This window comes from Gopherus evgoodei, unplaced genomic scaffold (genome assembly GCF_007399415.2).
Source record: "Gopherus evgoodei ecotype Sinaloan lineage unplaced genomic scaffold, rGopEvg1_v1.p scaffold_74_arrow_ctg1, whole genome shotgun sequence".
Classification (NCBI taxonomy): Eukaryota; Metazoa; Chordata; order Testudines; family Testudinidae; genus Gopherus; species Gopherus evgoodei.
The window spans coordinates 72,040-135,118 of record NW_022060095.1 but is presented as its reverse complement, the minus strand read 5'-3'; the positions used below and the strand labels follow the sequence as shown (position 1 = coordinate 135,118).

The following is a 63,079-nucleotide window of genomic DNA, read 5'->3' as shown; positions in this document are numbered from 1 at the left end:
GACTAGGGTACCCCCTGCCCAGCCACCTAGAGGCCTCCCCCTACCACAATGCCCCTTCAGCTCCAGCTCCAATCTCCCCACACCGACACACACACCCCCAGCAATGTTACCTCACAGTGTCTGATAAGTGGATAGAAAGTTATCACCACCCCTGTTGGCCAGTCCCACAGGCAGAGGGAGCCCTGGGGGGTACTTCTTTAGAGAATGGAAGGCGTGGAGGGCCAAAATAGGGAAGAAATTTCCATGCCCTATCACTAGAAAATAATAGCCACATTGGATTCACCCCAGAGGTGGCTACATCTTAGCACTGCGGGAAGCAATCCCTCACAGAGACCATTTGTCATGGGGTTTGAGATACTTCTGGACTCACACTGCTCTCAGAGTGACCTCCTTATCCTGTGCCAACTGGAGAAAAGAAAAGGGTCCAGCCAATTTCTGTTACCAGCTGGGAATCACTGATCCCCAAACAGGGGGAGGCCTCTGGATTTGATGGGTATTAAATGTGTGTCTGGTCTCTTTCTTCAGCAAAGATTTGAACAGAGATAAAGGAGGAAGAAATGATTCTCAAAGGAGAGGGGAAAGATGATCACTGGGCAATTTAATGCCCTGCAACAACCAAGATGGAGAACGACTCAGGGCAATAGGTTCCCTCCAAGGAAGGAGAAGTTGCTGGGATTTAGGGACATGGGGAACAGCCCCAAACCTGAGGGGATTTTTAATTGCCGTTTGATGATGACACAGAAAGATGAAAAACCTGAGATTTGAGATCAATGCTCAGAAATGAAAGAGAAAGGGTGGAAATCTGAGGGATTTTGGATCCATTTTTATAAATTAGTGAGAGAAAAGTGGAAAAATCAGAGAGATTTTATATCAGTTGTTGATATGAGGTAAAATCTGAGTGTATTTCACATCAGTATTTGATAAATGTACACAGAAAATGGGCAACATTTGGAAAAAATTTGTATCCATCTTCAAAAATCTGAGAAGAGGTTTTTTTTTGTTTTTTTTTTTAGTATTTTATAGTTAGAGACAAGGAAAAACTCAGGGCAAATAGAAATAGACTTAGAAATAGACAAGTAGAGAGAAAGTAGAGCAAATGTTTAGGGTATTTCATAATCTGATATTTGCAGAGAATACATGTCACAAGCTAAGCAACTGATAACATGAGAGAAAAATGTGAGATCTGAGGGGGTTTTATATTGCTGTTAAATAACTAGAGGGAAAAGGGGGACTGTTGGACTGGATTTTATATTACTATCTAATACATATACAGAAAGTGATGAGTCCCCCCTCTGCCACCATTCACATGGGCAGCAGGGAGCCCCTTTGAGGAGCTACTTTGAAAGGGCAAGGGAGGGGAGGGGGAGCTGGAAGGTCCCTGGGTGAGGGAAGGGGGCAGCAGTGGGGCATGGGCAGGTAACTGGAAACTGGTGGCTGGGGGCAACTGTGTTGGTAGTTAGGGGGCAACAAGTGGGATTAGGAACCCAGGGTCTGGGAAGTCCCCATGGGGGACACGTGCTCCGCCCTTCCTGCCCTGGCAGAGAACAGGCATCTCCTCCCATCCCCACTCCAGGGCAGCCACGTTCTGGGGAATGACCTAGGGAATCATTTCTCACCTAAAGAAGGACAAATCGCTTCAGATAAAATGGGTGGGAAAATCCCCCACATCGGAGAGATTTTAAATGGACATTTCAGAAGTAGAGAGAGAACAGGGGAATTCAGGAGAGACGAGAGAGGTGTTCCCTGGAGGCGGGGGGGGGGGCCCGAATCTCCCCAGATTTTATAGCCTGATGTGAGACACTGAGCGAGAAAAGGGGCAGAACTAGACAGAATTTGTATCCGGGGCGAGAGGCAAGTGCCACAAACAGGGACAAGATCCAATTAACTCCTCCCCCTTTCCCCCCCCCCCGGGAATTTCCTGGCTGCAGAGACAGTTCAAACCCCCCTCCCCGCGTCCCACTGACCTTCCCCCCCCGCAACTCCGCCTTCTCCCCTCCCTGCCCGACTCCCCCCTCCCCCCACAGGGACCCCCGCCGGGCCCCAGGCTGTGTCCCCCCCATCCCAGGGGGGCGGGGCGGGGCGGATCCTGCTGCAGATCCACTGGGGCTGAGGCAGCTCCGAGGCTTTTCCCAGGTTCCCCGGGGCAGAGTCACTTTCCCGCCCGGCCCCAGCGCCCCACCCTCCCCCGGGGTCTCTCATTCACCGGGGGCTCCCAGCCGGGACTGGGGCGGGCAGAGCACGGGGCTGCCCAGGGGGCGGGTCCCAGCTGGAGAAAGCCCCTCCATCCCCGGGGCCGGGCACGGAGGGGTTAATCCCGGCCCTCCCCCGCACAGACCCGAGAAGTAGTAGCTGCTCAGCCGGCACCGGGTCACACCGAGGCCGCAGCGTCTGGTCTGAAGCATGCGCAGTAACAGCGGCTGAAACCCACCCTTACCAGGACTGGAGACGGAGGAAGCAGCCCCCGGGGCAGGCTGGGAGATGTAGTTCCGGAGTCTCTCTGGAGCGGAAGTGACGTTGGGCAGGGGGAGAACAAGCCGGGCTCCTGCGGGTCCGTTGGAGCCTCTCCCGGGACCGGAGAAAGGTTTGTGTGGTTGGAGCTGTGGGCATGCGCAGATCGCGGCGGGAGAGAGACCTCAATTAACCCTCTTGTGCCCAGCGCGGGCCCTGCTCCCGCTGGAGCCGCCCTGGGGCCGCCCGGGGCTCTGCTCGCCCCGCTGCGGAGCTGCAGCCTCCAGGTCCCGGAGCGAGCCCCGGGGCCAGCCCCGGGGCCGGGCGGTGTCTCTGCCCCAGTGTCCGTGGGGGGGACCCGGCATCTCACAGCGCCGGAATCTGCTCCCTAGGGGGGCGGGGCAGCGCCCGCGGGGGGCTCGGAGCTGCTGTCCCCGCAGGAGCCCAGCGCCCCCCGGGCCCGGCCAGGCTCTGCCCTGGGGCCTCACGGCGGGTCCCGGGGGGAGGGGCCCGGCCCCACTGGGGTCCCTGCGTGGGGCCGGGCGGGGGCTGCCGGGGGGGGGGGTGAGACCGGGCTGGGGGGACACCTGGGGAAGGGGCGGGTGGAAAATGTCTGTGCAGCCCGGACGTGGCCGGGGCGGGGGTGGGAGAAGAGAAGAGCAGGTGACCCCCCAAGGAGCGGGGAGACACAGAGGGGGGCTGAGATCCCCTCGGATTTACCGCTGCCCCCTCCCGTGGGAACCCCCCCATCCTCTCCCGTCATGCCCCCAGGGCATAGAGTTGGGGTGCAGGGTGCAGGAGAGGTTTGGGTTCCTGCCCGGCGCTGGTTATCTGGAGCGGCTCCGGGGTGGCAGGAGCATGTATCCTGGCCAGGGTAGGCTCCCTGCCGGTGTAACAACAAAAACTGCTCCTGCTCCCGATTCCCTAGTTTGGCCACACTGAGCATGCGCACACTAATTGAGCATGCTCAGTGTAACCCTTCTGCCCCTCTGAGTTGGCAGCAACAAGGACGGGGTTAAGTATCCAGGGGTCCCATTTTAATAACACAATGCATAACCGGCTCGAGCCCCCACCCAGTGACCTGGGACACTTACATACCACACCCTCCTGGGCGCCTAAGCACGGAGTCTGAGAGTAGTAAAATCCTTTTAATAAAGGAAGGAAACAATGCGGCATCCAATTGGAGAAACACCCCAAACAGGATTATAACACAAACCATAAACAAAACCCACCTCCAAGTACATTTGGCAATGTCTTTTCCCCTTTAGGGTCTTAAGTCCAATTACCCCAAAGTCCAACAACCCAAAAGTCTCTGGTCAGTGCCACCCCAGAATTCAAGAGTTTATCTGCTGAGTTTTACCCCCCCAGCCTGGGTGGAAAGGGGGGAGAGTCCACACAGGGTGTTAAGGGGCAGCTTACATGGGCCAGGGCCCACTGCCCCACCTCTCCATGTAGCCTTCACCATGATCCACTCCACTACACCAGCTGTGCCACTCTTCCAGCTGTCCGTGCAAACTACTTCACTCTGCTCACTGCTCCAACACACTGCAAACCACTCTGCTCTGCCAGCTGCTTAACAATAGGTCTTCAGGCTCTCCCACAGGTTAACACAGCACTCAGTGAGTTCAGCTCTTAGTAGGGGAGCCCTGGTGTTAGTGCACTATTGGCTCAATATGAGTTTAGCTCAGCAGTCTTTAGATCTTTACAGATCCAGGCTAACACAGCTACCCCTCTGATACTAGTCTTTAGATGGACTCTTAATGGAATCAAAATTAGCTCTACTTTTTAACAGTGGAGAGAGGAAAATGTGCAATTAGTGTTCCAGGCCCTCACAAGGGACCCATACCATCAGGTATACACACCAGTCCCCAACCTCTTTTTCTTCAGGGGATTTTGGAACCCATGTCCCATGTTTAGCAAGTACCACCCAACTGAGGTTGAGTCATCTCTGTCACAAAGCAGTCCCCCAGCTCCCCATTCACACAATCAGTGTGACAAACTTTTTTTTTCCTGCCCCAATAACAAAGAAATTGGGGATCCTAGAGCTGTTAAAATAACCATCCCAGCCTGCTGTGGGCTTATGCTAAGTGGGGGGTGGATGCCAATGCAAATCTTTCCCCAGTCTTTGAAATTCTTGGAATTCTTTCCACATTCCCTGCAATTCACCACCAGATGTCAGGGTAGCGCTCATCCTGACTCTGCTTACATCCTCCCCCCAGCCGAAAATTTGTCGTCCCAACAAATCACATTCCCTACTATATCAACTCACTAGTCCCCTCCAAAGGGCCTCAGATAGCCCACTTTAGCTTCCACAAACCTGTGTGCTAAATGTATTGGCTCCTCACTAGTCACCCCAGGTGCATCATAGGTTAACCGTTTCACTGGTCTTATTACCCTGTCTCGCCTATTGAGAGTCTCTGTTGCTGTGATAGGGGGAACATCCTCTTGAGTGACGGATGGGGAGGTTTTCTGTGAGTTCTCCTCGGATACTGGCATAGGCCCCTGCATTGCTAGTTCTAACAGTGGAGGATCTAAGATGCTCAGGACATCCTCCATCTGTATGTCACCACTGTCCAATAGCCTGTGTATGTCATCACACAGGGGTTCCACCAGTGGCTCAGGAGTGTCAGGAATGGGCCTAAATACTTCTGCCATAGGGTTTAGGACGGAAGAGGATGTGCTCTCTTTTGATTCAGCTGATTGAGACTGGAATCTTGTCTTCATCCCAGGATACACCATGGTTGCGTCTTCCTCCTCAGACTCACTGTCAGATGTGCTGAGTAGGGGTAAATTAGCTGCAGAAGGCTGGCTGTCCACGTTGGAGGGCGGCTTTGGTACAGTACCTTTGTTCTGCCCAGTTGCCCGGTTGTGGCCCATCTCATAAGGGCTGCCTACCAGTTCCCCCACAGGAAGCAAAAGGTTTCTATGCACGGTTTTGGTCTGCTCTGGACCCTCTTCAGGTTTGACTTTGTAGACTGGCAGGTCTCCTAGCTTTTCCATCACCAAGTAAGGTATTGCCTTCCATCTGTCAGCTATTTTGTGTTTGCCAGCAATACCCAAATTTCGCAGCAGAACTCTGTCCCCTGTCTGGAGCTCTTGCAGACACACCCTAGCATCATATCGATGTCTGTTGCGTTTTGCGTTCTTCCGGGCTGCAGACGTAGCTAAGTGATAAGCATCCTGCAGATTTTCTCGTAGTTGGGATACATATTGCTGATTGGTTTCATAGCTATCGCCATCCTCTGATACACCAAAGCACAGATCTATGGGTAATCTTGGTTCTCGCCCAAACATCAAGAGATATGGGGTGACCCCTGTAGCATCGTTCTTTGTGGCATTGTAGGCGTGCACCTTGAAATGCAACATGTTGGCTCCAGGTTGTCTTCTGCTCAGGCTGCAAAGTCCCTAACATATCTAATATGGTTCGGTTGAACCTCTCTGGCTGAGGGTCACCTTGCGGATGATAAGGCGTTGTCCTCGACTTTTTAATTCCTGCTATCCTCAGCACCTCCTTCAGAAGGTGACTTTCAAAGTCTCGTCCCTGATCCGAGTGTATCCGGGCTGGGAATCCATAAACTGAGAAATATTTTTCCCACAGTACTCGAGCGACAGTGGTGGCCCTCTGATCATGCGTGGGATACACCTGCGCATATCGTGTATAATAGTCAGTCACCACTAGAATGTTCCCGATATTCCTCTTGTCCACTTCTAAAGATAAGAAATCAATGCAAACCAGCTCCAGAGGTTTGTTGCTGGTGATGTTCTTCAGATATACAGCCCTCGTGGGCAGAGTTTTCCTTTGAACACATCACACGCAGGTCTCACATTTCCTGCGAACATCTTCAGCAATCCGGGGCCAAAGAATCTACTGCTGATAAGTTCCAGGGTCCTCTCCATCCCTAAATGTCCAAAGTCATCATGCATGGCCCTCATGGCCAGGGCTCTGTACTCTTTCGGCAGCACTAGTTGATTCCATTGCTTTTGTAGAGGGTCTGTGATCATGCGGTGTAGCACTCCCTGAATCAGTTTTAGTTTGGTCCATTCTCTCAATAGTAGTTTGCTTTCTGGGGTAGGTGGGACAACCGTAGCTGGGCCTCGCCCCTCCCTTTTGGCAAGTAGTGTATCACGAATGTCAATATCTTGCAGCTGGGCTTCCTGCCAGTCAGCTGCATTGAGCATGGGCAAGAGAGATTGGTCTAGAGCAATATAGTTCACTGAAGCATAAGGCACTCATTCAGGGGGTAGGCCCAAAGTTTCTGCAACACATCCATGAAGGCTCTCATAGGCCTCCGGCTCTCGGTGACTTACACTGCAAATAGCTCTCACTCCATCCGTGGGTATCACAGCAAGTCCTGGTGCCTGTGGACGCCTGGACAATGCATCTGCATCTACATTGCTCCTCCCTGATCGGTATTGAATGCTGAAGTCATAGCTAGCCAAAGCGGCCACCCATCTTTGCCCTGTAGCATCCAGTTTAGTACTTGTTAACACATAAGTCAGTGGGTTGTTGTCTGTCCACACCTGGAAATGAGCCCCATACAAGTAGTCTCGAAATTTCTCAGTGATGGCCCATTTCAAGGCCAAGAACTCCAGCTTGTGGGTAGGATAGTGGGTTTCACTATCAGACAGTCCTCGGCTGGCAAAGGCTACAGGTTTACGCTTGCCTTCCACCTCCTGGTTACAGTACTGCCCCCAGACCCTCCAAACTGGCATCAGTATGCAGGATAAATGGCTTGCTTGGGTCAGCAAAGACTAGGACTGGGGCATGAGTTAGGCAAGTAATGATTTCTCAAAAAGCCCTTTCACATTTCTCATCCCACCGTGGCCCAAAGAGTTCAAAGGGGCCATAGTGTCTCTGCACGGAAGGCCCTTTATTCTTGGTCTTAGATTTGTTCTTACTGGACTGATATCCCCTGGTAAGATCATTGAGGGGTTTTACAATTGTAGCATAGTTTTTCACAAATCTGCGGTAGTAGCCACTAAACCCAAGGAAGATCTTGAGTTCTCTGTGGTTGCTTGGACGTGGCCATGTAGTGAGTGCTTCTATTTTATCAGGATCAGTACTCACACGCTCTTGGGACACGATGTGACCCACATACTTCACCGAGGTCCTGCAGAACTGGCATTTGTCAATTGAAAGCTTCAAACCATAATCCTCCAACCTATCAAGCACTTTAAGAAATCTTTCTTCATGCTCCTCCAAAGTTCTTCCAAACACAAGCAGGTCATCCAAATAAACTAACACGTGCAGTAAATTCATGTCTCCCACAACTTTCTCCATAAGACGTTGAAATGTGGCAGGTGCTCCAGAAATCCCTTGGGGCATACGTTCAAACTGATAAAACCCTAATGGGCAGATGAAGGCTGTCTTCTCCTTATCTTCTTCACCCAGAGGGATCTGGTAGTATCCACTCCGAAGATCCAAGACAGAGAACCACTGGCTTCCCAGCAAACAGTCTAAGGCATCTTGGACTTGAGGCATTGTGTACTGGTCAACCACAGTACGGCGGTTTAGGGTGCGGAAGTCAATACACATCCGGATTTTCCCATTCTTTTTACAGACCACCACAATGGATGAGGCGTATGAACTGCGGGACTCTGTAATGATGCCATTTGCAGCCAGCTCTTGAAGATGTTGTCGCACATCTTCCATCTCGGAGAGAGCAAGCCTCCTAAATCTCTCTCTGAAAGGTCGAGAGTCATGTAGTCTGATGTTGTGCTCTACTCCTTTTGCACATCCTACATCCCACTCATGCAATGAGAACACCTTGGATCTTTCACAAAGTTTCCTCCTCAGGCAATCTTTCCACTCCTTAGACAATGGTGAATCTCCAAAGTCAAACTTTGCTGGGTCTATTGTCGGCACTTGAGTCTCACACTGGGGTTTTACAATTGATTCAGGCTCGAAGAGGTCTGCTATTTTTTGTCCTTGCCTCACAACAACATCTCTACTTGTTTCATTAACAATCAGTATAGTCACCTTTTCCTGGGCTTCAGCTGGTAGGGTTATGACCCCACTGGGGACCAGCACTCCTTCCGGGAGCTCTCCTTCAACTGGCTGCTCTATCATTGCTAATGCCCCTTTATTGCCTTTCAGTCTGGTATTCATGACAAGTACCTCTTGCTCCATCCTTGCAGGCACTACTAAGGGGGCTGTACCCATGTACTTCAGTGCCCCAATTGGTAGCTCAGATGTCTCCTTCTTGGCGCTCTCAATCTTCCTATAGGCTTCAGCACAAAGCATATGGATCATCAGAGTACTCAGGTACTGATCCCCAGCCCGTCGTCTGCAGTAATCCGCGAGCACCTTGAAGAGACTGGAGTTGGTCCCTATCAGCACAGATACATCAGAGGTCCCTTTCAGGTCAGGGCATATTAAGGCAGCTGTGTCTACCTCTTGCTTTGCCCCAGCAACCACCTCTGGGAATTCCAGGTGCACTGTGACATACCCTTGATAGGGGTATTCATCCATGCTGAGGCCACACAGACCGATGCCAGTCAGTGGCTGTATAGGCAGGTGCCTAAGCATCTGTTGGTAGAATGACTGAAATATAATAGTCACTTGAGATCCAGTGTCAAGCACGGCTTTACACTCCGCCCCTTCAATCCTCACCATGACCTCTGCTCGAGGCTCTATCAGTCCTCCAGGGATCCCAGCTGGACGGTCTCTTCTGGGGGAATCTTCAAATCCTGTAGGCCTAGGTGGTCTCCGTCCCCAGGCCTCCTGGCAGATACTGGATCTCTCCCAACTGATCCTCAGCTTTTCATACACTAAGGAGGGGTTCTCTTCCTTATGGCAGTTAGCAGCACTGTGCCCATCCTGACCACACCGGTAGCAAAAGAATTGTCCTTTCCCCCTTCGCCGAGGTGGGACAGTGGCTCTAGATACTGACTTCTCCCTCGTCACATTCTGAGGCTCCTTATTCCTGGAAATCTTAGCTCGGTCAATGATGCTTTGCAGCTCAGCTATCCGTTCCGTCAGGACCTGCATTTGTTGGGCAAGTTCCTCTGTGGTGCTTACCATCAGTACACTGGCCATTGGCAGTGGCGTTGTGCTGGCTAGTTCCAATGTTTGGGCTTCCCAACACTCGCTGGCCGCCTGCCTTTCTTCCTCTTCCCTGACCTCCTTTATCAGCTGGGAGTAACTTGGGGGATGTTCCTGCTGTTCTCTTAGTCCGAGGTGAAGTAGGATTGGGTTCTGATACTGAGTCCCTCTTACAACCTGAGCCAGTCTGGTCTGATTCATCTGCTCAGCAGTCACTGCTCCCCTCATAACAGCTCTCTGAAGCAGTCTGTCCACCCTCTGTATATAGGCTGAAATTTTCTCACCCCTTTGCTGTCGGGAATTAAGGAATTTACAGTAACTGTCCTCAGGGCCCTCTACACTCCCAAAGGTATTATCAAGGGCTTCTAGGCAGTCCTTCCCATTGACCCCAGGGTCAATGAGCTTTAGGGTGCGAATTACGTCTAATGCTGGGCCACTAAGGCTCTCTATTAGACATCTTCGCTTTTCTACATCGGATACGGCCCACTCCCGCAGCATTTCAGTGGTATTCTCCAACCAGGGTTCAAACTCCTCTTCCCTAGCAAATAACCTTAATTTACGACAAGAGTTTGACGTAGCATAGGCCAACACAATCTTTTCCAATATATGCCCCAGTGCTTTTGCCCAGTCATAGGCTGCATCTGCCGCCCCTGAGCTAGAGGCTGCAGGACTAAGGCTCAACAAACCCAACATATTAGCCATTATACAAACAGTAATTTCCTCAAAATATAAACACAATTATTTCTCAATACAGTGGGACACTCAACAGGTGCTTGTGAGGGGTACTGACCCAGGCATCCCAGACGAGCCCCCAAAAATGTAACCCTTCTGCCCGTCTCAGTTGGAAGCAACAAGGGCCGGGTTCAGTATCCAGGGGTTCCATTTTAATAACACAATGCATAACCAGCTCGAGCTCCCACCCAGTGACCTGGGACGCTTACATACCACACCCTCCTGGGCGCCTCTAGGAGGCAATACTTCCCCTCTCACAAGCACGGAGTCTGAGTGTAGCAAAATCCTTTTAATAAAGGAAGGAAACAATGTGGCATCCAATTGGAGAAACACCACAAACAAGATTATAACACAAACCATAAACAAAACCCACCTCCAAGTACAATGTCCTTTCCCCTTTAGGGTCTTAAGTCCAATTACCCCAAAGTCCAACTACCCAAAAGTCTCTGGTCAGTGCCACCCCAGAATTCAAGAGTTTATCTGCTGAGTTTTACCCCCCCCCAGCCTGGGTGGAAAGGGGGGAGAGTCCACACAGGGTGTTAAGGGGCATCTTACATGGGCCAGGGCGAACTGCTCCACCTCTCCGTGCAGCCTTCACCATGACCCGCTCCACCACACCAGCTGTGTCACTCCTCCAGCTCTCCATGCAAACTACTTCACTCTGCTCACTGCTCCATGGGCTGCTCCAACACGCTGCAAACCACTCAGCTCTGGCCAGCCGCTTAACAATAGGTCTTCAGGCTCCCCCACAGGTTAACACAGCATTCAATGATTTTAGCTCTTAGTAGAGAACCCCTGATGTTGGTGCACCATTGACTCAATATGAATTCAGCTCAGTAGTCTTTAGATGGACTTCTAATGGAATCAAAATTAGCTCTACTCTTTAACAGTGGAGAGAGGAAGATGTACAATTGGTGTTCCAGACCCTCACAAGGCACCCATACCATCAGGTACACACACCAGTCCCCAACCTTTTTCTCTTCAAGGGGTTTTGGAACCCATGTCCCATGTTTAGCAAGTACCACCCAACTGAGGTTGAGTCATCTTTATCACAAAACAGTCCCACAGCTCCCCATTCACACAATCAGGGTGACAAACTTTTTTTTTCCTGTCCCAATAACAAAGAAATTGGGGATCCCAGAGCTATTAAAATAACCATCCCAGTCTACTCTGGGCTTATGCTAAGTGGAGGGTGGATGCCAATGCAAATCTTTCCCCAGTCTTTGAAATCCTTGGAATTCTTTCCACATTCCCTACAATTCACCACCAGATGTCAGGGTAGCGCTCATCCTGACTCTGCTTACACTCAGTAACCTTTGCTATCGCCACTGCCCTCTCTCTGCCCTCACTTCTACTTACAATTTTTGACCACAGACCCCATCCCTCCCTATTTGCAACCCCATGCACCAGGCGGCAGCAATTCCTGAGCAGGAACACACATGGTTTCACTACGGGGCAGAAACTGCTCCTAGCTGCAAAATGGGAGGGTTGCTCAAAGTGTCGCCTGTAACGACAGAAACAACTCCTGCTCCCGATTCCCTAGTTTGGCTACACCGGCAGGCGGGAGCGGGATGTATTGAGTTCTAGCCCCCTCCCTTCTCCCTCGCACACACAGACACTTCCTGTAGGGGTCGGTTGTTGGCACTTCTGTTTCTTAACCCGTTTGCCATTAGCAGCAAGATTTGAGGATTCCCTAAGCAAGTTAATACCCAAGAATAACAATTGCTACAACCCGATCAAGTCATTTTTTGTATGTGTGTGTGTATATATATATATATATATATATATATATATAGGGGCTGTCAAGTGATTAAAAAAAGCCATCACAATCATGCTGTCAAACAGTAGAAAACCATTTATTTAAAATATTTTGGATATTTACATTTCCAAATATATTAATTCCAATTACAACACAGTACAGAGTGCACAGTGCTCACTTTGTTTATTTTTATTACAAATATTTGCACTGTAAAAAAATTTTTTTTTCGGTTCACCTCATACAAGTACTGGAGTGCAAATGAAAATTGAACTGACAGATGTAGAATTATTTAAAAAAAACTCAACCCTACATTCAAAAATAAAAATGTAAAACTTTAGTGCCTACAAGTCAACTCAGTCCTACTTCTTGTTCAGCCAATTGCAAAGACAAAGAGGTTGGTTACAATTTACAGGAGATAATGCAGCTGCTGCCGCCTTGTTTACAATGTTACCTGAAAGTGAGACCAGGCATTCGCATGGCACTGTTGTAGCCAGCGTTGCAAGATATTTATATGCCAGATGCACTAAAGATTAATATGTCCCTTCATGTGTCAAGCACCATTCTAGAGGACATGCTTCCATGCTAATGATGGGTTCAGCTTGATAAGGATCCAATGACACATGTTCATTTTCATCAGCTGAGTCAGAAAGTTCATCATCACCAGCAGGAGGTTGATTTTCTTTTTTGGTGGTTCGGGTTCTGTTGTTTCTACATCAGAGTGTTGCTCTTTTAAGACTTCTAAAAGCATGCTCCACATCTCATCCCTCTCAGATTTTGGACAGCACTTCAGATTCTTAAACCTTGGGTCGAGTGCTGTAGCTATTTTTTAGAAATCTCTCATTGGTCCTTCTTTGCATTTTGTCAAATCTACCGTAAGCATGTTCATAAAACGAGTATGTGCTGGGTCATCATCTGAGACTACTATAACGTGAAACATATGCAGAATGCAGGTAAAACAGAGTAGGAGACATACAATTCTCCCTGCAAGGAGTACAGTCACAAATGTAATTGGCGTATTATTTTTTTAACGAGCATCATCAACATGGAAGCATGTCCTCTGGAATGGTGGTCAAAGCATGAAGGGGCATACAGATGTTTAGCATACCTTGCAACACCAGCTACAGAAGTTCCATGCAAATGCCTGTTCTCGCTTTCAGGTGATATTGTAAATAAGAAGCAGGCAGATGTATCTCCCATCAATGTAAACAAAATTGTTTGTCTTAGTGATTGGCAGAATAAGTAGTAGGACTGAGTGGACTTGTAGGCTCTACAGTTTTACACTGTTTTGTTTTTGAGTGCAGTTATGCAACCAAAGGAAAAACCCTGCATTTTTTATACTTTCACAATAAAGAGATTGCACTTCAGTACTTGTGTGAGGTGAACTGAATTTGTTGATCATGTTTACTGTGCATATATTTGTAATCAAACAATAATATAAAGTGAGCACTGTGCACTTTGCATTCCGTGTTGTAATTGAAATCAGCATTGAAAATGTATCCAAAAATCTTTAACTTTCAATTGGTGTTCTATTGTTATAAGTGCAATTAAGCACGATTGATTTGAGTTCATTGTGTGAATTAACTGCGCTTGACAGGCCTAACATATATACACCAAATCTTCAGAACACCAATATAATATGGAAACAATTTTTTACCTTAAAATGACAAGTTATTTTATGTACTCATGTGGCACTTGTTGGCATTGCCCTAGCAACAAAGCTATTGAAACAGAAAACAGGCAGGGTGAGGCATTGAAGCTGCTGCCTATCAGGGCTACCAGGAAAAAAAAATGCTTTTAATTTTGCCTGTGCTCCTAAGAGATTGAAAGTTACCTAAACCCCAAACCACAAAAGTGGGAGCGGGGGCAGGTGCTTTGAAACTTCCATTCCCAGGATCGTCATGGCAAATGGGTGACGAGAGACAGAATCTACAAGGGTCAGGGCAGGGCTTGCAACTAAACTCCTATGTTTCCCTCAGGATTTTCAAACTATAACTTTCAGTTATACCTCATCTCTGTCAACTAAGGCTATGTCTACCCTATAGCATTTACAGCTGCAGTGGGCTGGCCCCTTGTTCTGTGTTTGGGCGTGGCAGGGGATTCATTCATGGTCTTTTTCTTCTTTCAGGTGCTGGCAAGGGTCATCATGGTGCACCTTGGTAAGTGCAGACAGGGTTTGTTAATGGTTGCATGCACTCCATGTTGTACTGACAGACCCCTAGTTTCTGCATCCCTCTAAATCAATTATAGTTGGTGGAGAATGTGCAGCCTTCTCCGCTGAACTCTTAGGGGTTGGTAAAGCAAATCTGTCTTTATTGTCAATAAAACGAGGTCTTAAAGCAATCTCATGGCAGGGTACAGACTTTGATTCCATTATAAAGAATAATCTCTTGTTGGTGTGTAAGGAGAGGTTACAGCAGTTTTATTGATTTTAAGTGAAACCAAACTTTTTCTCTAAGGCCTTTTGGAATTTTTTGGCTAGACGTCTGTACACATCTGTTATAATCAAATCTACTATGATACCTGTTGATCTTTCCTTCAGCTCATCTCCTTATGAAAAATTATCATGGATGACATGTCGCTATCCGATTGGCGCTTGGCGGCTGTGCCAACAGACCCTTCTTCCGTATAATGGCCGCATGTAACAAGCGAGCACGGGACAGCAAGTATTTGGAGCAAGTGGGCTGCTATGACCCACTCCCAAATAGCCATAATGAAAAGCTTGTTGGCTTGAACATCGAGAGGATCAAAGACTGGATTGGTTGTGGAGCACGTCACAAAACCAGTTGAAAAACTTCTAGGTAACTCAAGGTGTTTTTCAATCTGAACTATTTGCTTATTTCGCTTAAATGACAATAGATTTTCCTTGGTGATCCTCTGCATACTTGGAGTACCAGAGACCCTTTCTTCATTTCTTTGCATGAATTCTTGAAAATATCTATATATTCAGTCACCCTTCTTTTTGCCACAGGAAATGGGATGGGTCTCATTTATGGAGACACTGATCTAGCCGAGACAGCAGTAAAAGGCACTTCAAGCCAATAGTGGGTTGGTGAGAGAGACAATTACTCTAATTTCCTAAAAGTCTCATTAACTATTGGAATAGTTTACCAAGGGTTGTGGTGGATTCTCCATCACTGACAATTTAACTCAAGATTGGGTGTTTTTTCTCTGAGAATTATTTTGGGGTTGTTCTATAGCATGTGTTACCTAGGAGGCCAGATGAGATAAGCACAATGCTCTCTTCTAGCCTTTGAATCTGAGTCTAGTACAGTAATACTGCAACTCCAGTTATAAACACAAATACTCTTTCTTTCAGATCTTTCTAGATTTTTCCCATTGCATCCTATGACGATCACAAATGCAGAAAGATTAAGGAAGAGAAGAGCCTTGAAGGCCGAAACAGCTTCTGAGGAAGAAACTCCAGGTGACCAATAACATCTATCTGAACTGAATTACTCAAAAGATTACTGTACAGACAACGATCAGAACAGGGTGCCAACTAAAAAGGACAATATACATACCACAGGCAAAAACGATAGTGGATATGAATTATTTCATAAGAACATTAAAGTATTTTGAGGCTTCAGGAGGCCTCAGACAAGGATTCTGATGGTCCTCATTTGTTAATTAATAATTTGTGTCAAAATAAGAAGTAATCTTTCATGCTTGTCAAACTGAAATTACTTAGGCCCAGATCCACAAAGGTAAAATTTAGGCTCCTAAATTCCACTGAGATCCAGTGGATGTCAAGAACCAAAATATCTTTGTGGATCTGGGCCTTCCAGATTACAGCATTTATACAAATGGAATACAAACTCCAGTGTTCTAAATAGCTCTAGTGTGGAGGTGGAGAGAGCGTTACTGGCTGTCATAAAAGCCTAATGTATAGGAAGTTGTGCTGGATGCTCCTGTAGGCATCCTTCTAAAAGTATCAGAGGGGTAGCCGTGTTAGTCTGGATCTGTAAAAGTAGCGAAGAATCCTGTGGCACCTTATAGACTAACAGACGTTTTGGAGCATGAGCTTTCGTGAGTGAATACCCACTTCCTCAGATGCATGTAGTGGAAATTTCCAGGGGCAGGTATATATATGCTAGCAAGCAAGCTAGAGATAATGAGGTCAGTTCAATCAGGGAGGATGAGGCCCTGTTCTAGCAGTTGAGGTGTGAAAACCAAGAGAGGAGAAACTGGTTCTGTAGTTGGCAAGCCATTCACAGTCTTTGTTCAATCCTGAGCTGATGGTGTCTATAAGGTGCCACAGGATTCTTCGCTGCTTCTAAAAGTAATCTTATCATTACTTCAGCCATAGTTGGTTTTTAATTTTACAGTTAACTATTTCAAGATTTTTGGCAGAGGATGGACACTCAGACATGGCCACTGTGGTTTCTTTATCTTCACCTATTTAAGCTGCAAATAGCGTAAGCAGCAGAAAATCTTTTTTTTTTGGTGCGGGGTGCAGCACAGAATGTGACCAGAATTATTTACCCACAATACTGTTCTTCCAGAAAGTATCCCACAGAACATCACCACTCTAAGCACAGCAAATACTTTAGTGTTTTTATACCTTTCTCCCTGAACAGTATTTGTTCAAACATTATACATGTGTCCAGCCAAAAGAATAATTTAAAAATCCAGGAATTACTACATGATGTTCATAGTTATCAGCTATCCATATTCCAGTGTGATAAGCGCAATAAGAATCGAGCTATGTTCAGAGGCAGACAGCTATCACTGTTACTTGGAGGAACTCGCACATCATTCATTCTAACTCGCTTAAATGTCTTAGATAAGGTTTGTACCATCCCTGGAGATCACCAGCCTCAGACTTTGGTAGCCAAACAAAGCCACTGAGTTTGAGTCATGGAACTGTCACCCCAAAAGCCTTAACACCAATCTCTCACAGTGCAAATCTCAGAATTGACTATGGGGAAAAAATGAGATCTTTCTCAGCCCACACGGTGCAGCACATCACACCTTTTAAAGATTTGACGTAACAAAGCTGAGACATACTTGAAGATCACAGGTTTCAGAGTGGTAGCTGTGTTAGTCTGTATCAGCAAAAAGAACAAGGAGTATTTGTGGTACCTTAGAGACTAACAAATGTATTTGGGCATAAGCTTTCATGGGCTAAAACCCACTTCATCAGATGCATGGAGTGGAAAATACAGTAGGAAGATACATATACACAGAGAACGTGAAAAGATAGGGGTTGCCTTGCCAACTCTAACGAGACAAATCAAAGTGGGCTATTATCAGCAGGAGGAAAAATCGATTTTGTAGTGATAATCAGGATGGCCCATTTCAAACAGTTGAGAAGAAGGTGTGAGTAACAGGAGGGGTGGGAATTAGCATGGGAAAATAGTTTTTAGTTTGTGTAATGACCCATCCACTCCCAGTTTTATTCAGGCCTAATTTGATGGTGTCCAGTTTGCAAATAAATTCCAGTTCTGCAGTTTCTCATTGGAGTCTGTTTCTGAAGGTTTTTTGTTGAAGAATGGCCACTTTAGGGTGGGTTTTAGCCCACGAAAGTTTAAGCCCAAATAAATGTGTTAGTCTCTAAGGTGCCACAAATACTCCTTGTTCTTTTTGAAGATCACAGTATCCTGCTTATTTAAGAAGAGCACAATCCAATAGTCCACTCTAGTGCTGACAGAAAAGCCGCCTTCCTCAGCTGTTGCTCCAAGATGGCAATCTGCTGCTGTTCCTGCACATGAGGAAGCTGGTGGGGGCTCAAAAGGGGGGCAGCTCATAGCAAGAGAAATGGCTGAGAAGATTCATTGTTCCCTTGGCACCACCCCCATACGGAGACCCGTGGAAACACAGCCAGCTCTCAGTTGACAGGCAGCTGGGAATTAGTTACTTTTTCAATAGAGAAGTAAAATCTGAGCAAATGCATACATAGAACCAAAGAAAAGTAAGATCTTTTGGGTGCTACCTGAAGTCCTGCCTGCAAAGGTTCAGGCAGACATGGCTGGCTTGGATTTTGCCGGGGAGTATATTTAAACCAGGGGTTCTCACAACAAATTCTTGTGTGGCCTCAGCATGTGACCACTAGTTCTTGCTGGTGGCTGCACTGACACTTTTTCCTAAAATACTTAAACTTTAGGAAAAACAAATAAATATGCACATACACGGGTCCAAATCATTGTCATTTATTTATGTCGGGTTTTTTCAGACAATAATAATGTTGTGAAAAATGATATTTGTATGTTTAATAGGGCTTTTCACAGCACACTTCAGTAGCTAGCTGGGAGTCTGTGAAAAGTGACATTAACAAACATACAAATATCACTTTTCACAACCTCCCAGGTAGCCAGTAAGTGTGCTGGGAAAAGTGACACTTGCTTGTTCATTTATATTGCTCTTCTCAGCAAGCCCCGGGACAAAAAAAGCCCTAGATGCAGGGTTTGGCGAGGGAGGCAGCAGGGGTTGGAGCAATGGAGGGGATATATTTGGAACCGGGGAAGACAGTTGGGGCTCAGGGTGATAAATGGGAGCTGGGGGAGGCAGCGAGGGGCTGGGGCAGTGTGGAGAGGATATATGTGGAACCAGGGAAGGGAGTGGGGGTCGGGGGAGGCAGTGGAGGTTGGGGCAATGAGGGAGGAACAGATGTGGAACTAGGGAAGGCAGTGGGGGCTCGGGGTGATAAATGGGGGCTGGGGCAATGAGGGGGAGGATAGATGTGGAACCAAGGAAGGCAGTGAGGGTTCAGAGTGATAAATGGGGGCGGGGGGAGGCAGTGAGGGGCTGGGGAAATGGGGGAAGGATAGATGTGGAACCAGGGAAGACAGTGGGGGCGAGGGGAGGCAGTGGAGGGCTGAGGCAGTGGGGGGGTAGATGTGGAACCAGGGAAGGGAGTGGGGGCTCGGGGTGATAAATGGGGGCTGGGGGAGGCAGCGGGGGGCTTGAGCAATGGGGAGAGGATAGATGTGGAACCAGGGAAGGGAGTGGGGGTCAGAGCAATGAGGGGGGTTGATGTGGAACCAGGGAAGGCAGTGGGGGCTCGGGGTGATAAATGGGGGCTGGGGGAGTCAGCAGGGGGCAGGACAATGGGGGGAGGATAGATGTGGAACCAGGGAAGGGAGTGGGGGCTCAGGGTGATAAATGGGGGCTGGGCGAGGCAGTGGGTGATCCCTGCTGCCATATGGCCGAAGCTGGGGGTTGGAGCTGTGCGGCCCGAGCTGTAGATCAACACCCACCACCATGAGGCTGGGGCTGGGGGTCGGTGCCCAAGGCTAGCAACTGCCACTGCACAGCCACAGCCCAGAGCCAGCACTTGTTGCTACACAGCCATGGGTTAGTGCCCAGGGCCAAGGACACATGGCTGGAGCCAGGGGTCAGCGCCCCCTGCTGCGTGGCCAGAGCCCGGGGCTCAAACCATGCAGCTGAAACCCTGTGGCCAGGTTTTCACCCAGCCCAATCTGCCCTGCTCACCCCACAGGTGGGTCAGGAACTCACCTTGATCCTGCAGCATTGGGCCCCATCTGTCTCCAGAGGTGGTGCACAGCCGCTCATGCAGGAGCAACAGGGAGGGAGGGGGAGAGGCTGATGCTTTGGCTTCTCCATCACTGCCAAGGAGGCTGTTACGACTGCACGAAAAGCCCCTGGTGGCCGCATGTGAGAAATGCTGATTTAAACTCAATTCCATGCTGCCAAAACCTTCGCCATTGTACCTCCTAACTGCTGGTTTCTCGGGGAAGAGTGTACTTAAGGGTTAAGCGAAGTGCTGCTATAAGAAGAACCTTCGTGTCCTTTAAAGGAAACCAGGATAGAAAAAAATACTGAAGATGATTTTTAATATTTTCTTTATCCAACAAAATTAATGAAACAATATATAAAATTCTATAAACAAACCTTTTGCATTTTACAGATTTGTAGTATGCAAAACTTGATTTTATATAGTGCCCATCCCCAAATGTATTCCAGATTAGTATAAACAAGACATGATTTCCCTGGTAACTGGAACCAGTTTTTATTCCGTCCCCTCAAATAGAAAAGGAGCAAATTTAAAAGTTCATTTGTATGTAGGCTTCGGGAAGAGTTCCTTTCCCGTTTCTAAAAACACAACATGGTTTTCTTTTCTGGATTTCTCAGCCTCAAATACAAGGAGGTGGGATTGCAGGGTTGCTTCTGGACCGGTCTAAATGAGGGATGGTTTATTCTCCTGTTTAAAAAACAAAATTGTTTCTAGTGTTACAGGAATGAAAGACACAAGTCTGGTTTATAAAGCTGGATCCTTGCATCCATCTCACAAGGGGACTAGCTGATCAGGCTCAAGGCAGTATTCAGAAATAAATTGTTTATCATCCCTTTACTATGCGAGTTGTACCAAAGCAAGAGTTAGACAGTGGTTGGGCAATCACCATACAGTTCAATGGAGTAGATATTCATTAGAATGTTACTGACAATAACAACAGTCAGCTCAGTAGTAAAGCTTTTGATAATTAGGGGAGGAAATGTTGTCTAGTAATAACTGGCTGAACAGAGAGAGATCCTATACTCAGTCACTCCAATGCTGGGGGAATCTCAGCTTTGATCATCTTCCCAAAAGAATTTTAAAATGGGGACACCCCAAATGACTTCTCTCTCAGACAGAAAGAAAAGAAATATGGTGGGGAAAAGGGGGGACCCTGGTCTGGAGAGAGGAGGCATACACAGCCCCGCCTGGGGGAGGTGAAGAAACTTTTGACATGGAGGGGTGGGCAGATGCAGGGAATCTGTGAAATAGAGGGGGATAGGAGAGTGGCACATGGTGGGAGGGATGGAAGGAAGTGAGGAGCCCTCGGTGTGTGCAAAGAGTACAGCTAAGTGTGAGCGTGCCAAGTGAATAATATTTTGCACTTCAAAAATGACTTTGACTTTTATCACGGTCTCAAAGAACTTTAGAGATGCGGATTATTTCTTCCCATTTACAAATAAACTCTCTGCCTTGGTTTTCTGAAGAGAGCAGCACAGAGTCAGAGGATTAGCTATGCTTCTGGCTCATGACCAAAACAGATCATCTGTCAACGTTTGCTTTACGTGCATGTAGCATTCAGGGGAGGGGTTCTGGGAAGGGAGCAGGAGTGATGCTTACCTGCCTAAATCATCCAGTAGAAGATTTGGAAGTAAAAGAGGACTGCCAGAGGCAGGTTTCAGTATGAACCCAGCGCTCAGGTAAAGCCTGGCCCCTTCTTGGTGGCTGAGGAACATTCTCTCTCAGAAGACCTAATCTTGGACTGCAAAGGTGTGAGGTGGCGTTTAAGGAGCACTGCCGGGGATGTATACGTCCTACTGCCAAGGAGCTCAGCTGCACACCACTATACAGCTGAGCTGGAACCTGATCAGTAGCTCCTTTGTGTTCTCTTAAATAGCAGGGATGAGTATTCCCTCCACTGTGGGAATTTCTGGGTAAAATCATATTGTTGGTGCAATGCAGGAGGTCAAGTTAGAAAAACCATATTAGTCCTTTCCACGGAATCATAGGACTGGAAGGGCCATCGAGATCTCATCTAGTCCAGTCCCCTGCACTCAAGGCAGGACTAAGTACAGTAGAACCTCAAAAATACAAACACCAGAGTTACGGACTGCCCGGCAACCAAACATCACGTGGACCCAGAGGTATGCAATCAGGCACCAGCGGAGACAAAAAAACAACCATCACCACCACCCAAAAATACTGTACTGTACTGTGCTGGTATTGCATCCTAAAGTTAGGCACATCTGGACTGCCTGTCCCCACCCCTACCCGCTACTCACCACGCAGGCCAGCCACTTACAGGTGAAGATGCTGAGATTCACAGGCATAACTGTGAGCTCCCAAGCAGAAATGCTGGGGTCTGCACTGGTCATGGGCTGTTCCCCCCCTCTGGCCAGGAGTGGGACAAGCTTGCAACCTTAGTCTCAGTCCAGGAAAGAAGCTTCCTGAGCTGCTGCTGGAACCTGGCCAAGAGTGTGAGCTGCTGGAGCCCGACTTGCTGCCTGCATGCTGCGCTCTGGAGGAGCAGCTCACTTCTAATGAGCCCCAGCCTGCACCGCGTGCCCACTGATGCCACAGTGCCCCGGGGGGCCTCACTCCTCACCCTTGCAATTGGGCTAGAACAGGGGTAGGCAACCTATGGCACGAGTGCCGAAGGCAGCATGCGAGCTTATTTTCAGTGGCACTCACACTGCCCAGGTCCTGGCCACCAATCTGGGAGGGCTCTGCATTTTAATTTAATTTTAAATGAAGTGTCTTAAACGTTTTAAAAACCTTATTTACTTTACATACAACAATAATTTAGTTATATGTTATAGACTTATAGAAAGAGACCTTCTAAAAACGTTAAAATGTATTACTGGCACGCAAAACCTTAAATTAGAGTGAATACATGAAGACTCGGCACAGCACTTCCAAAAGGTTGCTGACCCTTGGGCTAGAATCAGAAACTTGCCGGGCAGCAACTGCAGAGCTGTGAGCCCCTGTTCTGAGCAGTCCACCTTGAGGAGCATCCCAGAATGGCTCGTTCAGAGTTATGAACATCTCGGAGTCACGAATAACCTCCATTCCCGAGCTGTACATAACTCTGAGGTTCTACTGTATTATCTAGACCATGGTAGTCAATAGGTGGACCATGGGCCAAATCTGGATTGCCAGATGCTTTTGAATGGACCCCAAAATCGTTTTATTTACATATTATCATTATTTTTTAAATGGTTTTTTCCGCAGTCTGGCCCCTGACTATACCTTGATGAAGAATTTGGACCTTGACAAAAAGTAATTGACTCATCTACCCCATCCCCGAGAGGTGATTGTCTAGCCTGCTAGGAACCTACAATGACAGAGATTCCACAACCTCCCCAGGCAATTTGTTCCTGCGCTTAACTTTGCTGGCAGGAAGTTTTTCCTAATGTTCAACCTAAACCTCTTTTGCTGCAATTTAAGCCCGTTGCTTCTTGTCCTATCATCAGAGGTTAAGAAGAACAATTTTTCTCCTCCTCCTTGTAACAACCTTTTAGGTACTTGAAAATGGTTATCATGTCCCCGCTCAGTCTTCTCTTCTTCAGACTAAACAAACCCAGTTCTTTCAATCTTCCCTCATAGGTCATGTTTCCTAGACCAGCAGTTCTCAACAGGTGGTTCGTGGCCCACTGGGGGTCCGTGAACCCTTTTGGGGGGGCCACAGGGCCCCGTGGCTAAAATCCAGAGCCTGAACCCCAGACCTCCTGCAGGGCTGAACCCCCAATCCCTGCGGCTCCCCGTAGGGCTGAAGCCGGGAGCAGCAGGGCTCAATTCTGGAGCCCCAGCCCCTGTGCTCCCCACGGGGCAGAAGCCTTGAGCCCATGGGGGTACACAGGAGTGTTACACCTCCTCCAAACTACAGTGCAAGAGCAGGGCAGTCCTGGGGCAGCTCCAAACCCACCCCTCCACCTCCTCCTCTCCCCACCCCCTGCACCCTGAGCTACCCCCTGCCTGCACACAGCCCCGAGTGACCCCCTTCCTGCCCCCTGAGCTACCTCCTTCCCCCACACAGCCCCTAGCTACCCCACCCCCTGCATCCTGAGCTACCCCCTGCCTGCACACAGCCCCTAGCTACCCTTCCCTGCACTCTGAGCTACCCCCTGCCTGTACACAGCCCCTAGCGACCCCCTCCCTGCACCCTGAGCTACCACCTGCCTGCACACAGCCCCTAGCTACCCCCTCCCTGCACTCTGAGCTACCCCTGCCTGCATACAGCCCCTAGCTACCTCCTCCCTGCACCCTGAGCTACCCCCTGCCTGCACACAGCCCCTAGCTACCCCTCCCTGCATCCTGAGCTACCTCCTCCCTGCACCATGAGCTACCTCTTTCCCCACACAGCCCCAACTACCCTCTCCCTGCACCCTGAGCTACCCCCTGTCCCTGCACAGCCCCTAGCTACCACCTCCCTGCACCCTGAGCTACCTCCTCCCTGCAACCTGAGCTACCCCATCCCCACACAGCCCCTAGCTATCCCTCCCTGCACCTTGAGCTACCATCTCCCTGCACACAGTCCCTAGCTACCCCGGCCCTGCACCCTGAGCTACCCCCTGCCCCCCCACAGCTGCTAGCTACCCCCTCCTTGCACCTTGAGCTCCCCCCTCCTCCCACACAGTCCCTAGCTACCCTCTCCCTGCACCTTGAGCTACCCCCTCCATGCACACAGCCCCTAGCTACTCCTTCCCTGCACCCTGAGCTACCCCCTCCATGCACACAGCCCCCAGCTACCCTCTCCCTGCACCCTGAGCTACCCGCTCCATGCGCACAGCCCCCAGCTATCCCCACCCTGCATCCTGAGCTGTTTTCAAACTCTTTGAGCTGAGCCCCCCACCTTTGAGTTATAATTTTTGGTTCCCCCCCCCCAATCCCCCATCCAGACAGGCGGCTGAGGTGAGTCAGGATGTGGAGGTGGCATTCCCTCCCCAGACCCCGACGTGCGGAGCTGGTGTGAGCCTCACTGGCCCCTGCCCACACAAATAGAAGTCAAACTATACCTATGCCCACGTTTCCCTCCTGCCCCAGAGTTTTTATAGCATATTGTGGGTGGGCCCTGGAGTTTTCATAGCATGTTGTGGGTGGCCTCCAAAAGAAAAAGCTTGAAAACCCCTGTTCTAGACCTTTAATCATTTTTGTTGCTCTCCTCTGGACCGTATCCCATTTGTCCACATCCCTCCAGAAATGTGGCGCCCAGACCAAGACACAACACTCCAGCTGAGGCCATATCAGCGTGGAGTAGAGCAGAAGGGTTACTTCTTGTGTCTTGCTTACAGCACTCCTTTTAATCCTGCCCAAAATGATGTTTGCTATTTTTGCAAGTGTTACACTGTTAACTCATATTTAGCTTGTGGTTCACTGTGACTCCCCGAGATCCCTTTCCGCAGTGCTCCTTCCTAGGCAGTCATTTCCCGTTTTATATATGTGCAACTGGTTGTTCTGTCCTAAGGGGAGTATTTTGCATTTGTCCTTATTGAATTTCATCCTGTTAACTTCAGACCATTTCTCCAGTTTGTCCAGATCATTTTGAATTTTAATCCTAGCCTCCAAAGTACTTGCAACCCCTCCCAGCTTGGTATCTTCTGCAAACTTTGTAAGTGTCCTCGCTATGCCATTATCTAAATCATTGATGAAGATATTGAATAGGACCGAACCCTGCGGGACCCCACTCGTTATGCCTTCCAGCTTGACTGTGATACAAGAAAGTATCAAAAGCCTTACTAAAGTAAAGATATACCACACTTACCGCTTCCCACCTGTCCACAAGGCTTGTTACCTTGTCAAAGAAAGCTATTAGGTATTCATATCTGTATCTATCCAGTCTTAATAGCGATGAATCCAATGGCTTTCTCTCACACATGATGTCAGCAAAAGTAGCAACGAGGCAGCTGAGCAGCTCTACTGCCACAGTGTGGCATGGGGGGAAAGGATTTTTTCCACTCAGTCCCAGAATCACTCCCTGGGGACCAGCCCAGATGCTTGGGATATGCATTGGTCACAAAGTTTAGGCTTCAGACCATCTGAAAAATCAGAAAAAGTAACAACCATCACCAATTACATTTGAAAACTTGTCTTCACAACTATAAACGTTTAAAAGAAAGTTTCTATGTGAAGTTTGATTCTGCAGGAAGTTATGGTAAAGCATCCCACAAATAAGGGACATTTTCTTCCTTGCTATATTGCCAGGCTGTCATAAACAGATAGCTAAGGGTTAATGTCTCTTTCACCTGAAACACCTGACCAGAGAACCAATCAGGAAACTGGATTTTTTCAACTTTGGGTGGAGGGATTTGAGTGTCTGAGTCTTTTCTCTGCCTGCCTGCTTTCTCTGAGCTTTGGAGAAGTAGTTCTACTTTCTAATCTTCTGCTTCTAAGTGTAAGGACAAAGAGATCAGATAGTAAGTTCTATGGTTTTCTTTTCTTTGGTATTTGCATGAATATAAGTGCTGGAGTGCTTTGATTTGTAGTCTTTTTGAATAAGGCTGTTTATTCAATATTCTTTTAAGCAATTGACCCTGTGTTGTATCATCTTAATACAGAGAGCACATTTGTATGTATTTTTCTTTCTTTTTATATAAAGCTTTCTTTTAAGACCTGTTGAAGTTTTCTTTACTTCAGGGAAATTGAGTCTATACTCACCAGGGAATTGGTGGGAGGAAGAAATCGGGGAGATCTGTGTGTTGGATTGCTAGCCTGATTTTGCATTCCCTCTGGGGGGAATAGGAAAGTACTTTTTGTTTCCAGGATTGGGAACAGAGAGGGGGGAGTCTCTGTGTAGTTTCACAGAGCTTGTGTCTGTGTATCTCTCCAGGAGCACCTGGAGGGGGGAAGGGGAAAAGGATTATTTCCCTTTGTTGTGAGACTCAAGGGATTTGGGTCTTGGGGTCCCCAGGGAAGGTTTTTCAGGGGGACCAGAGTGCCCCAAAACACTCTAATTTTTTGGGTGGTGGCAGCAGGTACCAGGTCCAAGCTGGTAACTAAGCTTGGAGGTTTTCATGCTAACCCCCATATTTTGGACGCTAAGGTCCAAATCTGGGACTAAGGTTATAACATGGTGGCAGCCGGTGGGATATAGACAGAATCCAGAAGCCAGTAGGAATATTATATTTTTCTTTTCTCTGCTAAGGGCTTTTTAGCAGAGAGAGAAACAGTTGGTTTTAAAAGGGAACCAGAGAGAATTTTTTTTCTGCTCTCTCTGGCAGTTTGTGGCTTGCATGTTAAGCGAGAAGCCATTAAGAGACTGTTGAGGGTCTTTTGTCATGCAATAGCCCTCCCATTAGGAGGCAAGTACCAGCACTTATATGCATGCAAATAAAGTGGTTTTTCTGGTTTCCCTTCATTGAACATTAGCTAGAGAGAGAAAGGAAAAAAAGGCACTGTTGCTAGGCAGACTTCAGGAGGCAACAGAGACCTGCAGTTCAGAAGATAAACACCGGAGGGCACCCCAACACAAGAAAACAGGAACCATGACTTCTAAGGCAAAAATAGACGCCGAAGAACAAATCAAAGAAGCTGAACACAGGCAACAGATGGAGATGAAAGAAAAGGAAGAAAGCATCAAACTGGCAGCCTTCCAAAGAGAACAGGCAGCCCAAGAGGCAGCACACAAAAGAAAACTAGAAGAAGAAGAGGTGGCCCACCGCCGAGAAATGGAAAAACAACAAAAAGAAATGGAAAAACAACAAAAAGAGAATGAAGAGAAGGAAAAACAGAGAAAACATGAACTGGACTTGGCAAAAGCTGGGCTGCATGTGCAGCCAACCCTAACAACCCGGCGCCAAATATTGCTCCACAGCACAGGAAATTTCCCACCTACAAGGCAGGTGATGACACCGAGGCCTTCTTGGAAAATTTTGAAAGAGCCTGTCTTGGGTACAACATCCCCGAAGACCAGTACATGGTAGAATTGAGGTCACAGCTCAGTGGACCTTTAGCAGAGGTGGCAGCTGAAATGCCTAAGCTGCAAATGAATGACTATAAACTTTTTCAAACCAAGGCCAGATACAGGATGGGGATAACCCCAGATCATGCCCGTCGGCGCTTCAGAACCCAAAAGTGGAAACCAGAGGTGTCATTTCCCAAACACGCCTACTACATTGCAAAAAACTATGAGGCCTGGCTAACAGGAAACAACATTCAAACCTTGGAAGAACTGAACCTCCTCATACAAATGGAGCAGTTCTTGGATGGTGTTCCTGAAGACATCACACGGTACATACAAGATAGAAATCCCAAAGATATCGCTGAGGCGGGGGAGATTGGAGCCAAATGGATGGAACTGGCAGAAAGCAAGAAAGCTACTGTCAAGGGGAACGATTACCACAGGGGGCACACAGACCATAAACCCTACAACCGAGGACAGCCAAAGACCCCACATACCACCCAAGTAAAGCCACAGATACCCTACCCTTCCACCTCACCAGTCTCCAGTAACTCACCTCGGCCCAGTGACCCATCAGATGGAAGATGCTTTAAGTGTAATGAACTGGGACATATCAAGGCCAACTGTCCCAAGAACACCATGCGAGTGCAATTCATTACACCACCATCACACCAAAGATCCCCAGGCCCGGATGCCTCTCAAATACCCTTGGAGCGAAGGGAAAATTTGAGAGTGGGCGGAAAGAAGGTTACTGCGTGGAGAGACACGGGGGCACAAGTGTCAGCTATCCACCAATCCTTCGTTGACCCCAAATTCATCAACCCAAAGGCCAAAGTTACAATTTACCCCTTCATGTCACAAGCTGTAGACTTGCCTACAGCTCAACTGCCTGTCCAGTACAAAGGCTGGTCAGGAATGTGGACTTTTGCAGTTTATGACAATTATCCTATCCCCATGCTACTGGGGGAAGACTTGGCCAACCAGGTGAGGCGGGCCAAGAGAGTGGGAATGGTTACACGTAGCCAAACCAGGCAAGCTTCCAGACCCATTCCTGTTCCTGAGCCGTCCACAGAGGCCCCGTCTGTGTTACCAGAGACCCAGACAGAGGCAGTGGACCCGGATTCCATGCCTACCACTGAAACAGCCACAGCATCTCCAGTCCCAGGCCCGGAACTGGAACAGCAACCAGCACCAGCAAGTGCAACCACATCTTCAAACTCAACGCCAGAGGGCGCCAGCAAGCCAGAACTGGCAGAAGCAAAAGACAGCCATACCCAAAAGGCTCAGCCAGAGCCTGAAATACCCTCAGGTGCACCAGCGGAGAGCGGTTCACCAGCAACGGAAACAACCCCATCACCTACATCGCTTCCAGAGGGACCAAGCCCAAGTCCACAGTCTGAGGAAGAACTGGTGACCCCAGCCTCAAGGGAACAGTTCCAGGCTGAGCAGGAAGCAGATGACAGCCTTCAGAAAGCGTGGGCGGCGGCACGGAGCACCCAACCGCCTCTCAGCTCTTCTAATCGATCCCAATTTGTTATAGACCAAGGACTTTTATACAAGGAAATTCTTTCTGGTGGACACCGGGAAGAATGGCAGCCGCAAAAACAGTTGGTGGTTCCAACTAAGTACCGGGGGAAGCTCTTAAGCTTAGCCCATGATCATCCCAGTGGCCATGCTGGGGTGAACCGAACCAAGGACCGGTTGGGGAAGTCCTTCCACTGGGAGGGGATGGGCAAGGATGTTGCCAAGTATGTCCGGTCTTGTGAGGTATGCCAAAGAGTGGGTAAGCCTCAAGACCAGGTCAAGGCCCCTCTCCAGCCACTCCCCATAATTGAGGTCCCATTTCAGCGAGTAGCTGTGGATATTCTGGGCCCTTTCCCAAAAAAGACGCCCAGAGGAAAGCAGTATGTACTGACTTTAGTAGACTTTGCTACCCGATGGCCAGAAGCAGTAGCTCTAGGCAACACCAGGGCTAACACTGTGTGCCTGGCCCTAACAGACATCTTTGCCAGGGTAGGTTGGCCCTCCGACATCCTTACAGATTCAGGGTCTAATTTCCTGGCAGGGACCATGGAAAAACTGTGGGAAACTCATGGGGTGAATCACTTGGTTGCCACCCCGTACCACCATCAAACCAATGGCCTGGTGGAAAGGTTCAATGGAACTTTGGGGGCCATGATACGAAAATTCATCAACGAATTCTCCAATAATTGGGACCTAGTGTTGCAGCAGTTGCTGTTTGCCTACAGGGCTGTACCACATCCCAGTTTAGGGTTTTCACCATTTGAACTTGTGTATGGTCACGAGGTTAAGGGGCCATTACAGTTGGTGAAGCAGCAATGGGAGGGGTTTACGCCTTCTCCAGGAACTAACATTCTGGACTTTGTAAGCAACCTACAAAGCACCCCCCAACACTCTTTAGCCCTTGCTAGAGAGAACCTAAAGGATGCTCAGGAAGAGCAAAAGACCTGGTATGACAAACATGCCAGAGAACGTTCTTTCAGGGTAGGAGACCAGGTTATGGTCTTGAAGGCGCAACAGGCCCATAAGATGGAAGCATCATGGGAAGGGCCATTCACGGTCCAAGAGCGCCTGGGAACTGTAAACTACCTCATAGCATTTCCCAATTCCTCACTAAAGCCTAAAGTGTACCATGTTAATTCTCTCAAGCCTTTCTATTCCAGAGACTTACAGGTTTGTCAGTTTACAGTCCAGGGAGATGATGCTGAGTGGCCTGACGGTGTCTACTACGACGGAAAAAAAGACGGTGGCGTGGAAGAGGTGAACCTCTCAACCACCCTGGAACGTCTGCAGCGGCAACAAATCAAGGAGCTGTGCACTAGCTTCGCCGCATTGTTCTCAGCCACCCCAGGATGGACTGAACGGGCATACCACTCCATTGATACAGGTAATGCTCACCCAATCAGAACCCCACCCTACCGAGTGTCTCCTCATGCCCAAGCTGCTATAGAACGGGAGATCCAGAACATGCTACAGATGGGTATAATCCGCTCATCTACCAGTGCATGGGCATCTCCAGTGGTTCTGGTACCCAAACCAGATGGGGAAATACGCTTTTGCGTGGACTACCGTAAGCTAAATGCTGTAACTCGTCCGGACAACTATCCAATGCCACGTACTGATGAGCTATTGGAGAAGTTGGGACGTGCCCAGTTCATCTCTACAATAGACTTAACCAAGGGGTACTGGCAAGTACCGCTAGATAAACCTGCCAAGGAGAGGTCAGCATTCGTCACCCATGCGGGGGTGTATGAATTCAATGTCCTTCCTTTCGGCCTTCGAAATGCACCCGCCACCTTCCAGAGGCTGGTAGATGGTCTACTAGCTGGACTGGGAGAATTTGCAGTTGCCTACCTCGATGATGTGGCCATTTTTTCAGACTCCTGGCCCGAACACCTACTACACCTGGAAAAGGTCTTTGAGCGCATCAGGCAGGCCGGACTAACTGTTAAGGCCAAAAAGTGTCAAATAGGCCAAAACAGAGTGACTTACCTGGGGCACCAGGTGGGTCGAGGAACCATAAACCCCCTACAGGCCAAGGTGGATGCTATCCAAAAGTGGCCTGTCCCAAAGTCAAAGAAGCAGGTCCAATCCTTCTTAGGCTTGGCCGGATACTACAGGCGATTTGTACCACACTACAGCCAAATCGCTGCCCCATTGACCGACCTGACCAAAAAGACCCAGCCAAATGCAGTTAAGTGGACTGATGAGTGTCAAAAGGCCTTTACCCAACTTAAGGCAACGCTCATGTCTGACCCTGTGCTCAGGGCCCCGGACTTTGACAAGCCATTCCTAGTAACAACAGATGCATCTGAGCGTGGTATAGGAGCAGTGCTCATGCAGGAATCAACAGATCACAACTTCCATCCTGTCGTGTTTCTCAGCAAGAAACTGTCTGAGAGGGAAAGTCACTGGTCAGTCAGTGAAAAGGAATGCTATGCCATTGTGTACGCCCTGGAAAAGCTACGCCCATATGTTTGGGGACGGCGGTTCCAACTACAAACTGACCATGCTGCACTAAAGTGGCTTCATACTGCCAAGGGGAACAACAAGAAACTACTTCGTTGGAGTTTAGCTCTCCAAGATTTTGATTTTGAAATTCAACACATCACAGGAGCTTCTAACAAAGTTGCTGATGCACTCTCCCATGAGAGTTTCCCAGAATCCAGTAGTTAAAAAGTGTTCTTAAAATGTAAAAGTCTGTTGGTTATATACTTAGTAGTATATGTAAAGGTGCATGTGTTGTATTAATCTGTTTATTTTCAAGTTCTATAAGGAAATTGCCGCCAGTGAGCTTCCCCACTGTCTGCAATTTGGGGGGCGTGTCATAAACAGATAGCTAAGGGTTAATGTCTCTTTCACCTGAAACACCTGACCAGAGAACCAATCAGGAAACTGGATTTTTTCAACTTTGGGTGGAGGGATTTGAGTGTCTGAGTCTTTTCTCTGCCTGCCTGCTTTCTCTGAGCTTTGGAGAAGTAGTTCTACTTTCTAATCTTCTGTTTCTAAGTGTAAGGACAAAGAGATCAGATAGTAAGTTCTATGGTTTTCTTTTCTTTGGTATTTGCATGAATATAAGTGCTGGAGTGCTTTGATTTGTAGTCTTTTTGAATAAGGCTGTTTATTCAATATTCTTTTAAGCAATTGACCCTGTGTTGTATCATCTTAATACAGAGAGCACATTTGTATGTATTTTTCTTTCTTTTTATATAAAGCTTTCTTTTAAGACCTGTTGAAGTTTTCTTTACTTCAGGGAAATTGAGTCTATACTCACCAGGGAATTGGTGGGAGGAAGAAATCGGGGAGATCTGTGTGTTGGATTGCTAGCCTGATTTTGCATTCCCTCTGGGGGGAATAGGAAAGTACTTTTTGTTTCCAGGATTGGGAACAGAGAGGGGGGAGTCTCTGTGTAGTTTCACAGAGCTTGTGTCTGTGTATCTCTCCAGGAGCACCTGGAGGGGGGAAGGGGAAAAGGATTATTTCCCTTTGTTGTGAGACTCAAGGGATTTGGGTCTTGGGGTCCCCAGGGAAGGTTTTTCAGGGGGACCAGAGTGCCCCAAAACACTCTAATTTTTTGGGTGGTGGCAGCAGGTACCAGGTCCAAGCTGGTAACTAAGCTTGGAGGCTTTCATGCTAACCCCCATATTTTGGACGCTAAGGTCCAAATCTGGGACTAAGGTTATGATACAGGCTCTGAAAGAAAAGGGGCCAATGGCAAAGCTAGGAACAGATCCTGTAATTCCTGACTCTCATACACTTACTCTAACACTAGAGACAGCAAGGCTTAGCAGGTTGTGAAGACTGGTAGTCAGGAGATCTGGGGTCTGGTTTTGGTTCTACCATTAACTCGCTGAGAAACCATGAGAAACCACTGAGCCTCTCTTTGCTACAATTTCTGTAAAACAAATGTAAGTTCTACATACAACATAGGTGTGATGTGAGTTTTAACAACTTTTTGAAATGCACTTCTGTCCTTTTCACTTAAAAATCCCCAAGTATTAATGTAGAGTAAAAATAAATGGGTGAATTCTTAAAACGTATATTTTTTTAAATACTCGTATTGCTTTCAGAATTAACAATCCACACTGCGCAAATTACTGGCTCACAAACTAAACAAAAATATTTAAGAGTTAGTTTCTCCAAAACATTTAACGAAACAATCCTCAAGCATTAAAATGAAGGCAACATACACAGCCAGTACATATCAGTTTCCAAGCACTGGCCTACTATCTTATTTAATCTTGCCAAGATAATAATACTCTAACACACTCACCTTCGATTCAGCTAGTGCTATCACCTCATTCTCAAATGTACACATCAAATGACTGATCGCTCTGCAATACACAAAGAGCGGGAATGTGCTAATAAAGTTTGCGGATGACACGAAGCTGGGGGGTATTGCTAACATGGAGAAGGACAGGGAAATTATTCAGGAAGATCTGAACCACCTTGTAAACTGGAGTAATAGAAATAGGATGAAATACAATAGTGAAAAGTGCAAGGTCATGCATTTAGGAATTAATAATAAGAATTTTGGATATACGTTGGGGGAGCATCAGTTGGAAGCGACGGAGGAGGAGAAGGACCTTGGAGTACTGGTTGATAGCAGGATGACTATGAGTCACTAATGTGATACGGCTGTTAAAAAAGCAAATGCGATTTTGGGATGCATCAGGTGGGGTATTTCCTGCAAGGATAAGGAGGTGTTAGTACCGTTATATAAGGCGTTGGTGAGACCCCATCTGGAATACTGTGTGCAGTTCTGGTGTCCCATGTTCAAGAAGGATGAATTCAAACTGGAACAGGTTCAGAGACGGGCTACAAGGATGATCCGAGGAATGGAAAAACTGCCTTATGAAAGGAGACGGAAAGAGCTTGGCTTGTTTAGCCTGGCCAAAAGAAGGCTGAGGGGGGGATATGCTCGCTCTATATAAATATATCAAGGGGGTTAACGTTAGGGAGGGAGAGGAATTATTTAAGTTTAGCACTAATGTGGGCACGAGGACGAATGGGTATAAACTGGATATTAGGAAGTTTAGACTTGAAATTAGACGAAGGTTTCTGACCATTAGGGGAGTGAAGTTCTGGAACAGCCTTCCGAGGGAAGTAGTCGGGGCAAAAGATTTTCCTGGCTTTAAGACAAAGCTTGATAACTATATGGAGGGGATGTTATGATAGGATCGTTAATTTGGGCAATTGATCTTGAATTACCACCAGACAGGTTTGCTCAATGGTCTGCGGGGAGATGTTGGATGGGATGGGTACGGAGTTGCTGCAGAGAATTCCTTCTTGGGTGCTGGCTGGTGACTCTTGCCCACATGCTCAGGGTTTAGCTGATCGCCATATTTGGGGTCGGGAAGGAATTTTCCTCCAGGGCGAATTGGCAGGTGCCCTGGAGGTTTTCCGCCTTCCCCTGCAGCGTGGGGCACAGGTTGCTTGCTGGTGGTTTCTCTGCAGCTTGAGGTCTTCAAACCATTTTGGGGGATTTCAATAACTCGGTCCTTGGATAGGGGTTGTATAAAATTGGATGGGTGGGGTTCTGTGGCCTGCCTTGTGCAGGAGGTCAGACTAGATGATCATATTGGTCCCTTCTGACCTATGAGTCTATAATACACAACCTTAGCTCTGACTTTCCAATGTTACAGTTAATAGTTATAATCTTAAAATTGCCGTTTTTAGCATCTCCATATACCATGCCCTAGAGAAAGAAAAACGTAACACTGATCACACAAAGATATTTCTCAAACACACACCTGAACTTCACAATGTTTACATTATGAGCCAGATCCTTGGTGCAAAAGGACCAAAACGATGGCATTTCCAGAACTGGGATTCCCCCAGCATCAGTAGAGAATCCCTGGGTGGTGGTTCCTACACCTCTAGATCCCAGTGTGGGGCACTACTGGGGTAATTCAAATGGATCCTTTGCGGTTCCCTGGACTTAACTGGGTGTAGCTGTGTACAGAGGCAGATTACGATATGCTGGGGCCCTGGGCACAAAGAATATTTGGGCCCCCCACAACCCTCTCCCACCATGGGGCCCCACCCTCTGCTCTTTCCCTTCCCCCAAGGCTCCAATCTCTGTTCTGGCCAGAAGCTGGGCCATGGTAAGAACTGCCCAGGGAGCCCGGGGCACCATGGGGAGCCCTGGACCCTCCACCTGCCCTGTGCAGCATGCACTGGGGGGCAGGGACATGGGATGGGGGCTGCCCTCAGGTGCAGGGTTCATGGCTCCCCACAGCTGCCTGAACTCCCTGAGTAGCTCTTACCACAGTGTAAGGCAGGGGTCCCCAAACTGTGGGGCCACCCCACTAGGGGGACATGGAGGAGCGTTTGGTGGGGTGCTGCAGGGCCCAGCCCTACTCCTGGCTCCGCTCTTGCCCCACCTCAATCCTGCCCCTGCTGTGACTCTGCTCCTAGCCGCATCCTCACTCACAGCCCCTGACTGTGGGCCCCGGCCCCACTCCTGCCCTAGCTCCAGGGTGTGTCTGTGTGAGCGCAACTGAAAAGGTTTGGGGACCACGGCCTAGGATGACCAGATGTCCCAACTTTTTTGGCAAAACCGGGCATTTGTCCTATTTGCTCTTGCCAACTGATCACCAGTTGGCAAGCACAAATGGAACAAATGCCCAGTTTTGCCAAAAAGGAGCTTGGAGGAAGGGTGAGAGGCAGGGCTTGGGTGGGAGCGGGGGGTTGAGCAGTGAGGATCGAGTTAGCCCTGTGAGGGGGGAGGTGGAGGGTTTCGTTTAGTGGTTTGGGCCAGCCCCGCATTGGGAGGGGAGAAGAGCCAGCTCTGTATGGGGGGAGAGGGGTTCAGGGAGCTCAACACCACATGGGGAAGGGACGGGAGAGGGGCTCAGAGCAGCTCCACGCCGAGGAGGGGGAGGGGAGGGGCAAAGGGGCTCAGAGCAGCACCACGCTGCTTTTTCCTCTTAGCTCCCGAAACAGCTGTTTTGAGCAGCAAGCGCTGGGAGGGAGGAGGTGGAGGGGGAATGTGGGGTGCTTGGGAAGAGGCGGGGCTGGGGCGAGGATTTGGAGAAGGAGTCCAATGGGGCAGAGAGGAGGGCAGAGTTGGGGCAGGGACTTTGGGAACAGGGTTGGAATGGGGGTGGAGCAGGGACAGGGAAAGGATGGAGTCGGGGCGAAGGAGCACAAGCACCCACCGGCACAGGGGAAACTTGGAACCTATGGGTGGGGGGCTTTGCTCACCAGCTCCACAGGCTTCTCTGGCTGGGCTGGAGGTGGGGCCTCGAAGGGGAAGAGGCCCCCAGTTGATCGGAACCTCTGGGCACAGCCCCACTGGCCCGTACAGTAATGTGCCACTGGCTGTGTATTGAGCCTTGTTACTTTAAAGAGATGGGATCAGCTACACAGCACATACACCACCATACATAACCCAGGATGGCAAAGCCTAGTTCTCTGTCTCCCCTATTGACTGGGCCACACAGATCTTTATTTGCCTGCTACAGCTACAGCCTTTTAGCTCAGGCAATAACTAGAGCCTTGTAGTTCCAAATTCAATCCCTGCTGCTGAGCCTCTTGAACTGGAATGTACAGTCCTACCACGGCATGTATACGTTCATAACGTTACACACCACAGCCAATTAACAGGTGATAATTAACACTGCGCATTGCTGTTTCAGTTAGCATGTTGGTGTGGCTAGAAGGGACAACTATGATAATTGAGTCTGACCTCCTGCATGACACAGGCCGTAGAGTTTACCCAGAAATTCCTGCAGCCGATCTAACAATTTGTGTTTGAACTAAATTGTATATGTTAGAAAAGCATCAAAGCCTTGATTTAAAGACAAGTGTGGTAATTTAACCACTGGAACAGATTACCAAGAACTGTGGTCATTACCCTCCCTCACAGAACTGGTGGCATCTTACCGCAAGTTTCAACTTCGCTGACTTCAACTTCTAGCCAGTGGCTCTTATAACACCTTTGTCTGCTAGATGAAAAAGAGTCCTCGAGTAGCAGATATCTGCTCCCTATGCAGATCACTGTAGCACCATCATCCACTCACCTCTTAACCTTCTCTGAGCTGAACTAAATGGACTGAGGGGAAGTTTCCCTTTGCGGGACATGCTGTCAGACCACACATCATTCTTGTAGCTTTAACTCGCTCCAATTTTTCAGGATTCTTTTTGAAGTGGTTGAGTAGCATCATAGTATTAACCTAATGCTTGGAGATTGGTACTGTGTTGAGAGTGAATGTTCCTTTAACTTACGGGTTTTGTGCTTTTTAATGTTTGTCTTTTTGTGAAGACATGCACTTGCGCAACCCTAATTCACAAGGGGGTTTTACATAGGATTGTCATCGTTTTAAAAAATAGAAACAGAAGTAAATGTGAGGGCTGAGGCCCGAGGACTGTATTGCATCTCCTTTACTTAAAACTTTGCATCTTCAGAAGATAAACTTTAGCTGATGTTCCAGCTTCCTCTGACACTCAAAGTTTTAACATTTGAAGGAAGAGCCATTTTATAAACCACATTTTATCCTGTAGTCTTTTTTCTGAATTAGGAGATAAGGGACAGCCAACATACAAACATATTGTCATTTTAAGTTGTAAATGCATTCCAAATCCACCCTTAAGATGTAATTATCCCCTCAGCACCCAGAAATGTGACTATAGTCTAGAGAAGTTTCTCAGAAGGGGCTTGTAGAATGGTGAATGAGATGTCTGCATAACAGGACTTCTATTACCATTGCTGCTTGTACTGAATGTCTGTTATTGTGGGAATCCTTACACTTGTGGCAGGGCTGACAAAGAGAACTTACAGTTAATGCTGAAATAAAGCTGTCCATAAGATAGTAGTCAGCTCCATCGTGCCCCATTAAATGGCTTGGAATGAATGCGGATTTGTTTGTTGGATAAGCAGTTTTCTCTCTTGTGCAAAAGTCAAAAACTTGCACTGATCCCCGGCCATCACAGAATTGTTCTCCCTAGAAGTCCAAAGTAAAAGCACAAAACACACCTTACTAAACACATCACTCCGAATTTTTGAGTGTTTCTAGTGTGTCCAAACCGTGTCCACATTGCCCACGACGTGGACACACTACAATATGGGCAGTGTAGACACACCTTAAATGTAACGCCCACAATGAGTTTCTATCACAATTAAAATGTATTAAAATCTCTAAACAAGATATTAAGATCACTCCTAGAAAAGTTACATTGAATGTTTTTAGTATCTTCACTATGGACAACATCTACCTGGTATTAAAATAAAGGCTAGCTTCATCAGCGGGAGGATCAAAAATGCATCACAGAGCTATTCCACTTGCTTATTTGCTGGCCACTGACCTCCAGTTTGACAACGGCCTCATATTATAATAATAGAAGATATACCAATCTCCTAGAACTGGAAGGGATTTTGAAAGGTTGTCAAGCCCAGTCCCCTGCCTTCACTAGCAGGACCAAGTTTTTACCCCAATCCCTAAGTGGTTCCCCTCAAGGATTGAATGCACAACCCTCGGTTTAGCACGCCAATGCTCAAACCACTGAGCTATCCCTCCCCCTAATGGTCACAGGCTTTTAAAATGTGTCTCAAAAGTCAGCATAAAACAGCAGGAAATACTATATGGTAAAACAGCCTCCTACAACTGCCCCGGTCCCCTTCCCCTCACTGTCCCCTTCAACTTTCCCCTGCCCTCGAAGCTCCTCCCCAACTGCCCTTTCTGTCTCCTCCCCTACATCCAACTGCCCTCATTCAGCCTTCCCCTCAAACCCCTCACCCAATTGCCTCACTTGACCCCCTTTAGCTTCTCTTTACCCCAAGTTCTTCACTCCACCACTCGCAGATTCCCTTCCCCACAACCATCTGCTTCCTCATCATGGGGAACAGGGGCAGAAAATGCTTTTGAAAAAACCTTTTGCAAAGTAAAAAGTAAAACAAGCCAAGCAACCTCCTCCCTGGCTTTGTGCTGGGTGCCCAGCTGTGGGTGTGTGAAGGTTGCTCTGAGCATACTCTGGTCAGGGAAGGGGTGGAGTTGGCCAAAGGGGCGGGTCGAATCGTTAGCAGAGAATTCCTTTCTCCATTGTGTTAGCTAAGCGTTGCTGTTAAATGTCAGCTGACGAATGCAGCACCTGAAACAATCTGACTCTAAATCCCCTGCCCTCTCACTTGCTGTAGTTCTGACACCCTCTGCTCTTGTGAGGTCACCGCATGACATGCTGTCTTATTCCCAGAGCATCTTGTAAGTTAGACAGGACCTAAGTTTATAAGGTAAAAACTGAAGCATAACTCCTTCCCTTCCCACTTTTGACTTAGGAAAAATAAATCCTGTTCCCTCCCCCTGCCCCAACCCCAACCCCGCCCCACCACAGCTGCTATGGCCAGAAGACAGGTGCCCTCTCACCTGACCCTGATCTGCCGTGGTGAGAGAGAGCTGGGAGGAATCCTCTCTCCCTGGGACAACCTGCACCCCAACCCCTCATTCCCAGCCCCACCCCAGAGCCTGCATCCCTAGCCAGAGCCCTCACACCGCTGCACTTCAACCCTTTGCTCCAGCCCTGAACCCCTCATCCCCAGCCCCACCCGAGACCACCAGCCACATCCCTTGCACCCCAACATTTGCCCCACCTGACCCCCCTCCCACACTCGGAACCCTTCAGCCTGACTCCTGCCACACACCATCCATGTGCAGAATGAATTTTGTAAGGAGCACCAATATACAGGGGATGTGTCACACCTCACCTCCATAGTGATGCACACAACACAATTCATTCCACACATGGGGACATAACAAATCAGAGGAAACACTGCTCCTGACTTTCAACCTCTCTCTCACATCTTGAATTTCACACAATGAGTGATCAGAGTAAAATGCTCTCAAGTGAGCTACAGACCAACAGTGGTTCATAGTAATTATGCAGCAAATATTTTAGAAGAGCTAGAACATTAGAGGAAATCATAACCTGCTAAGAGACAATTAATGGAGAGAAGCAGCAAGATTAATCCCGTACATTGGATTGGTTGTGACTTATTTGCCTGATGTGAAAAGAGAACAAAAGGATCTGAGTCTCCTCACTGTTGATAGACCCCTGCTCGGCCAATCAGCACTGAGATTCTGAGGGGCGGGAGGCTGAGAGGTCTCACCAGATGTCCCAAAGGACAGCCCAGGTCACCATCACAGGGGATCACTCTAAGATCCAGCCCCATCTCTTGGTGAGGACCTCCCGCAAGGAGAGAAACCTCCAAGCCCCTGCCCACACTCCACACACCCCTCCTTGGTAGAAGGAGGGATACAGGGGAAAGGGAGGTAAGAAGCAAGAGAAGAGCAGAAAGGAGGGAGGAAAGAGGAAAACGGAAACCAAAAAGGACAAACCCCAATGTCCCCAGGGATTCCAACCATCAAATCATAGGTAGGAAATCAAATTCTGTCACCTGAAGCCAGTGTTTTCTGGGCCTAGAATGCTGCCTGCGCCAGGTGGATCAGACCGAACAGGTTCCAAACCATTCTCAGCCCTTTGTCAAAGGGAAGTTTGTTTTCAGCACAGTCAGTGGTAGGAAAGGAGAAAACTCCACAGAGGTTCCTCCCCATGCTCACATCCATGAATCCTAATTCTCTCTCAGCCCTCGAGGAGAGACCTCGCGAAGGAGACTTGGGGCAGAAAAGCCGGAGGGGTCTCAGAAACTGGCCTGGCCCTGCACCTCTGTCCTGCCTGGCTGATATCAGGGCCTGTCTCTCTGTGAGGTCACCCCCTCCCCACCACCTTTGCCCAATAGGCCGAGATCCTGCATAAGGCCTTTATGATGTCACTGCCACACCCACCCCTCCCCTCAAAGCTGATGTCCTGCCCCTGGCCAGCCTCATTGGGTGTTTGAGTTGTTTCCCCTGGATCTGGGGTTGCCAACTTTCTGACCCAAAAAAACTGAACACCCTCAGCCCGCCCCTTCGCCGAGGTCCCAGCCCGCTCACTCCATCTCCCTCCGTTGCTCACTCTCCCCCAGGCTCACTCGCTCGCTCATTTTCACCGGGCTGGAGAGGGTCCCTTTTCAACTGGGTGTTGTTGGGACAGACCTGGGAAGGAGGCTGCCTGCCAAACACCTTTAAGAGGAGCTGTCCCTCCCTGTCAGAAAAACATCTCCCTCCTTCAGTTCAGTGACGGCCTGAATTGTTCCTTCTCCTGGCAGAGCCGGATGATTGAAAGCAACAACATCAAACCCCTGTGCAGCTAGCAGGAATGGACACAGACACTTTCTTGTATCTGAACAGAGGTTTAGTTTTACCCTTGGTAAACTACAAGGCTAAAGGGACGGGTGGTTGCACCACATATAAGGAATGAAACACAACACAATCATTGTTATGCCCATCGTTGCTCCTTTAGTCTTCCGCTGTCTCGCTCCGACCACCGTCTCCCTCTGTTAGTTCAGTGACAGTGCCACACCCATTGCTTCCGACACACACAGAGTCACACACACACCTTGCATGTGAAACTTCACCAAGGAGTCAGATGCACCTGCTGGATCCTTGCACCCCTGCTGTACAGAATCCAATCACAAGGAAAGCTTGTCAGGCCCAGAGCTGGCAGGGAGCCTGGGGCTGGGGTATTTAACCTACAGTGACGGCACTCAGAGGAAAGATGCTGAACGAGTGCAAGTTAAACATTGGTAGCTCCGGTTCTAGTCCTCTCACAGGTCAGTCTATCCCTCCAGGAAAGGGGCACATCTGAATTTCCAGCTGGCTCAGTCTAGCTGCGTAGGTCTTGTTTACACCCAGTCAGGTCTGAGGCCTGTTTCGCACCCTGTGTTTGAGGTGACCGTCATACCCAACTCTCTGCAATAGCAAAAGCAGGAGGCCGTGTTATTGCTCCTGCCCCAGCACAGACAGACAAGGAGGGAAATGGTCTGTATTTGAGGGTGGGACTCCCTGTCCTTGGCCAAACACCAGCACCTCTCATTGCCCTTTGTTACTCATGAAGCTTTTCTTTCAGCAGCGAGCCCTAGAGCTCAGTTGCTGGAGCGCTACGTTTGTCACTGACGGGCAGGGAGCTCCAACATCACTGGGCTCTTCTACCAGCAAGTCCAATGAAAGGACTGATTTCCTCATGTGACATTCCTGGGCTTGTCTGAGGGGGTGTCCACACTGCACACTGAGCCTGTCTCTGTGTGGCCTGGGCTTGGTGACTTGTGTTGCCAAGCCGGGGTTTGAGCATTCAGACTGCAGTGGAAACTTAGGCCTTAGGCTGTGTCCATCCTACCTCAGTAAGTCGTCCTAAGTGATGCTGCTCCAGCTACGTGATTAACACAGCTGGATTCGACGTAGCTTAGGTCGACTTACTACTGTGTCTACTCTGTGCTGGGCCAACAGGAGACTTACCTTATTCCTCTCGTTCCCGGTGTAGTCCCAGAGTCGCCCGGAGAGCGCTTTGCTGTCAATTTAGTGGGTCTTCACTAGACCCCCACTAAATCGACCCCGGTGCATCGATCGCAGCAGACAGCCTCACAGCTGTGCTGCGCAGCCACCTTGCACTACTCAGCCTCGAGTCAGAAATTCAGCTTCTGTGGGCGTGTCACCCTTCTCAGCTGAAGATGCTCCTCGAGTCCTCAGCGATTTCTGTGATAACTTGTCTCCAGCCTGTTTGGGTCCATACGCTCCCCATGGGGAGGCTGTGAATGGTCTACCTACAAGCTCTGGTTGCTCAGACCTGTCAGAGAAGGTGAGCTCCGGGGAACATTAAAAGCAGCAAAGAGTCTACAGATAACGAGGTTAGTTAGGCTTAGAGATAACGAGGTTAGTTATCTCTAGCCTGCTTCTTGCTTACATATATATAATATATATATATATATATATACACCTGCCCCTGGATATTTCCACTACATGTATCCGACGAAGTGGGTATTCACCCATGAAAGCTCATGCCCCAAAACGTCTGTTAGTCTACAAGGTGCCACAGGTCTCTTTGCTGCTTTTACAGACCCAGACTAACACAGCTACCCCTCTGATACCTGACTCCGGGGAATATTGAGACTCCAGAGATCCCTCAGTGGAAGCACAGGTGGTGGGTATAATAGGTGGGGAGGCTAAGCCTCCCCTGGCACAGCCACCGCCAATCAGGCCCTGGATGCCTCGGCCCTGGTGCCCAGCCTGCGCTCCATCTCTTCCTATATCTGCTTCGCCCCTCCTCCCAGCCCCCATCACCCACCACTGCCTGGCTGAGTTCCCCCTCTCCTCCATTGCACCCCCCTCTCTCGGGTCCGCACCACTCACCCTGTGCCTCCTCTCCTCCACCTCCTCCCCCGCTGACCCATGGGTCAGTCCTGGGGCTGCTCAAAGAGACCTGAGGATTACAGTGGACGAGAAGCCAGATATGAGTCAGCAATGTTCTCTTGTTGCCAAGAAGGCTAACGGCATATTGGGCTGCATTAGTAGGACCATTGCCAGCAGATCGAGGGAGGTGATTATTTCCCTCTATTCAGCACTGGTGAGGCCACATCTGGAGTATTGCGTCCAGTTTGGGGCCACTCCACTACAGAAATGATGTGGACAAGTTGGAGAGAGTCCAGCAGAGGGCAAGGAAAATGACCAGGGGACTGGCGCTTGTTTAGTCTGCAGAAGAGGAGAGTGAGGGTGGATTTCATAGCAGCCTTCAGCTACCTGAAAGGAGGGGTCTGAAGAGGATGGGGCTCCGCTGTTCTCAGCGGTGGCAGAAGACAGAACACGGAGCAATGGTCTCAAGTTACAGTGGGGGAGGTCTAGGCTGGATATTAGGAAACACTATTTCACTAGGAGGGTGGTGAAGCACTGGAATGGGTTCCCTAGGGAGGTGGTGGAATCTCCATCCTTAGAGGTTTTTAAGGCCCAGCACGACAAAGCCTTAACTGGGATGATTTAGTTGGTGTTGGTTCTGCCATGAGCAGGAGGTTGGGCTGGATGACCTCCTGAGGTCCCTTCCAACCCTCATCTTCTGTGATTCTACCAGTTCTTTGTCCATCCCCTCAGTAGGCACCAACTTCCCCTCTGGCTAGTGGTGCTCAACTCCCGCTCTGCCCCAGGTCCCTCTCCCACTCCACCTCTTCCCCAAAGCACCTCCCCACCTTTTCCCTGGTCTGCCCTGCCGCACCCCCAAATCAACCCCTTCCTCTAAACCCCTGCCTCCTCTCTTCCTAATCCTGTTCCACCCCCGCCTGGCTTCAATCCCACTCCTTTTTCCAAACCCCCACTCCGTCTCTTTCCCATCTCCTCCCCCAAGTATGTCATGTCCTCGCTCCACCCCTACCCTCCTGCAGCATCCTGAATTCCATGAAAGAGCTGTTTTGTGGTGGGCAGGAAGTGCTGGGAGGGAGCAGGAGGAGTTGCTCACTGGGGCCACTGGTGGGCGAGAAGCACTGTGGGGAGGGCACAGCTTGGCTCCCAGTGGGTGTTAAGCACCTGCTCATTTTTCCTTGTGGGTGCTTCATGCCCAGAGCACTTGTGCAATCGGTGTCTATAATCCCCCTTCCCAAAATCAAAATTCCTAGAGATTTTGGGTGAGTCTTTCAGTGTTGTTAATGTTACTAACTCTTCTGTGTGCGTGTCTCTCTGGGTGCGTGTCCAGAGGTGTTTATGGTTAAGTTTGTTGTGATGTCACGTATCCCAACAGCAAAGAATGTTCTGCTTCAGCATTCTTGCCCTGCCTTCAGTCTGCCAACTGGCTTGGTTGACAATGGCTGGTGACCCAAGGAGCTGCTGATAGACGCGTACTAGCCATCTCTCAACAACTTCTTGAATCAGCTATTTCCACAGGATTTCGAAAGAAGATGAGTTTTTACAAAAGGAAATTCCCAGATTCTGTTCCTGCTCCTTAGATCGCACATGACAAGTTGGTGCCTCCTTCTCTTAGCCCAGGGGTGGACAACCTGTGGCTCCGGAGCCACATGCGGCTCTTCAGAGGTTACTCCGTGGCTCCTTGCATAGACGCTGACTCTGAGGCTGGAGCTACAGATGTTGACTTTCCAATATGCTGTGGGGTGCTCACTGCTCGACCCCCTGCTCTGCCCCAGCACCTGCCACCACCCCACCCCTTCCTCCAAAGCCCCTGCCCCTTCCCCCTGAGACTGCCATGCCCTCCATCCTCCCCTCTCCCCACCACAGCCTCCTGCGCACTGCAAAACAACTGATTGCAGCGGCTGGGAGGAGTGGGGAGGGAGGGGGAAGCACTGATTGGTGGAGCTGCCCATGGGTGGGAGGTGATGGGGGTTGGGGGGTAGTGGATGGGGGGCTGCTGACATATTACTGTGGCTCTTTGGCAATGTTCAGTGGTAAATTCTGGCTCCTTCTCAGGCTCAGGTCGGCCACCCTCGTCCAAGGGACTGGTGGGGGCCAGTGTTGCAACAGTCAGTTCTCAACGTTCCGTTTTGATTAGAATGTCGGCATCTTTCAGCTCCCTCCTGCGCCAGCCTTTCACCTTCTCTGGAGGCAGATTTCCACTGTTTTATCCCTCAGCACACGAGTGGGGGTGAATTTCCATGGCTATCACCTAAAGGAAAGTAGCAAAGAGTCCTGTGGCACCTTATAGACTAACAGACATTTTGGAGCATGAGCTTTCGTGGGTGAATACCCACTTAGTCAGATGCATGTCTGGAAAGGAAAGAGAACAAAACTGGTGGAGGCATGCTTTGACTTCAGCCAGCAAGAACAGGCCTAAAGGAAAGAGAACAAAACTGGTGCAGAATTTAGTCTGATATCTCCATAAATAGTATTTCCTCTGGAGTTGCCCCAATGCACTCCTTGCCTCCCAGTTGTGAATAGAAACCTTTTGTCTCATGTAATTGATTGTCTAATCTATGTATATTGTTCATTCCCTCTGGGGCACTGGCAATTGTCTGAAGACAGGATACTGGGCTAGATGGATCTTTGGTTTGAACCAGGATGGGCGGTCTTGTGTTGCTTATGTTCTTGGTTGTATGAACCTATCCTGGCAATTAGAGTAGCAGATGGCTTCAAAAGACCCGTCTCCTGAACCTGTGAATCCTGGGCAAACTAATTCCCTTCCTTTACAGAATGACAGAAAAACCCATTTCCTCCTTCTTTCCATTCCAGGCTTCATTTCTTTTTCCAAAGACTCGCCTCTAGGGAGCACAGAGAGAAGCATGTGCACAAAGTGCTTGTCCAACCTGCAGCAATGGAGGCATGCTTTGACTTCAGCCAGCAAGAACAGGCCTTGCCAGAGAAGCCCCACAGAAGGAAATGCTCATGGTCCATCCTGTCAGGCATGAAAAGACTCTGTGTCTGTAGCCAATCTGACACCTCGATGGCCGATAGGGAAGAGGAGAGAACAATTTCCTCACAAAGAAGGTGGACGCACTTGTCTCGCAAGAAGATAGCAGCTGAGAACCAGGTGGAGTCAGAGGAGGTGAAGCTGCAGGATGATACAGGAAAAGTTGAACTAGATCGTACAGGTGAGGATTCAATCCACATGGTTAGCGAGGAGCATGTGAGAAATACTCACAACTAGTTACCCTACAAGCCTTATACATCAGGGCCTTCTCATGGGACAGGGATGGGTACCACAGAGTCTGGAATCCATTTAGAGCCAGAACCCCTTGGCGAGGGTGGGGGAGGTCCATCGCTGAGGTGGGGAGAGCTGAGTGTGTCAGGTCACCTCCCTCTGGGGGTCTGGCACAGCAGGGTGGGGAGTACTAACATTGACACTAACTAACATTGACACTAACACTGACAGGGAAGGTGTGCAAGGGGAGGGGATGAGTAGAATACACCACGGCAAAAAACACTGGCCCCTAGGTCCGAGGAAGCCTCGTGTAGTAAAAGCCCCCAGCGAAGAGCCATGAGATCGGAGTTCTCTGCTTAGCTCTGCCAACAACCTTCACTCTGACGCTGGGCAAGTCGCTTCAGGGCTCTGGGCCCGACTTCCATCCACTGTAAACCAGGGTTACTACATGGAAAAGGGAAATGTTACAAATGTTTCTTTCTGCTCCAGGGACAAAGAAGGAGGCGTCTGAGTCGCAAGGGAAGTGGGAAAAAGGGAGCCCAGAAGAGCAGGAAGAAGAGCACACTCCCAGCCCCTCATTACCAAGCAGCTCCCATATGATCATTGTAATGACGCTTTGTCTTGTGCTAATGGAAAGCATCCCCTGCTGTGTGTATTAATATCTCCTGGAGCTGGGATCTCGGACAGGAGACCTACTTGCCCCTTGCTCAGGGAGCTGAAAAGAAACACTCTTCATGTGCGATCGGCTCCAGCCAGGCTTTACGAGTTTCTCTTGGTTGCTTGAACGAGGCCCAGCTTGACAAAGGGGTTCAGGCACCTCAAGAAGTTCAGAGGTGCTTAGTGGGATTCACAGAAGTGCCTGATTCTGATGCTCTCTCCATGGGACACAGGCTGTGGGGAAAATCCTACCAGGCCCCTCCCTGCACTTGGAGGGGTAACCCACACACCTGCTGGGTGTGGTGTTCTGGCCCGTCTAGTGGCACCAGGACCACTTAGAGACAGAGATGAAAGGAGTCTGCTCTAGAGCCTTAGCTAACAGCCAGTTGGGTTTTAACGCATGTGGTAGAGGCTCCCGTACTAAACTCCCGAGGTTCCAGGTTGGATCCACTCTGCCAACATCTGCCAGGCAACTAGACGTCTTCGTAACTCTTATGATTAGTGACAGAGCACCCTGCAGCACATACAACAGTCTGCAATTCTGGGAGCTTGTTACATGCCAGGGGGGTGGAGTATCTATGGTGTGCTCTACTGCATCCTCAGCTGCTGGCATCCAGGACACCCGGTGCTAATCCAGCCACGCAGGCCAGCTGCAGTAACACTCTGGAGGTGCCTGAAACAACAGGTGTTTGTGGACGGGTGCAGCTTTAAATCGATTTAACGCTGTTAAAATCAGTTTAACAGCGTAGTGTAGACGACGCTTGAGATGGGCCAGACAAAAAAAATTGCGGAGCTGTGCGCCCCATCACCTAGCCTCACCCTTCATGGGGGCCATGCCTCTGTTCCTTCTCAGTTAAAGGCCAGGCTCATCTCCTCTCCCCCCGGCTAGGGTTTACAGCAATACAAACTTTATTAAAAAAAAATAGTAAACAGGGTTTACTTAAAATATTCTAAACCTGTCCAAATTTTAGTACTGAATCCAAAGTTCTCTTAAAGATCCCATCAGTAACCAAAACCTAAATGAAAAATTGAAACCAAAAAACAAGGCTTAATTTAAAACCCAAACATTAAGAAAAACTTTGTTTGTAAAAATAAAAACAAATGCTGTAAATTAAAAATTTCAACATTTTATCAAAAAATGTGCTACAGCAGAATGATAAAATAACATCAAATAAATAAGCATGACCACTAAAACCTCCTATAAAGGAATTGAATCCTTGAATATTGGTCAAATTGTAATAAAATATGCAGAACTATGTCAAAACTGGCGTTACAAGTCAGCCATTTGAATCCAGCAAATGTCAATTAAAAGCTCCATTCCAACTACAAAAACCGAAACAACCCAATAAACCAAAATGGTCACACCTGAAACAAACCTACACAGAAGGAAAATTAAACCTGTACCAACATTGGAACAAACGATGTAAATTTCTAATTCTAACTTCTTGTTTCTCCCGGGAGGAAGGTGTTTTGCACCCCAGTAACCAGGCTGTCACTGCAGCTTTCCTTTCACTAAATAAGATTTTTACCAAATATAAATTGCCCTCCAATTTCTGTAAGAGAAATTGAAATTGTATCTTTGCACTAATATCCCAAGTGTGCAAGACCATCCCCTCAGAGCAGCCCCACACTCTGAGGCCAGGGGAGAATCCCAACTGGTTTGTGCATTTGTAACGCTGGGGCCTGAAGCTGATGAGAGAAAGGGAAGTGAGCCATCTTGGAGCTTTCCGAAACCACCTGCGGGGAGCAGAGGGATTTGACTGAATGGCATCCTGGCTAATTTTCACCCTGTTCTCTGCCAGCAGGCTCCGCTGGAGAGCTCAGGAGTGACTTCACCATGGCAGCACCCTATTTACATATTAAAAGCTGGCATTTTGGGGCCAATGGGGTAAAATGTGAGTACTTTTGGGGTTGGGACCCACATGAGAAGGGATGTGGACAAACTGGAGAGAGTCCAACAGAGGGCAATAAAAATGATTAGGGGACTGAGACACATGACTTACGAGAACCTACAGGCCATATCCTGTATGTTAAGCTAAGGCAAAGTTAGCATATCTATATTGTGACCTTTTACTCAGAGAGAAAATCGACCTTTATCATGTTACTTAAATAGATAAGTACCCAAGCCTGTCCAAGACCTTTACCTAGACCAATCGACAATGGAGAATGGCATAGAGTTTTATTCAGTGTTGTACCCACAGATTTAACAGGTACACTACAAGGTAACTTATGTGCATATGTACATGTCATCACCAAGCACAAACATACTAGCCTATGAAGTAAATGTACCCTAATGTTTTGTGGGTGAGGAATGAAATTTGGGCATAGGAGGAAGGATTTCCGGCCCTTGTGCCCTATAAAAGAGGTAACCCACCTCGCTAGAGCACTTTGCTCTGTCATTGTGACTTACTTCCTCCACTCTCTCTCTTTGTACTATCAGTAGGCTGTACTTGTTCTTAAACTTTAAGTTTCAAGGGAACTAGGCTAAGTTCGGTTTCCTTACGTTTTTAGTCTTTGTTTATTAGGTTTTGATTTTAAGTTTAACATATTCAAGTAAACCCTAAGTAACACTAGCTTTTTCTAAGCACTGCATCTTTCACTGAAGAATTGAGAAACCTGAACTGCAAGGCTGGTCCTGTGTCTCTTACCACCAGGTTATGAAGGAAGGCTGTGAGTATATTAACCAAATCTTTGTTGCATATAATGCCATATGTATCTTTTGAATAGCAGTAATGCAAATGTAACTTTGTAAGTGAATTAAATTAAATTTTCATCAAATCATCCAAATTAATATTATTAGTACACTCTACATCAGGCTACATGGGACAGAGAGTTGGAGTGCAGAGGGATGAAGGCACTGGTTCTAGAGGTGCCGACTCTGAGGAGGGGTTAGAATGAGACATTCAGAGTGCAGTAGAGGACTCAGGGTTAGGATAGAGAATTGGGCTGTGAATGCTCTGGAATGAGGCCAAGAAAGAGAAATCTGAGATGCAAGACAGAAATCAAGCTAGAGCAAAAACCAGAGAAGAAATGTGCGATGTGAGCTGCAGAGGGGAAAAAAAAACCTCTGCCTGTCCCCTCTCACCAAGGCATCTAAGAAAAAGATGAGAGACATCTCTCTCCCACTACAACAACAATTCCAGTTGACCTGGACTGAGGAAGGAAATCTTCTCCTTTGCAGCACTAGCAAACCTGGACTGAGTCATGAACACCTCCCCCACCCCTCCAATCTGGTGTTCCTGGCCTGGGACATGGGAGGGGCTCCTCTCTTCTCCACTTGGGACATGGCGAGATGAGAGAAGTGACAGGGCTTTACGGGAAATAATTATTTGCCTGATTCATGTGCAAGTCCTAGTCCTTGTTAACACAAACAAATGGTTTATCCTGCATGCTGATGCCAGTTTGGAGGGTCTGGGAGCAGTCCCGTACCAGGAAGTGGAAGGAAATGTAAATCTGTAGGCTTTGCCAGCTGAGGACTGTCTGACAGCGAAACTCACTATCCCATCCACCAGCAGCAGTTCTTGGTCTTGAAATGGGCCATCACTGAGAAATTTTTAAACTACTTGTGTGGTGTTCAGTTTCAGGTGTGGACAGAGAACAATCCACTGACTTATGTGTTAACAAGGACTATGCTGGATGCTACAAGGCAGAGATGGGTGGCTACTTTTGCTAGCCATAACTTCACATTCAATAGCAATGAGTTGGTATAATAGGGAATGTGATTTATCAGGATCACCAATTCTTGGCTGCGGGGAGGATGTGAACAGGGTCGCTATGAACCCTACCCTCCATCTGTTGGTGATCTGTTGTAAAGGCCTTTTGAGGCTGATGTCATTTGCATGGTTCCACCCACCCCAGATTGCATGATGGGAGTGCTTGTCCAAAGGGTCATTTCGGCTGCTGTGGGATCCCCAGTCTCTTTCTTATTAGAGCAGGGGTAATAAAGTGCAGTTATTCCAGTGATATGAATCGAAGACAGTAGAATGGAACTTAGCAGTTCATGATTTCGGGACTCACTCGAACCTACATAAAACTCATTAGGCAAAGGACATGGGTTCCAAAGCATAGTGATATAAAAGAGATTGAAAAGGAATGTTTGCTTTTAGTACAGTGGATTGTTAGTGAAATCTCTAAATGCACATTTCATGTCCTTTGTATCTTTCTAGTTTAAGAACAGAGCTTTTTATGTTTCTAATACATACTTGGTTCTATGCCACAGATGTAAAGTTTTTAATAACCGAATGCAATTTTTAGACACATATAAGCTGTTGAGTTTTGATCTCATTTCCATGCTGTAAACAACTCCATAGTTGGAGAAAATGTTCCTTACCACTCAGGACAGCAAGAAAATTTAGCAGATTGGACTCTGGGAGATCAGCTGTGGGACACAGCTTTTGTGACACATGAACGATCTCTGAAACCGGATTCTTAGTCACAGGTCAGCAGGTGGGTTTATACAAATTCTGGACTCTGGGATCAGAGCTGGGGGTGGGGGGCACAATTTTTGTGGCCCATGCACCACCTCTGCAACCAACCTTTGCTACCTCATTATATAACACCAGACACACACAGAGCAGCCTTTTACCTCTCAGAACCCAAACATACCCTGGAAAAGATCAAACAGCATAAGCTTAAGGCAAACAACTGAAGCACTAACAACAACTCAAAGAGATTCAAAAACACTTTTGTCTTTACACACCAGGAATGAAACCAGCAGGCACAAACACAACCCCTAAGAACCAAACAAACATCCATTCCTACCTCCCACAAGCTTTGGGTCTTTGAAACCCAGACCCCTTAATGGGTGAGTAATTTCAGGCGAGGGTGAAGCTCTCAGGCTTCAAATGCCAGGTACAGTTACTCTCTCCTTGATCCAAAACGAACAGGAAAATACACTGCATTACTCCTGCCCCAATAACAGAGACTGGGGATCCCACAGCAGCTGAAATGATCATCTGGACAAGCACTCCCATCATGCAATCCGGGGTGGGTGGAACCATGCAAATGACATCAGCCTCAAAAGGCTTTTACAATAGATCACCAACAGATGACAGGGTAGAGTTCACAGCGACCCTGCTTAAACTAGATTGTGGCAAAGATTCCAAAACACTGAACGTTCAAACTCACCAAACGCCGGTCAAGCCATCTTCATCGTCACATCCGCTCATTATACTCCACACCTGAATGTAGCCCTCACATGGACAACACACCCTCCCAACTCAGTGTCTGTACGTTAACCTTTTACCCCCAGTCGGGGCTATTGCAGATTAGGTATTCCTTATGCCACCCGATCTTAAACCGAACTTCGCACCCCCTGGGTAATCTGTACGTTGTTCCCTGATCACCAGAAACTTCTGCGCCTAAATGCTGTACCGTACACTTCTTTTTTTCTTTCAATGTCATCTTAATAAAATGTTGACATTTGTTCGAGATCCCGGCTCCCTGTTCCTTTGCAAGGCGTGTGCGTTTGCTCCGGGTTTTAGTCTGCTAAGACAGCGAGGGGGGCCGATTGAGCCAGAGGCGCTTGCCTGCTGCAGACACGGATCCAAGGCTGAACCTTGTCCCCCACAAGCTGAAGGCTTAACTGAAAACAGTTTAAGAAGTGCTCCCGTCTCCGGCACTCAGCTACCCAGCTCCCAGTGGGGTCCAAACCCCAACAAGATCCCTTTTACCCTGTAGACGCTGTAAAATCCTGTGACCAGGGCAGCTGCCTAGCAGCCTGCGCATCTGCCTGCCAGCGCGAGCTCGTAAGGCACTAATCTGGATAGTGCCGGCTGGGTGGCAGGACTGGGAAGAGCCAGCAGAGTGGCGCAGCGGAAGTGTGCTGGGCCCATAACCCAGAGGTCAATGGATTGAAACCATCCTCTGCTATGTGTGTGCTTGTTTCTTTTCCCTCTGGGCCTTCCAGCGAGGCGGTGACCAGCAGAGCGGCAAGAGGTGGCTGAGGCGGCCGCCTGCCATGGAACTCCCTGGCACCTTTGGTTGCCTGGGCTGAAGGCAAGAGGGAGGTCTGGGAGTGGCCAGGGCCTCCTATCCCAGAATAAGGCTGCAGTGCTTCCTGGTCCCCTTCTCCCACCCACCCCGGTGGGCTGCGGGAGAACACGAGGGAGGCTCTCGGGGCGCTGGGCAGTGCTGTGTGGCTGTCAGGGGAAAGAGCTGAGGCTACCGACTCGACCTGCCATTGGCTCGCATGGCTCTCCACGCCGTCAGCCTGGGCGGGCCAGGCTGCGCACGTGACTCAGGTTTGGGCAGCATGGCTGCTCTTTCCTGATGAGGCAGGCCAACAGCTTTGCACAGCCTACAAGGAAGTGGGAGGGAGGCATCTTTCAGCCGGCATGTCTCGTCCGCTTCTCCCTTGCCACTTGGGCGGAGGCAGGAAGGGAGCAAAATGTTCCCGGCTGAAAGTTTTTGTGCTCGGCCTCGAGGATTAAGCCTGAGCCTGCGGCACGGCTGCTGGGAGACGGGTTTCTGAATGGCATCCAGCACGCTCTTTGGGCCACCAGCTGAAAGCACTGACGCCAAGAGGCAGCAAAATGGGACTTTAGAGGCTCTCCACAGGCCTTGGGGAAGCAAGGAAGTAGCACGAGCTTATCGCTGTCCCCGGGTGGGCTCGAACTACCATCCTTTTGGTTAACAGCCAAATGCACTGACCCATTGCGCCACAGGTGGGCAAGGCTGTATGGAGCCCAAAAGTCTGGAATCAGCTCAGGGTACGCTCTAGCATATGCATGCAGCTCTTAGACAAGCAACAGCAAGGAACTGGACTGGTATGCAGTGAAAGTTCTGTGGGAAGGAACAGAAAAGAGCACTGGGGATGCGGTACAGTGTTTGCACATACTTTCTTTGGCCTCTTTTGGGCACAATGTTTGTGGCACATGCACCACCTCTGCAACCAATCTTTGCTACCTCACTCCATAAAACACACACACACCTCTTTTACTTCTCAGAACCAAAACATACCCTGAATGAGATCGAATGGCATAACCCTAACCCTAAGGCACTGGGGCTCCCCATGGTTGTGTGTTCCACAGTTTGATTTTACCCACCACGTATCAAGTGTGAACTTCTCAGGCAGTAGAATAGCCTTAACATGGAGTTATAGACTTTCTCCTTGGGCATCCTGATTCTATCTTGCCACCCAGGTGTTGAAGCAGCTGGGATTCTTTTCATACGCTTAGAAGGCATGCTGTCTCCACGAATTCCAAGCAGCATCCGGGGGGGTGGGACGTTTCTTCCTAACAGGGATTTTTATTCCATTCCCCCAGAGCTCAAGCTGATGGGGGCAAGTGTTTGTGCAGGTCTCTTCCTCCTCGTGGGTGTGTTACGGGGAGCAATCAACCAGGTCTTTTGTCCATGGATGATCCACAGTGGCTTGTCTGATGTCTCAGTCAGGGCCTTCTCCTGTTGGAAAGGAGATGACGCCTCTTCTGGTAACCTAGCATTTTACACTTCATAATGCTTCTCTCCTGACTGGTGGCAGGGTGGCGGCAAGGGGGTTTACAGCTGTAGTGCCAACGCTTATAGATCACCTTACAACATGGGCTACGGCTGTTATAGGTGAAAATAATGCATGAAGCAACTCACAAGCTTGTCATAAACTCTAAACACTAAACACATTTTTATGAATCTAATGCCTGTTTTAACAACACTAACAAACAGGTGAGAAAGACTAGTTTCCAGCCATGCATTTGTCTCTTTTCAGTAAGGCCTAGGGGCCTTGGCATGAGCTGGCACCTGGTCTGCTAATGTCAGAAGAGGATCTTTCCTCTCTTATCCCCAGGCATCTGTACTGGGAGCAGTACTGTTCAACTTATTCATAACTGATTTGGAGAAAGGGGTAAACAGTGAGGTGGCAAAATTTGCAGATGATACAAAATTGCTCAGGATAGTTAAGTCCCAGGCAGCCTGCGAAGAGCCACAAAGAGATCTCACAAAACTGGGTGACGGGACAACCAAATGGCAGATGAACGTCGGTGCTGTTAAGTGCAAAGTAATGCACATTGGAAAACAATCTCAACTATCCCTATAAAACAATGGGGTCCAAATTAGCTGTTACCACTCGAGAAAGAGATCTGGGAGTCGTTGTGGATACTTCTCTGAAAACATCCACTCAATGTGCAGCGGAGTGTTGGGAATCATTAAGAAAGGGATAGGTAAGAAGACAGAAACTATCATATCTCCTCAATATCAATCCATGGAACGCCCACATCTTGAATACTGCATGCTGATGAGATCAGCACAATCTCAAAAAAGATCTATTGGAATGGGAAAGATTCAGAAAAGGACAACAAAGGTGATGAGGGGATATGGACCAGTTTCCGTCTAAGAAGAGATTCATAAGATTGGGACTTTTCATCTTGGAAAAGAGACGACTAAAGGGGGATACGACGGAGGTCTATAAAGACATGACCAGTGTGGAGAAAGTAAATAAGAAAGAAAAAACGCTGTGGCTCTTCGGCGGCAGCTCAACCACACTGCTTCTTCTGCGGCAGTTCGGCGGCGAGTCCTCCCTCCCTTCCTCTTTGGTAGACATTTGGTGGCAGCTCAAAGACTAAGACAGGGAATGGGGGACCCACCGCCGAATTTCCGCTAAAGACCCAGACGTGCTGCCCCGATACTGGAAGGGCCATCCCTTTGAATTGGCTGCTCCAAGCACCTGCTTGCTATGCTGGTGCCTGGAGCCAGCCCTGCTCCCGTGACAAGCAGGGGCTGGTGCAGAGAGTGGAAGGGCAGGGAGATGACATCTCCTCTAATTGCAAGGCCCTTTCACAGCAAGGGCAGCACCCCCCCGGAGTAGTACAGACCCACCTACTCCTCCTGTTTTCTCCTGACACCAGCACCACCCTTCCCGGCACCGCCTCATGGTAGCACCTGCTTCCAGACTCGCACCAGAAATGGGAAGTCTGGGCCAGGCCTGGCAGCAGTTGTCAGGAAATGGAAGCAGGAGACACAACCACTCCCATGGTGCTGTGGGGTCTGTCCTGGCTGGTGGGAGATGGAGGCAGTGGACACTACCACTCCCATGGTGCCATAGGGTTTTCAGGTGGGGTGCCCTCCCCAGAGTTAGGCTCCAGGGGAGGTTTGGCATCTTAAGGGACTTGGGGGGAGGCTTGGAGGAGGTTTGAAGACCAACAGTGAAGGGGAAGTTGGACACTGGCCAGAATACAAGAGAGACAAGGCAGGTGAGGTGATACCTGTTACTGGACCAGCTCTGGAGTCGCACAGGGTCTTCTTCATGGAAGGAGAAAGGTGCTCAGAGCATCACAGTTCAACAGAAGGTGGAACGCTCTGCCCCGAACACCAGATTTTCCCCTACTTCCTGGAATGGGGGGGCTGTCCCCACTGTTCTGTAAACAGCCCCATCATGTAACCCAGAGGTGGCTGCATTTTAGCACCAAGACACCAGTGGTCACCGCTCCAGAGGAGATGGTAGATAGAGGCCACTGCCCTACGTGGCCGCCAGACGTCACAGACTGTGCACTGTCTTAGCTGGCCACACACATTACTGCCCCAAGAGGGGAGGTACACACAGGCTACTACTCAAACTGGGCACCTCGTGTCGCTGCAGCAATGTTTGAGGGGGATACAGGCAGGGTACTGCCGCACATGGCCAGCAGGTGGCACTGCTGCAATGATGCTGGTGGGGGGAGATGATAAACGGGCCACTGCCTGAAGTGGCCACTACCACAATGGCGTGGGGAGAGGGGGAGGGAGATACCAATAGGGCATTGCCACACCAGGGAACCCCCGGGGAGGTCACTGCTCCAATTAGTAGAGATACACATCGGGCAGTGCCCCAACTGGGGGTCCTACCCCAGAGACAGAGGGGGCTGGGGAGAGAAGAGGAAATCAAAGGCCACTGCCTCACTTAGCCATCGGGGTCACTACCTAAATAGGGGACACACACACACACAGGGCGCTGCCCTACCTGACCAGCAGGGGTCACTGCCCCAATTGGGGGATATACAGAGGGTATTACCCCACAGGGATGCCAGGGATCAGTGACTGCCATACCTGGCACAGAGGTAGAGGGGATAGGGTGACCAGATGTCCCGATTTTATAGGGACAGTCCCGATATTCAGGGCCTTTTTCTTATGTAGGTGCCTATTATCCTCCACCCCGTTCCAATTCTTCACACTTTCTATCTGGTCACCCTGCGGGGGGGGGAGAGGGGGCTACACAAAGGGCACTGCCATACTTGGCCACCAGTGCACATCCCTAGTGGGGGAGTGATACACACCAGAAGCAGGGCTCGCTGCCACAAAGGGTTGGAAGATACCCAGGGCACTGCTTGACACAGCCACCCAGGCACCCTGCCACCTTGGGGGAGGTGAAGAATACACCTTGGGCACTGACTCCTCTGGCTACCAGTGGTCAAAGGCCCAATGCAGGGGTTGGGGGGAGTAAATACACACAGAGGACTGCCCCACCTGGGCAACACGAGTGACCGAGATGAGAGTGAGATATGCAGAGGGCTCTGCTCCAATAGCTGATATACATACAAGGCCCTGCTTCACCTACCCACCAGCACTCACAGGCACAGTGGCAGTAGTGGGGTCACATAGACAACTGCCCTCAGTTGCCACCAGGGGTCACTGCAGCAATGCTAGGCAGCATACATGCCAGGCACTGCTGTCCCTCGCCACCAGGAGTCACTGCTCCTACAAGAAGGCACCTACAGGACACTCCCGTGCCTGGCCAGCAGGGGTCACTATTACTGGGGAAGGGCTATGGGGAAGCAGAGAAAGAGCAACTAACTGCAGTGGGGAAAATCATAATCTACCGGGGAGAAAGAACGGACTCCACTAGGGCATCACACCAACTCTGGCCAGGCTGGGTACCATCAATTCGGGGCTGGAGCAGCTCCAGCTAGAGGCTGGGCGGAGACAGGTGACCTCAGTTTCTGCGCTGAGCAGGCTGCTTTGGCAGCGAGGAGGGACAGGGAACCCCCAGCCAGGGTCTTGCTGCCCAAGGAGAGGGAGATCTCCGGCACTCTTTGGAGTAGCTGGCTAAGCAGCCGCGAGCCACATGCTTCTCCCTGCCTGAGCTCTCCTGGAGCACATTACGCACAGGTGTGCACTGGATGTAGGCACCAGTGTAACAACAGGGCCAGACTCTGCTGAGTGCTGCCTGTGAGAGACAGGGCCAGAGTCAGACGGGCAGATGGGGGCAGGAGATGACAGAGTCAGCGTCCATGAGCTGAACCCATCACAAGTCCAGCCTGTGACATCACCATCTGTCCCTACAGCTCTCCATCTGTCCTGCTGTCTGTCCAACCCTCAACCCCAAATTCATCCCCAATGTATGCCACACATACCCCTTCACCCATCTGCCTCACACACTCATCTATTTCCTCATGCATCCTGCTGTCCCTCTGATTGTCCCTGCAGTGCCCAGCACAAGGAAGCATGGTGGACCCTGAGCGAGGCTTTTGGGTGATGCAGTAATGGAGCTAGCGGGTGAAAGGGGCATCTCTAATCCCAGCCCCACTTCTCCATTGCCCAAAGCTATGACTGCGAGCCCACCACTCTAAGTCTCAGACCTCACAGCCCCAAAGACATGACTGGCCACTCACACTGTGACCCAGTTACAGCAATTAGGTCTTCCCGAAGATAGGGAGTGGGAGGAGCAACCTCCTTATCCTGGCAGGCAGGACACATCCTTCCCAGTATGGCAGAGACCCTGCCCTTGGGCAGATAGACCAAGATGAGCCCATAGGAGAATGGGGGAGGGGGAGCAGAGGAAGAGACAGGCAACTGAACATGACAGCTGTCCATGAAAGGAGAGAGAGAGAGAGTTTTAGTGAAAGTTGGCCAACACAGAGAGAGAAACCTAGGAGGACGAAAGAAATTCACAACAGGGAGTCACTCTCATGGATCCAACTTTCTGCTAGGGAGCATATACCATTCCTGGCCAGAGAGATGATCAGCTCTCACAAATGGCAACATCATCTCTCCTGAAGCCACAGCTAGTCCGGAAACCCACACCCAGGTAATGGGAAGTCCCTGCCTGGAGCCAGGAGGGCTGTGACCAGAGCCCTTCCCAAACCAGATACACATCTCACCGACAGAGATGGTTACTCTTGTCCCAGTCGGGCAGGTCCTGCCTGGCATCAACAGCATTCACGCTGTCACTGCTCTCAATCACCTTCCATCTCACCTCAGGGCTGGACTCCATCCCCGCGACTTCTTTTCCCTTGCTATGAAACACAACACAAGAGGAAAAGAAAAAGCAATGCTGGTGAGGCTCCTCTTCTCGCTACTCCTGCACCCCAGGGCTTCAGCTTCAACCCTCCTCCCATTCTGCCATCACAGCTACAATTAGAAATCTGAGCCCGGGGCTCACACCTGCTTGTCTCCCCAATCCTAGGCCCTGTCCAGCATGTCTCCCTCCACAGAAGTTACCTGGCCTCATCTTACACTGCATCTTCATATTGCTCTTATCCTTCCCAGAGCTCCTGCTCTGCTCCTCAGACCTGTCTGTCCTCAGTTCTGCAGGCAGAGGGGAAGGGGCATAATGGGAATACACACGCCCCATTCCAGACACCACACAGCATCCACAGGGCTACCAAAACACCTCATCTGCGGCCAAAACCGCACCTCATCCCGAGGGAGCAAAAAGACTTTGTGAGGACGGCACACACAAGACAGGAAAAGATTAACACCCAACCCAGCCCAGCCAAAGTGGGAGTTTCCTCACCTTCCCGGCCATAGGTCTATGGGGCTCATGGATGGAGAAGTTTGCTGGGCTGTGGGGGTCCCTGAAAAACTAGCTCAGTATGTGAATTACTGGGATGTATGTGGAGGCCTGACTTGGGTTGAGGTGTCCCAGAGAACCTAAGGGAAGGGAATAAGGGGATTAGGGATAGAGAAGATTGGCGTTACCAAGGAGTATTGTGGGAATGTGGGATTCAGAGAGCCCAGAGTGGATGGGTGTCGGCAGTTGGATGACCCCACAGTGGTTGAAAAGGGGAACCTGGCAGGTTTGGGTGTAGCAGAGATTGAAGATGAGGAACCTCACATGTAGGGACTTATCCTCCCTACTCTGGTCGGGTGCGGCGCTGGACCGGGGTTGTGTCCGGGCTCTTCACGTAGAGCCGCCGCCTCCTTGCTGCCTCCTTGCTTCCCCCCGGGCCGGTCTCTCTGCTGCCGCCGTCCGGGAGAGGAGGCGAGCGGCTCGGGCCGCGGCCCCCGCTCCTCGCTCCCTCTCATGCGCTCGGACGCCGGGCGCTGCTGGGGCCCCGGCCGGGCAGCGCGGGGAGCCCAGGCGGCTGGGCTCGGAGCCGCTCCTGCTCTGATGTCGGGTAGGTGTGGGTCCCTGCGCAAGGCGCTCCGCGGGCAGAGGTGGGCGGCAGCTGTCACACGTGGGTGTCCGTTGCCTCCTCAGCTGGAGTCCTGTGGCTGTGGCTGGGGGGGCTGGTCCGAGCCGCTTGTTCTCTGTGTTCCACACGGAGCGATTGGTTCAGGAGAGGAAAGGGGAGGAGGCTGTAGATCCTTCTTTGTATGGTCGGGGATTGCGTTGTTGCGGTTGGCCAATCGCGTGATTAGAGGCATGGTAAGCGCGTGATTTTTCTTCTTGTCCAATTAGATTGCTAGCATGTATGATGTTAGCCCACATGATTGGTTCTTATGTAACCAGACTTAACTATATAAGGAGGTGGTGGAAGAGAATAAAGGTGATTCCTGACTTGTTTGCAGCTGTGTTGACTGTGTGAATTTTCTTCGCTCTGCATGAGATACCACAATTGGTGACCCCGACGTGATCCGATCCGGCAGGACCTGGTCGGCGCACTCGAGAGAAGAAAAGCGGAGGTAGCGGCCGCGGCAGGAGGTACCGAAGGAAGATCGGCTCCTGGTCGTCCGAGAGAGACGGTTGTGAGCTCACAGGTGAGCGGCCGCGCATATTATAAAGAAAATATGGGTTCTGCATTGTCTGTAGAAGAGAAGACAGTGCACGAATTTCTGTTGCGTACAGCAGAAAGGCAGGGAGAAAAGATTTCCCCTGAACCGCTGTCCCGTCTGCTTAAATGGGGGCAGCGACGAGGATTTTTTATTACCCCGAACACTGTCTTCGACAAGACTGTTTGGGAGCGACTTGGATCAGATCTGTGGGAGTCGGTCGCCCATGGCAATAAGGAGGCTGTCTCCCTTAGCCAAATATGGTGTAAGGCAAAGAGAATAGTGGAGACACTCGCTGCCGAAGCAGGAGTTCAGGCTGCCGTGGAAGAGATTTTCTGACCAAAAAGGACGGATGAGTCACCTGCGGTGCCGCCTGAGCCACCCGTCGTGTCCCCGGCTGGGGATAAGGATGAATCATCTGTGGTGCTGCCCGAGTCACCTGTTGTGTTCCCGGTTGGAGCTAAAGAATTTTTCGCACCAGGAGAGAAAACAGTTATCCCTACCGCACCCGGTTTTGATCCCGATGGAACTGACATTGATCCTTGCACGGTCCCTCTTCCTCCGAATTCGGATAACTCTTTTGGCAAAATGGATATCGATCACCCTCCCTATTTGGAATCCGCGGAAATTCGTGAGGAGATGAGACGGCAGGGATACCAGCTGCAGGAAATGTTGAATCACTTGTCTCGTATGGCGGGAGAGCCTGTCCCTCCTCAATCTCATCTTTTAAAAACTTTGCAGGACTATGAGAACTATAAAGTTCATAAAACTAAGCCACCAGATAACGCCTCGCATACGGGCGGTGTCGCCGCTCCCTGTCACATCTGTGGAGATTGGGCGTGTGGTATCCATGGGACTCCATCGCCGGATGCTCCTTGTCCTCGTTGCTATCGTATGGGGTGCCGTGGAGATTGTGGGCAACCACCGGGTCGACATCTGGCAGCGCCCCCGAGACCCTCGCAACCTTCGAGCCACACCAATCCTTTTCTTAATCAGCCACCCGCGGTTCCGCCGCGTCCAGCAGCTGCGCCTGTGGTTTAATTATACAGATCAAAAGTGGCAAGGTCCTGTGGATTTATTAACATGGGGAAGGGGCTATGCCTGTATTTCTACTACTACAGGTCCCAGATGGATCCCTGCGAAGTGGGTTCGACCGTGGCTCACCCAGCGACGTGATAAGCAACCACACGATCCCGATATAGAAGCGGCAAACGATGATACCATCCCGGATCTACGCTTCCTCTTTCCTGACTTTAATTAGAAACTTGTAATTATTAGTTAAGTTGTAAGATGTAGATAGTATACGTTGTGCAGTTTTGTAAAATCGAGCAACTATTGATTATAGAATAATGTGTATAACCTCACCCAGGGATAGAATCCTCCCTGGGATTGGCTTAATAGTTTTGGTTAACCAACTTGGTATACTTCACTACTACATGCTAAGTTGTATCTATTAATGATTGTATTGCTTTTCTTGTTTTGCTCCTTGTTTTGTTTATATATTATGACAAAGTCTTATGCGCATTGCCACGGCCTTGTTTGAAAAGAAAGGGGGAGGTGTAGGGACTTATCCTCCCTACTCTGGTCGGGTGCGGCGCTGGACCGGGGTTGTGTCCGGGCTCTTCACGTAGAGCCGCCGCCTCCTCGCTGCCTCCTTGCTTCCCCCCGGGCCGGTCTCTCTCCTGCCGCCGTCCGGGAGAGGAGGCGAGCGGCTCGGGCCGCGGCCCCCGCTCCTCGCTCCCTCTCATGCGCTCGGACGCCGGGCGCTGCTGGGGCCCCGGCCGGGCAGCGCGGGGAGCCCAGGCGGCTGGGCTCGGCACCGCTCCTGCTCTGATGTCGGGTAGGTGTGGGTCCCTGCGCAAGGCGCTCCGCGGGCAGAGGTGGGCGGCAGCTGTCACACGTGGGTGTCCGTTGCCTCCTCAGCTGGAGTCCTGTGGCTGTGGCTGGGGGGGCTGGTCCGAGCCGCTTGTTCTCTGTGTTCCACACGGAGCGATTGGTTCAGGAGAGGAAAGGGGAGGAGGCTGTAGATCCTTCTTTGTATGGTCGGGGATTGCGTTGTTGCGGTTGGCCAATCGCGTGATTAGAGGCATGGTAAGCGCGTGATTTTTCTTCTTGTCCAATTAGATTGCTAGCATGTATGATGTTAGCCCACATGATTGGTTCTTATGTAACCAGACTTAACTATATAAGGAGGTGGTGGAAGAGAATAAAGGTGATTCCTGACTTGTT

At 49.3% G+C, this 63,079-nt stretch overlaps 2 long non-coding RNA genes across 2 annotated transcripts; one reads left to right on the top strand and one right to left on the bottom strand.

The window, feature by feature from the left end:
- The first annotated feature begins 2,495 nt into the window (after positions 1–2,495).
- Positions 2,496–15,589, top strand: LOC115643866. The gene is made up of 4 exons (XR_003998387.1): positions 2,496–2,581; positions 14,110–14,140; positions 14,524–14,782; positions 15,301–15,589. It is a non-coding gene; the product is annotated as an uncharacterized LOC115643866 (long non-coding RNA).
- An 8,436-nt stretch (positions 15,590–24,025) lies between these two features.
- On the bottom strand, positions 24,026–24,256 carry LOC115643872. The gene is made up of 3 exons (XR_003998393.1): positions 24,244–24,256; positions 24,149–24,212; positions 24,026–24,046 (listed from the first exon to the last, which is right to left on the bottom strand). It is a non-coding gene; the product is annotated as an uncharacterized LOC115643872 (long non-coding RNA).
- Positions 24,257–63,079: the final 38,823 nt, after the last annotated feature.